The sequence below is a fragment of the Rutidosis leptorrhynchoides genome, chromosome 4 (genome assembly GCF_046630445.1).
Source record: "Rutidosis leptorrhynchoides isolate AG116_Rl617_1_P2 chromosome 4, CSIRO_AGI_Rlap_v1, whole genome shotgun sequence".
Taxonomy (NCBI): Eukaryota; Viridiplantae; Streptophyta; class Magnoliopsida; order Asterales; family Asteraceae; genus Rutidosis; species Rutidosis leptorrhynchoides.
The window spans coordinates 524433310-524505398 of NC_092336.1; the positions used below are offsets into that span (position 1 = coordinate 524433310).

Genomic DNA, 72089 nt, shown 5'->3' on the forward strand with positions numbered 1-72089 from the left:
AGGGTTTGTGTAGGTAATGAACACTAAGACCCATTTGTTAGTGAATTTGGGTGTTTTGGGTGAAATTGGGTTATGTTGACTCAAAGATGACTAACTAGGGTTTTTCAAGCATTAATTGTTGTTAATAAACCTTAATTAGTTAGTAAATTGCTAGAACACCAATATTTATGTAAATGGATGTTAAGTGGGTTAGTGGATGACCCGAAATGGGTGTGTTGACCCTAAACGGGCCAAACGGGTCAAAATGGACCTAAGTTGGTTAATGTTTGCGTTTAGTGCATAAACCTTGTTCTAAAATGTGTTTTGAACCTATCTTGGCAAATGATTAGGGTTTTGGTGCGAGATGACCCAATATTAGAGTTAGGTGTCCAAATGGATCAAAATGACTTAGAAATGGTGAGTGTTGCGAGTTTGACCAACTTGAACAAATGATTGATTATATATACTTTGTAATAGGTGCGTTACCTTGAAGTTTCAAGCTTGGTTTATTGATTCACCGAAGGCGAAAGGTGAGTGGAATAATTATATGCGTAGATATATAATGTGTTTATTTGTGTAGCGTGATATGTGAAGTGTCGATGTGCTAAGACACCACGTTCACGTAACGAGTGAAGTGTCGATGTGTTAAGACGCCACTCGGGAGTGAAGCATCGATGTGTTAAGATGCCACTTCGTGAGATGTAACGAGTGAAGTGTCGATATGTTAAGACACCACTCGGGGTGAAGTGTCGATGTGTTAAGACACCACCCGGGGTGAAGTATCGAAGTGCTAAGATGCCACCCGAGGGGTTAGTGTGCGACGTGTTAAGTGCACTAATGGTTGTTGTGAACACCGACGGTCTTTAAACACCGTTCCTTGTACGATTGGTTAACCATGGTTATTGTGTTGTAGTGTAAGCATATTACTTTTGTTCATGTTATATATGCTTTTGGTTATGCTAGCTTGATTATGGGAAGTTATAGCTTGTATTTAGGACGATAAGCTAATTGTGACTACTAGCATGTATACGGTATGCGCGTAAGTGTTTGCAAGTAGATATATTATATATGTATGTGTATAATTATTGCATTCACTAAGCTTTGCTTACCCTCTCGTTGTTTACCTTTTTATAGGTTCGATTGTGGACAAGGGTAAGGGCATTATCTTGGATTAGAGATCCCGCTTTGTTGATTAGGGGACGCTTTTTGAAAGTGTTAGTTCTTGGAGTTTGACCGAGACTTGGGTAGTTTAATCCCAAACGCCATGCTCGTAGTGTAGTTTGGTACTTAAACTTTTGGCGGTCGAAACTCATATTTTGTATTTAAACTTGTAAATTGGGCCGTGTGGGCCCCGCTACATAAAACTAATTTTATTACTGGAACGTGCTAGTTTTACATATATGAACTTGTGGGTGAAAGTGTTTCGTCTAATTATGTCGGGAAACGGCCAAACATTTTTGTGTATTTGGTTACCGGGGACAGCAGTCTGCCCAGGTGGGTTCGCGCGCCGCGCCACCACCTGGCGCGCCGCGCCATCTGCTGGCCAGTCAAAATTTTTTTTTATTTGTGATATTTTGCACGGGTTTGGTTCGAGTTGTTACATTTTTCTTTTCAAATTGAACAACAAAACCCCCACACTTTATCCAAAAAATCAAACTCACCCCCCAAACAGAGGGATAAAGTGTCAAATACTCATTCTCATAAAAAAAATCTAAAACAAACTCCACCAAAATATTCAACGGGCCATATCTTCGCGCTCGCAACGAGTTAAATTTTTCCGTCACCGTCGTTAAACTCGAAATAATTTCAGGAACACAATGTCACTAGCTATACGCAAAACGGACGCTTTTTAAAAAACGCTAAATATTTGGGGTACTTTTCATACACGTTAATTCTCCGTTAAATTTTTAAAAGTCGGCAATTCCATAGCGAAACGCTGAGATGCACATATATTGTTAATTTAAAATAACATTTAAATCTTTCACGGGTTATACCTTTTAGTTCGACTCGAGTTGCGCTTCAACGACATCATCGTTAACCACAAAATGATTTTACAAACTAAACGCAATAAAATAAATTGAAAACTGAACCCCCGCCGCGAAGCGAGGACTCGAACACTAGTTATAACTAATAACTAATAAGGTTTTAGCGAGTAAAATTATCATATAACTAAATTAAATAATCGTTACTTTAAAGCTAATAATACTCCGTAGATCTTATCGTTTATATACATTGGTTTAATAGTTAACGGTCAGTCGGTCATATTCTTATTACTATTAATATTTTTTTAACTAAATTAATATTTTCTAAATTAATACGGAGTATTATTTATTATGAACGTTATCATAAAGGAAACAACTTCCAATTCTTGTCCGTTGCCGTTTCTCCGAATCTTCAAAAGTCGAAAACAGTAGTTACTTATTACTTATCATCATCATAATGATATAATACTCCCGTATATTAAGTGAAATTTCATTTGTCTTCCTTATAAGAAGTTGGCAGGAAACATTACCAAAATCCACGATTCCCATCATTATTACTACTATTTTATTTTATTTTTTATTTGTCTTAAAAAAATCACAATGCCCTTAAATAAATGACAAATTCCATTAAAAAGTAGTAACATTTTTACCCCAATTACGTGTTTAGGTATTTTATATTTATTTTGACGTTTAGAAGATTGTTTAATCAAATGTTATTCAAAAGGATAAGTATCATTACTTTTAAGTTAGAACTCCGTCAAAAAGTTAACGATACACCATTTTTTTTTTAAGTAAATCGTTTGCAAGCATGATCATTGACACTTACCTGATGATATGGAAGACCTCGTGAATGATGATTCTTACAAACTGGATATTTACCTAATTTTCGTTATGTTCGTAATATGATCGTAGAAGATTAACGACACACGTTGTGCCAATTATTAGACTTGCATATGTACGTTATCCTCGAGTAAGTGCCAATGATCAGACTTGCATATGATTTACTTAAAATAATGGAGTGTCGTTAATTTTTTGACGGAGTTGTTACTCAAAAATAACGATACTCCACATTTGATTAACATTTGATAAAACAATCACTTAAACGTCAAAATAAACATAGATTACCTAAAATAGAAAATTGAGGTAAAAATGTTACTCCCTCCGTCCCATAATTATTGTTCTGTTTGACTTTCTCTAGTCTTTGTTCTTTAACTTTGACTTTAAATATTTTAAATTGTGTTATATAATATTTAATTAAATTTATGGGAATGGTTTGAGTTTTTAAACGCGTTTTCATTGATATAACTTTCATCTAGTGTTATATAACACAACGAAAGAAAATTATAGTCAAAGTTGTTAACAAAAGGGGACAATAATTATAGGACGGAGGGAGTACCTTTTAGTAGAATTTGCCCTAAATGAAAAGCTTTTTGAAGTAGCTCTGGGAGAAAAGTTTCAATTCAAACTCAAGCCACACTCCATCCTAACTCGATAATTAGGCTTTTTGTTACGGTAAGCTACCCACGACGTGGTGCTTATGTAGACACAAACCCATGCCCAATTTGTGGGGAAATTCGCCTAAACACGCTTTTTTTTGAAGTTTTCAAACAATATACACTTTTTTCAAAAAAATTGGCAAAATACACCATTCGTTAGACCAACAATTTGGTCGATCACAGCTTTAAGGTGGTCGACTACAGCTTTTTGCCTAAAGTCGACCAAGCATCAAGTGTAAGTTGGTCGACCACTTCAATATGATGGTCGACTACATAGTAGACCAAGCATCAAGTGAAGTTTGGTCGACCACTTCAATCAAATGGTCGACCCATTTAAGTTGGTTTCATCTTCAGATGCTACACCAGGAAGCATTTTAGGAGGTGATAAATTGATTAATTTATCATTCATAATTTAATATTAATAACGTATATTTTAAAACATATTATATGTAGGGACCTTATATGTATAATATAAATATTGTGGAGATTTCAAGGAAAGACTTCGTATCAGTTACATGAATAAATTAATAAAAACCTTATCGTCACTATGAATCTGGTGTTTCACATGCATGCCTATAACCCTTACAAGTGTAACCATTTCTTCCCTTTTTATATTATTTTGCCTAATACACATAAACTGCTCAAACTCTTCCGTTTCTTTCAATTCTAATTTTCTGCAGATCTTGGGTAGTCGACCATGTATTGGGTCGCCCGTGTTGTTTTTTATTGGGATAGTCGACCATGAAAAAATGAGAGGTAGTCGACCATGTTTACATTGTAGTCGACCGAGGACTCAATGAAGCTTGGTCGACCACCTTGAAAAATGTGGTGGTCGACCAAGATATATAGTGGTCGACCAACACTTTGGTCTACTCAATGGTGTATATTGACAATTTTTTTTACAAAAGTGTATTTTGGATGAAAACTTAAAAAAAAGTGTATTTGAGCTAATTTCCCCAATCTACTCGATTGTTTTTCCTTATTTTCTTTTTTATTATATTTCATTTATCAATTTTTTTTATCCATTTTACTAATCATATTTTACCACATCATCACAACACTCTCAATCAACACTTAAACTCACACCACCATAACTTCACATTTTCAACTCACATGTATACTTCATCAAAAAAAATGTCACGTTAATTCACACCTCCAACTCACACCACCTTCCATAAATGAATAGTTTTATGATTGTAATTCATGAAAGTACCACGCCAAAAAGGCAAAAAATATTAACTAACATGCCAAAAATATTTTCCACGGATTTTTTATGCCATTCTAGTGTTACATAAAAAGTTTGTTGGGTTGGATCGATTAGTGGGCGTCATTTTAGAGACTTCATATCATCTTTAGTTACAACATGAGTCGTTAAAGATATAATGTCACAATAATTATACCCCCTTCAAGTATATTAATGATTACTCTTACATTCTTACTATATAAGTCTTATAGTCGATCTGTTATTGAATTCAGTCATCAATAACACCAATGGCATTGTCGAGCCATTGTTGTGTTATCCACATTTTTTTTAAAGGTAATAACTTTATATTAAAAAACAACACTATCAATAAGCTAGTAGTTACAACAATTCTACAAGATACAAACAAACACGACTTCACGACCAACACCTAAATTTTTAAAAGATCTTATTAAATGAAACCATGTGGAATTCGCTAAATGCTTGGTGCCATAGGCACCGGCTCGTTACCTACCTTCGTTTACCTATCTTCACCACCAATTTGGCAAATATGTTAAAGCTTGTGGGGACCAGTAATAAGAAATCAAGCCGTTTTCAAGCGGCTATATGCACGTTTCAGACAAAATTTCAGACGGATGGAGAAAGTAAACGAGAAACACTCGATTTTTTTAAACAATACAAACCAAACACATTTATACTATATAAATACATACTCTCACCTCATTTTATATATTCTCTATACTCATTTTATACTACAAACCAAACTCATTCACCTCATTTTATATAACATATTCTCTTCTTTACAAAAAAATGTCTAAACAACCTACACAACTTAGTTCGTCACCGTATCAAGATTTTATAAACGCTTTATTGCTTTAATCAATAACCCGATTCAAATGTAACCCGCTAATTCTGGTGCTGATGTAGCAGTAAAGAAAAGTGAATAGTTTAGTGATGATAGAGAGTGGTCTTTGATAAGAATAAAATGTTGAAACACTAAGTAGTCTCATAATATCCAATATTAAACGTGATATATATTGTGTTGTCCAACACATCAAGGTATTTTTGTTAGCGTAGAGTCTTGTAATAAGTTTTTGTATTAATCAATTATCGTGTTGTACAATGTTCATATTCATATTCATATTTTTCTTTATAAAAAAACAATTACCATTATTTTAAGTTATCAATATGTATTTAAAAACTAATAATTCCAAATCAACGAAAATGGACGAACATTCTTGTCCGGAGTCGTTTCTCCGAATCTTCAAAAGTCGAAAACAAAATTTAGTTATAGTTATCATAGAGTTGTAATCTCTTGCATCCATTAATTTTCTTGAAATTCAAGGGATCAATGAGAGCGTGACATGTGGCGCGAAAATCACATGTGATTGAAAACAAAAAATTCTTTTTTTCAAAAAATTTCAAAAAAAAATTTTTGAATTTTTTTTTAATCACATGTGATTTTCGCGCCACATGTCGCGCTCTCATTGATCCCTTGAATTTCAACTTAATATATATATATATTCAAATGAATATCCCTCTAGTCATAATAATAATAATAATAATAATAATAATAATAATAATAATCTATACATTATTATAAAGCACGTGCCATAAATCTTATGTGTCATCTTCTCAATTAATCAAAATTAAATTGTCCTGCATGTCACTCTATTAATTAATGAATTACATAATCCTACGTGTCATTCTATTATTAAACCGAATTAAATATTAAATTAATTAAATATAATGATCTTAAAAAAATAAAGATATGATCGAATCTAACTTCATTATATTATAATAATAAAATGATAATCATTCTATCTATAAAATCTATAAAGATATGGCCGATACAACTTCACTATAAGCATAAGCATAATAATATTATAAGCATAAGCATAATAATAAAATAATTATTTCCGAATTAGTTATTAGTTATTCAACAATATAAGAAAAAAATATTCCGTACAAAAGCACAATCGGAGCATTAGGCCATTCCTTTACATTTCGATTTTGCACGGTGGACGGAAATTGTAACGACCCGACTTTTTCGACTTGCTTTTGTGCTTTGTGTTTTCACGAAACTGCGTATTTGTTCGTACTGAGCTATATTATACTCTGGGACCTTACTGCATGTTGATTACTTTCATTTATATATTAAAACGTGCCTTTAAGTACGTAGGTTACTTAACTTGAACCCCGGAAGCCTTTATGACCGTTAGTGTCACTCGACGTTTAAAACAAACTGCGTACTGCGTATACGTTTAACTTTGTCGTAATCGGAATATTATGACTACGAAATGCTAATTGTTATTTTATAATAACAATTACTTGGGTTTTTGGATGCTTAATTACGCTTAGTAATTTACTAGAGCACACTAGTTAGTCTTGTTGGACTTTCTATCTTGTTGGACTTTAGTCCACCCTACACTAACTAGTGGACTATTTAATTAGCCCAATTATAATAAGTTAGTGACACATAATAATAAAAGACAAATGCCCATTTATTAGAGGGAACATACTAGTATTTTTGTTAAGCATTATCCTTAATCTTACATGGGATCCTAACATAAGCACCAACTTTAGACAACCATTAACCAAAAAGCAAAAGTTTGCCCCCCTTGTCCCCCTCCAAAATCACGGCCACCACCACCCCACCCTCACCTCACCACCTATAAATACAAGCCTTATTTCACCCATTTTACGCTTGATCTCAATTGCAATTTACACACACTTACTCTCTAATTCTCTCTCTAGTCTTTCTCTCTCTAGAAAGTGTAAGTTTTTGATTTTTCTTCTTCTTCTCCCTTCATCACCCACGACATCATCATCATCATAAAAGGGATCGAGCTTTTTAGCTTTTGATCTTGATTACATCTTGTAGATTCAAACATGGATTTGAATCCTTCAAGAACATGGAAGATTCAAGCTTTCTAGCTTTGAATCTTCACCTATTTTGTAGATCTAAATCTTTTAGCTTTAATCTTGTTATTTTGTTATAAAGATTCAAATTTGTGTTTGTAATCTTCACGTAACTTAAAGATCCAAGCTTTATGCTTCAAGATCTTCAAGAACAACCAAGATTCAAGATTTCTAGCTTTAAGTCTTCGTTTCTTTTGTTGGATCTAAGTTTTCTAACTTATGATCTCATTATTTTGTTATAAAGATCAAAACTTGTATTTGTGGTCTTCATGTAACTTGAAGATCTAAGCTTTATGCTTCAAGGTCTTCAAGAACACCAAAGATTCAAGCTTTCTAGCTTTGTAATCTCATAACTTGTGTGAAGAGGATCCAAGATCTCTAGCTTAGGGTTCCATTACTTTATTTGATTAAGATTGTGTTCATACTTGTTTGATTGAAGTAAAGTTTGTAGCTTTAGTTGTAAATAGAACTTGAATTTGTGTTAAGACTTAGAATATGATGTAACTTTAGTTCATCATCCATCTAAGACTCTTAAATGAGTTGTGTTCTTACTTTGTAACATCCTTGAATCGGGCCTAGTTGAAATGGTCTATTTTGCCGTTGTGTGGTTTTATATGTTTTTATTTTAATTAACATTTATTGTTATTTGATGACGTGGTTATGACCAGTTTGTGACAAGGGTCACAGAACAGGTTTGTTTATTTAATTTGGACTTCATTTGGGTTGCCAAATGATGTACGAAAGATATCAGATAACTGGTAAATACCCGTGAGTTACACAGTATGGGATTTAATCCCAAATAATAGACTGATGTCTATCCCCTTCTTGCATTTTCTAGACTTTTCCCAAAAACAACCCGTTCTTCATCTTCTCACCTACATCAAACCCTAATTTCTAATCCTTGTTCTTGAGCTCAAATCGTTTACATCTTTGTGTTCCTTGTGATTTACTGATTCTATCAAGGTAAGAATCACAAGTTTTCATGCTTTAATCTTTGAGAAAATTGAGTTTTTGTGTTAGTTTTTACAAAGTGAGCAATTTGGGTCAAAGTGGTTAAATTTGATGTTGTTTGAGTCTAAATCTTGTGGGTTTATGTTTCTACATGTTTAGTGTCTTTGATTTGGTCAGTTTTGAGGTCGTAATCGAGCTCTGGAGCAAGAATTGGTTGATTTTGGGTGAAACCCGTCACTTTGTGTTCAGCTTCTGCAGATGAACTACCCTCGGCCGATGGTCTTTGTCCATCGACCGATGGTGAGGGACGATCGGCCGGTGGACAAGACCATCGACCGATAGTGTATGACTTCTGACCAACGGATGTAATTTTGACGATCGACCAATGGTGAGGGGCGATCGGCCGGTGGACAAGACCATCGACCGATAGTGTATGACTTCTGACCAACGGATGTAATTTTGACGATCGACCGATTGGGGGAGACCATCGACCGATGGTGTGTTGACGATCGGCCGATGGATGGGACCATCGACCGAGTGTCTTGGGCAGTGGAAATTTTACCAAGTGTTGATTTCTAGCCGTTATGCTGCCCGTTTGTATTTTGAGATTTTGATGAAAATTTCAAAAGTGCATAAGTGTTAAACAGAAAAATTTTAGCGGACATATTTTCTGACAAAATTTCTATATTTGTGTTATTTGGTGTTTATGGACATAAACTAACTCGTGTATATGTATTTCTCAGGAGAAAAGGAGAAAGAGAAGGTTCAGTGATTAGATAGCTGAACACCTTCTCGTTTGCTGGTAATCGGTGAGTGGGACTGACTGTGGAATTTAGTATAGAGTAGCATGTTATATTATGACTGCCATGCTAGTTAGTTGTACTTATTGATACAGTTAGTTAGTTTATTGTGATGATTGCATGTTAGTTGATGCTTGTCTGCTGGAGCCCAGTGCGTCCCTATTGTGTGGTAGCCTCGGTAGGAGAGATCAACCTGCGGGTTGGGTTCCTCTGTGGTAGCCTAGACAGCCGTGGTGTATATATATGTGAATGACGCGTCCGTCGCGTGTGGATTATGTATATACATACGGTGGTGGAGGAACTTCTGGTAAGCCCCAGCCCGATCAACTGGTGGTGGTTTGGCCGAGCCGCCAGAGTCTCTGTAGACGGCACTTGGGTGATGTTTGTGTGTTAGCTCTTTGTGACATGATTAGTATAACTGTTCTGTATACTATTGCCTGTGGTTAGTCGTACTCACTTAGCTTCGTGCTAATTCCCCTCCATCTCCTCCCTGCAGGTTATTAGCTTTTGTAGAGATGATGCTTTTGGGGAGAAGACGGGGCATGCTGGTGTTATGTTTGACAGGAGCCAACTCTGATGTGTCTTTTCCTATAAAACTAAACTTTTATCGAAACGTCACGTGACACCATATGTATTAGTTAAATGCTAGCTGTCAACTGTTTTGGTTATGTAATTATGATATGTTTATATTATTATAATGGTTTAATTAACGTTAATGCTTCCGCCACGTATTTATAAAAAAAAAAAAAATCAGCGGTGTCACAAGTTGGTATCAGAGCTTAGTTTGGCAGCATGTGCATTGTGATCTACATGTCATGTTCCCAAACTTAGAAGAGTCATGTCAAACATAACATGCTGGGGATGGGTTAAGTGAGTATTAGGATAGGTTATGTGTTAGTTGTTAGTACTAACCGAGTTTATACTAAGCTTTGGTGTAAGATGATGTGCAGTACAGGTATGATTGATAGTGACGGTAACGCTGTGACCCCAACGCCCCTAGAACAGTTAGAGCTGCAGAGTACAGATTTATATCAGGTGAAGAACCTCGGAGACATATGTCAAGGTTGTAAGGACAGTTATTGAAGATTCAGGGCAGGTAATATACGTTAGAGCAGTAAGTACAAGTGGACTTAGATATTATACTTCAGATCAGACGGTCTAGTCAGTGTCAGGTGGATGTTCAGTTTCTGCTTAGATGTAACCGCGATGGATAGTATTTTAGTCACCGATGATACGACCTCGACAACAGTTCGACAACCATACTATTATCTGATACAGAAGCATTCGTAGTCAGTAGTAAAAGTAATAAAATAATGATAATAATAAAGAAAAAGATTCTGTTGGACGGAGTTGGTGTACTCGACCTATTAGGTATTCCAGGTTAAATTGATCAGTGAATTAGGAAGTTTATTGGATTTAATCAAGTAGAAGGATAAAGATGAAACGATATGGGTTCTTTGTAAAAGATGAGGAGTGACAGGTACAGGTTGTTCTACTTCGGGGTATGATTCCTTCTTGCGATGTTAAATGTGGGATGTGGTATGATAAAACAAGAGGCGAAGTTGGATTCTTGCAGAGATAATATATATATATAGAGGATTTATCAACTTATGGGATACAAAGCGTTACAGTGTTCGGCAAATCAGAGATTGAGTTCTGGGGTGGGGTCCGGGGCACAGAATTTATCAGCCGGGTGATCTTCTGCTCTTGTTGTTGGACAGGAGAGGAGAAACCCCACAGATGATATAGTTGGAGCATGTTAGATGTTGACGGAGGCTTGTGATACATAAGATGACTTAAATGCCGGTACGTGTTTTATTACATTTTTGTAATTTGTTAGTGCATATTGTAAGTCGTCATTTGTGGATATGTATGCTTCATAAATGTTGTTTGATGTGGTAGTGGAAACGGTTAAATGGCCTTAGAAAATTTTCCTTTTTAGCTAGTACATAGTGGCTTAGTTACTGTAGCGTGTTTACATGCTAGTTTGGATTTGCTACTTTTATTGTATGCAACATGTTAGATTTGTTAAGTACCATGCTTTAGGTATTAGTTAGTATGACTGATTTTGATTGGCCTGTTAGTCCGGAGTTGATCTGATATTGTTATGCGTACTTTGGTTGTATTAAATTAAGACTTGTAAGAAGTCTTTCTCTTTACCATAGACCGTTGACTGGTTGGACACACGTAGTGACCAGTGGGGACTGTTTAGGTAGTAGTTCCCTTATTTCTTGAGCCGAGACTTGTACCTTAGTTTGTGGTCGTATGATATGTAGTCTGTAGGTTTACAGACGGTGACTGAAACAGTAGGTGACTGGACTAGTAGTGATATTATATGCTTGGACTTGTTGTGTGGAACCTGTAGGGTTGTCAAGTAGAACTATCTTCCTACTTTGGTTTAACATCACCTTGTGTATGGTCCTTAGAAATTTATTGGGGGAGGCTTTCCTTATTTGGTCTCTTGAGGAGATAGAGACAGACTTTGACTTGACCTTAGATTAGATAATAATTGTACTACTGACTTCAAGATCAGTGGAAGTGTCGGACGATGTTTTGGGAATATCGTGGCTAGTATTTTCTTAGAGTAAATTGGTATGGTTTGACCATGATTATTTCCAACGGTAGTGAGATCTCGTTAGTTGACAGTTGTGACTATATACGGCGGGAATGTGGGCGGTGAACCGTGTGAACTCTTTAGAGAATATGTGACTTTTGACTTAGAATTGTGATTGGAACATCGTTGGAATTGCATGGTATGATTTAATATATTCCTATACTTTGAGAGTTGGGTGACATTTGTACTTGACGATTGTAATCTCCAGGGATATGAATGGTAATGATGGGGTTAGTTATTGGTTGATGATATCATGTTCTGAGGGAACTATAACTTCTTCATTTAACAGTTGTAACTGTAGAGGATTTGGGTAGAAATGTCAGGATTTACCAGTGTGTTTGCAAAAGTGGATCAGTTGGGTAAATTCGAACAGTGTGATTGTGACAGGTGCGTTAGTATACCGAGATAGTTGCAATCAGGTGATCCAGTTAGAAACTTTACGTTAGAATAAATTTGTATTAGTGGATTGTAACTATCAGTGACCAGAGGAACATACTGTGATAGATTGACAGACTTGATTAGGGACTTGCTCCGAAATACTCGAAATGAAAATATGATTTAGGATGATGTATTACGTCTGGCCAACAAAAATACATCATGGTAAATCATGCAGTAGTTTCAGGAGTCGGAGGAGACGTAGTAAGTGATGAATAAGATGATAATTGATGTTTGGTATATATATGGTTTCGATGGATTGTAAACTATAGTTTGATTATGTATATATGAAATCTTCTTAAAGAAAGAAACTTGATGGATAATGATTGATATTTATTAGTGAAATTTCCTTTAATGTCGGTTTATTGCGATTTTTCAGAGGATTTTGATCAGAAGTTGACTTTCAGATTTGGTATTGATCGTTGGACTGGAATTAGATATTGGTTTATTATTGGTTAAACATTGTTAAATTGCGAATCTTAATGGAGTTTTAACCAAGTGATAACCTTACTGAGGTAGTGTGTGGTGTCCGATTTGCATGCTGAGATTATTTGATGGATATAACTTGTTAATAACCGTGTCATAACAGTATACGTGGATATCCGTTAGTATAAATCATTGATGGTATGATTGAAAGTGGTTTGAGAATCGTGTTTGTAATAATTCTTATTGTTGAAGAGATGATCAGAGATATATTCTAGTCGACGGATTATTGAGTATATATAATAATATTCTTGCGAGAATTGTGGTTAAATTCTTAAATATCGGGTTAGTAATGGGTATGTAACTACAAATTTGGGTAAGTTTAGTGAACCAGTGTTGACATTGTGGTTCAGAAATTGCGGGAATTGATTGAACAAGTGTTTTCAAGTAATGTGATGACGACGAATTTATGGTTTAGATGAATTGAATTGGAAAATTCGATGGAGTTATCTAATGGGTAATCTCGTAACCTGACGATATGGTTTACATATGATGAATTAAAAGTGGATTTCCATTCGTCTTTATGATGTGTGATGTGCAATTGTCGTTCTAATGTAGAACATTCTATGGAGAATTGACAGAAACCAAAATGTTAGTGATAATTGATGGGTTAATTGGTGAACAATTACCTATGACTGGGGAAAAAGTGTGAAAATTTATTAGAATCGATGACGGATCGATGTATTGTCTATGTGTTGTTTCCTGTTTAAAAGGAGTTTAACGGTAGATGGTATTGAACTGATGAGTTGTTATCCTTTTATCTTAGAACTCGGATAGAAAATGACTTGGGCAGTTTTTGAAATATGATTGACCGATGGTACTTAATTATGTGTGCAAGAGAAGAGTGTGATACTATGGTCAATTGTGTAGTAAATTTTCTGACTATTGTGCTGTATGATTGGAATTTAGTGAATTAGAGGAATATCTGTTGCATGTACTTAGAAATTTTTAAGAAAGATAACTGCATAAAAGAGATAGATGCTATGACAAAATGAGTAATTTGTTGATAACAGATGACATAGTGATTTGATATGGACCTTGATCTATGAAAGGACCGTGGAAATTGAGAATGCTGATTGCTAGAACTACGAACTTTGTGGTAACCATAATTATTATTGACGGTGTTTGTCATGAAAGTTAGTTATCCTTTACATCTTGCTAGAAACGGTGGTTGGTTTTAAATGATAAGAGTTTTGATTTGGTTATTGATTTTGGTAAGTAAATTTGTTGATTTTGTTGATGAGAAAGACCCTGGTGGTGATTTAACCGACTATGTGTGTTGGAGTACTTGTGTATCGTACGTTTGACTAGCACTTAGATTAGAGAACAGTGGATGTGATTAGAACCTGTGACTTTATTTGTTTTGGTAGACCAGATTCCGAGGACAGAATCTCTTTAAGGGGGGTAGATTTGTAACATCCTTGAATCGGGCCTAGTTGAAATGGTCTATTTTGCCGTTGTGTGGTTTTATATGTTTTTATTTTAATTAACATTTATTGTTATTTGATGACGTGGTTATGACCAGTTTGTGACAAGGGTCACAGAACAGGTTTGTTTATTTAATTTGGACTTCGTTTGGGTTGCCAAATGATGTACGAAAGATATCAGATAACTGGTAAATACCCGTGAGTTACACAGTATGGGATTTAATCCCAAATAATAGACTGATGTCTATCCCCTTCTTGCATTTTCTAGACTTTTCCCAAAAACAACCCGTTCTTCATCTTCTCACCTACATCAAACCCTAATTTCTAATCCTTGTTCTTGAGCTCAAATCGTTTACATCTTTGTGTTCCTTGTGATTTACTGATTCTATCAAGGTAAGAATCACAAGTTTTCATGCTTTAATCTTTGAGAAAATTGAGTTTTTGTGTTAGTTTTTACAAAGTGAGCAATTTGGGTCAAAGTGGTTAAATTTGATGTTGTTTGAGTCTAAATCTTGTGGGTTTATGTTTCTACATGTTTAGTGTCTTTGATTTGGTCAGTTTTGAGGTCGTAATCGAGCTCTGGAGCAAGAATTGGTTGATTTTGGGTGAAACCCGTCACTTTGTGTTCAGCTTCTGCAGATGAACTACCCTCGGCCGATGGTCTTTGACCATCGACCGATGGTGAGGGACGATCGGCCGGTGGACAAGACCATCGACCGATAGTGTATGACTTCTGACCAACGGATGTAATTTTGACGATCGACCGATGGTGAGGGACGATCGGCCGGTGGACAAGACCATCGACCGATAGTGTATGACTTCTGACCAACGGATGTAATTTTGACGATCGACCGATTGGGGGAGACCATCGACCGATGGTGTGTTGACGATCGGCCGATGGATGGGACCATCGACCGAGTGTCTTGGGCAGTGGAAATTTTACCAAGTGTTGATTTCTAGCCGTTATGCTGCCCGTTTGTATTTTGAGATTTTGATGAAAATTTCAAAAGTGCATAAGTGTTAAACAGAAAAATTTTAGCGGACATATTTTCTGACAAAATTTCTATATTTGTGTTATTTGGTGTTTATGGACATAAACTAACTCGTGTATATGTATTTCTCAGGAGAAAAGGAGAAAGAGAAGGTTCAGTGATTAGATAGCTGAACACCTTCTCGTTTGCTAGTAATCGGTGAGTGGGACTGACTGTGGAATTTAGTATAGAGTAGCATGTTATATTATGACTGCCATGCTAGTTAGTTGTACTTATTGATACAGTTAGTTAGTTTATTGTGATGACTGCATGTTAGTTGATGCTTGTCTGCTGGAGCCCAGTGCGTCCCTATTGTGTGGTAGCCTCGGTAGGAGAGATCAACCTGCGGGTTGGGTTCCTCTGTGGTAGCCTAGACAGCCGTGGTGTATATATATGTGAATAACGCGTCCGTCGCGTGTGGATTATGTATATACATACGGTGGTGGAGGAACTTCTGGTAAGCCCCAGCCCGATCAACTGGTGGTGGTTTGGCCGAGCCGCCAGAGTCTCTGTAGACGGCACTTGGGTGATGTTTGTGTGTTAGCTCTTTGTGACATGATTAGTATAACTGTTCTGTATACTATTGCCTGTGGTTAGTCGTACTCACTTAGCTTCGTGCTAATTCCCCTCCATCTCCTCCCTGCAGGTTATTAGCTTTTGTAGAGATGATGCTTTTGGGGAGAAGACGGGGCATGCTGGTGTTATGTTTGACAGGAGCCAACTCTGATGTGTCTTTTCCTATAAAACTAAACTTTTATCGAAACGTCACGTGACACCATATGTATTAGTTAAATGCTAGCTGTCAACTGTTTTGGTTATGTAATTATGATATGTTTATATTATTATAATGGTTTAATTAACGTTAATGCTTCCGCCACGTATTTATAAAAAAAAAAAAAAAAAATCAGCGGTGTCACATACTTGGTCTTAACATATTGTGTGTTGATAGTTGAATCTTGGTCAAGGTGATGCTAACCCATCAATGAGTTGTACACTTGAAGCTTACGAGCATCAAGAATGAGAACCCTGATGAGCGTCAAGAACCAAGAAACCCACCGGAGTACTTGTTTAATGTTTTTTGGGATCTGATCAGATTCCTGGACTTCTGGAAAATTTATTTTCAGTTATTTCATTTCGATTAGATGACTTTTCGTTTAAGACTCGTCTTAATCCGATTTACGGTTTAGGATTTATAGCCTTCCGAAAGTCACTACGCCTTTGTAATGTTGTGCTGAAATTTCTGACCTACTCGCACTTAAACCGTCGCCACGGTCAAACGAAGACGAGTTAGGTTCTGAAATGTGGTCAGCCGTTATAGGAATCACATACGGAGCCATAGCCCCTGACTACGCGTCTTTTCGATTTGTATAGAGGTCGTAACAGCGGTCCAAATTCAGCCTTTTGTTTCGATCACTATTCTTGTTAAACATACTTAGCTTTTATGATGATGAATGATGATGATGATGACACTTAAACTTAATTTATGCACTTTTAAACCTTTTGGGACAACATACTGACCTAGTAACCTTTGACTTAGGTTGACGACCTTTCGGACCGACTTACTTGCTTAATCACCTCGTATCGACTTTTACTGCTTATTCACTGTGAGTTATAGCTTCCCTTTTTACTTATACTATTTTGGGACTGAGAATACATGCGCTTTTTATGTTTTACTTACTTGACACTAGTACTTAAACTTTACATATGTGTGAGTTATATAACGGCATAAACTTTCCCCTTAGCACGGTAACGTTTAATCATTGGTTTTTGAAACGGTGAACGCGAATATTAGATATGGATCCATAGGGTTTGACATCCCCACTCGGGCTAGTCGCGCTAGCATTTAACGGGTGTTTGATACTTCGAGGACATACGCACTCGCCAAGTGTACTTTTAGGGGGTATTATTATTACGTTAAGTTAGTTACCGGGTGCCCACGGATAAGCATATACTTTTCATACTGTTTTGAATACGAAATCTCGTGATCTACATTACATTACTGTTAACAAACTATAGCTCACAAACATTCGTGTTGACTTTTTAAGCGTGCATTTCTCAGGTGCTTAGACGTTGTTGCTTCCGCTGTTAGACTTGCTGTCTTGGTGTTATAGACTTGCTGTCTTGGTGTTATAGACTTGCTGTTATGGACCTGCTGTGTTAGATTTCCGCTGCATTACTTATAGATGTCTCAATCATGAAACTTTTATCTTGCATTCACAACTTATGTTATTTGAATAATGGCTTTGTAATAACCTATGTGTCACGTTATCTTTTGTAAACGCTATCTTTTTATGAATGCAAAACTGGTTTTCAAACATCATGTAGTGTTTGACCGTGTAAAGATCCTGTTGTTGACGAATCGTACACGATGGTTTTGTACGGTGCGTCACAGAAATACATATGTATAAATATTATTATTATTATTATTATTATTATTATATTATTACTAGGGATGATAATGAGCGAGAAAAAACCCGTGACCCGCAGGTACTCGATCCGTGATGGGCGGGTAAAATCATAAAATTTTACCCGTGATCACGGGTACGGGTATAAAATTACACCCGTCAACGGGTCGCGGGCGGGTCACGAGTACATACTACTCGTCGCGGGTAAAACCCGGTCCGCTAATTCATGAGACTTTTTATAACTTATCCGCGAGTTTACACATACAATTATGAATTTAAAAGGAATTTTACTTGTAATGTAATAATGATTAAAAATATAATATTACATATAAGTAAAAAAGATTGACTTTCACGTCATTTTACACACATTATATATTATTAACAAAATTTCAGTAAAAAAAATAACTAAGTTGTATAATATTATTACCCGCGGGTCACGTATATCTGCGGGTCATGGGCATGAGCGAAATATTTTTACCCGCCCGCGGGTAACGGGTCTCTACGAGAAAAAAACCAACCCAACGGACAGGTCGCGAGTATATAGAATCCGTGCCCGTTGCCCGCGGGCGCTATCCCTAATTATTACTATTATTACTATTATTACAACAACAACAACATACCCAATCCCATATGCGTGGGGTATGAGGGAGGTGAGATATAGACAATTCTACCTCTATCTTTGGATAAAGAGAGGCCATTTCTCCACCCCGAGTGAAACACTCCAAGAATCGAGAAAGTCCTCCCTCTCTCTATCCGACGGATAAAGAGATTGCTTCCAAGGGGACCTCCGGCCAAAAGAAGAAAAAATAATACAAGAAAAAAAAACTATAAAAGTGAGTAAAAGAAAAATAAGCAATTAAATCAAAAGAGTCTCCATGAAAATTGTAGTATCAAATTTTCATGGGTTTGAAAGCATGCATGGAGTTCAATTTAGGCTATAAACGACAGTCAAGTCGCTAATAAATCGACGTTTACTGTTGACTCGCTTAATAGAGCCGTAATATATACATACATTATATATATATATATATATATATATATATATATATATATATATATATATATATATATATATATATATATATATATATATATATATATATATATATATATATATATTATAATTATAATTATTATTATTTTATTATATTATAATTATTATTATTATTATTATTATAAAACATAACATAAAGTCACCATCATGTTCAATCTTCACATTCACTTCTTCCTACATTACATAAATTAAAATATTATATTAGTCATCAAATTTTACTGGCTCATGTGTGTCAACTAATCTTAAAATAGGTGACACAATAAAATTAGTTTGTACTAAAAGTATATACAATTAAAGATGTACATAAAATATTATTATTAGATCAATTTCAAAACAACTTTTTACGAGTTAATGTTTAGTGTTTATCAGTTGATTCTCAATTGACGTTAAAATGGTTTCAATTGACGGACTCATAATATATGCGTTAATATTCAATACTAATGCTTTTGATAAAAATGTTATCAGTAAGAAACTGTTTTTTTCATTATTTATATTATAAATTTGATAAATATTTATACTAAATAAAGAGGTTCAAATGCGTTTGTGAACTCCCATAATATACTGTGTTTATCTTCACTATTCATTCTCATTTCATTTGTAATGCAAATAATATAATGACATTTTTTGTTTTATGAGAATGAATTTTTTATTTTTTTATTCAACAGTTTTGGAGTGCACGGATTCTGTAAGAAAGTTTTACAACACTGTTTTAATATATAATCAAGTATGGTTTTTTACTCACACGTGCAATGTACGGGCTCTAAAATCTAGTAATAATAATAATATAGTAAGTGGAATTTTATGTGTCACGTCCTTTAAGAAGTCGGTAGGAAAGATTAACAAACTTATCATCAGTGATACAAAATTTGAAGTATGGAACCCGAATTTTTTGTTATTGGAAGTTTTTTATCCCGTTAACCCATTACTTCTTTTCTTCTTAATTACTGTACATCACTACAATCGTATCATATCGAAAGTAATTAGATAAAATCCGATTAAATTGTAAAATCAAGAGTACTAAAACCAAAATATCTTAATTAACATGCTAAAAACATTTTCAACGAATTGTTTGGCCATTTCAGTGGTGTTATATCACACCTGGTTGACTTTTGTGTACGTTATATTATCCGTTAATCACAATTTTGAATTTGAATTTGATAAGAAAGCTAGAATATACATTTCATCTGGTTGTAAGAACCAAAGATCACGAAGCTCCGATTACATGAATTACATCGTTGATCTATTTACATTAAAAGAAAGAAAAAAAAAAACTAATCATTGATTTTCGTATTGTCTACAAAAGGGATGTGAAAGCAATTGCGATGCAGTCCATCTCTTACTCGAATCCTTTTGTAAACAACACTCGATAAAACTTCGAAATTCATCCGAAACCCCCTCGGGCAAGCTCGGGGGTTCCCCAAAACATATCGCGCACATAAGCGTAGCCCAATCGGGTTTCTGGCCAGCGGGCAATAGCGGAAAATGACCCATGTAAAGTTCCAACATAGTTAGCCCTAAACTCCAAATATCGCCCGAATAACCATTGTAATTTGATCCATGACTATCTGGATCAAATCGTTCCGGACTCATGTACGCACACGTGCCTACGTACGAGTTGCACGCATCCAGAGTCCGGCACATAATTTTACTCACCCCAAAATCCGCAATTTTCACCTCCATATTTTTATTAACTAATAAATTCGCCGGTTTAATATCCCTGTGAATTATCTTATGAGCGTGTAGGTAGTTAAGTCCGTTAAGCACTTGACGCGCCACGTCAGCAAGTACTTTTTCCGTGAAATTCGTATTCGCATTTTTCATAAGCGAATCTAACGTTCCGTAATCCATATATTCCATTAGAATCGCAATATCTCCAAAAGGTTTTTCGAATATTTCGTAACATTTTACGACGAACGGCGAATCTGTTCGCCGTAAAATCTCCATTTCCCTGAATATCTGCCGTCGCATAATCGGATCACTGTCGGCGTGTACTACTTTTAGCGCGAAAACATTCGATGTTTTTTTATGTACAACTTTGTAAACGGTTCCGCCGTTTCCGTGACCTAGAACTTGAATGGTTTCGTATTCCGATACGGCGGTGGCGGCGGCTACGGTGGTGGTGGTGACGGCAGTGGTGGTTGGAGGAAGGGGGAGAGGGAAACGAGGTCGGCGATCGGTGATTTCTGGTAACCGGAGGCCGAGTTTTGATTGGCGGCGTTCACGAACAAGTGCCATTTGATAAAATGCGCCGGCGGGATGTATGTTAAGACGTTAGTTAGTTCGTAATGTGAATGAATTGTGAGGGGGGTTATATATGAGTGAACGTGAGAAGCACGTGGTATTTTAGGATTTGGATTTTTGTGTAAGATAACGACGGAGGAAGGATTGCGGATGCGCATGTGGGACCCAAAATGTTACAGATTCATCTGCATGTGGAATGTATAATATTCAATTATTACGTGGATTATTGTTTTTAGGTTAATTTATTTATTTTTGGGTACTAAATAAAAAGATAAATAAATAAAGGATTAGGACATGTGTTCGTAAATGGGCACTTGGCTACTTGCACAAGTGGGTTTTTTTTTAGTGGTGGCTACTTAACTTACAAGTATAGTCTCTAAACTATTTGTTATTGCTGTTTTGCCCCTTTTAGTTTTTCTATTGTTATATTACCTATTCATTATCCATCTATCTATCTATCTATCTATTTTATTATAATTATATTATATTATATTATATTTATTATAATTATATTATATTATATTATAATTATAATTATATACATATACGTATATCTAAAAAAACATAGGTGAAATGAATAGTGACCACGGGTAATTCCGACTTTACATCTTCTTTTCTCTTTTTTTTGAATTATTATTATTATTTAACCCTAGACTTTTTCCAAAAATTCAAATCGCCCCCTAAACAGGGAGGTAAAGTGTCAAATCACTATTTTCATAAAAAATCTTAAACAAACTTCCCTCAAATCTTCAACGGGTCATATCTTCTCGCTCGCAACGAGTTAAATTTTTTCAACACCATCGTTAAACTCGAAAAAAATTTAGGAACACAATGTCACTAACTATACGCAAAACAGACGCTTTTTTTAAAAAAACGCTGAATATTTGGGGTACTTTTCATACACGTTGAGTTTGCGTTAAATTTTTAAAAGTCGACAACTCCATAGCGAAACGCGGAGATGCACATATATTGTTAATTTAACAAAACATTTAAATCTTTCACGAGCTATACCTTTTAGTTCGACTCGAGTTGCGCTTCAACGACATCATCGTTAGCCACAGAATAATTTTACAAACTAAACGCAATAAAATACATTGAATACCGAACCCCCGCCGCGAAGCGGGGGTTCGAAAACTAGTATATATCTAATTGAGATAGTCTAAATGAATAGTATTATTATTTGGACTATCACAACCTCACACTTTATGTAACGTACGAATCTTCTTCCCCAATTTTACTAAAAAACCCCACACCCTCGAGAAAATACAAAACACCCCCAACCCTACCCCCTTATCCCGACCCGACCCGACTCGCCTCCCCGTTATTATAACTATAATAATATTATATAATATATACGTAGTACGTAGTAATATTTTTCGTCCTTTCACTTTTTTTTTATTTTTTTATTTTTTTTTGTTTTCACCTTTTTTTCCTTTTTACAAAAAACCCCAAACTTTGTTCAAAATTAAAACCGGCCCCCCAAACAGGGGGGTAAAGTGTCAAATAACCATTTTCATAAAAAAAATCTTAACTAAACTCCACCCAAATATTCAACGGGTCATATCTTCTCGCTCGCAACGAGTTAAATTTTTCCGACACCATCGTTAAACTCGAAATAATTTTAGGAACACAATGTCACTAACTATACGTAAAGTGGACTCTTTTTAAAAAATGCTAAATATTTGAGATACTTTTCATACACGTTGATTTTGCGTTAAATTTTTAAAAGTCGACAATTCCATAGCGAAACGCGGAGATGCACATATATTGTTAATTTAAAATAACATTTAAATCTTTCACGGATTATACCTTTTAGTTTGACTCGAGTACGCACAAAAATACATTGAAAACCGAACCCCCGACGCGAAGCGAGAGTTCGTAAACTAGTTATATTCTATTATACTACGGAGTATTATATACTTATATACATAATTACATTACGATAGCAACTAAATTGTTAACGTGTGTGCTTACGTTTCTATTATATTTTAATTATCATTGTTATTGCTATTGCTATTGCTATTGAAATGATTTATAATATAAATTGCTTATGCTTATTTTAAAAATAATGTTGGGAAGGGACAAATGGTGTCATCCTATTGAGATTTTATCATACATGTCGATAATTCAGATTACAATATTTCAACGGGTTTCATTGTTTACTATGATCACAGTTCTAAGCTTCCTAACATCGTCTTACTCTATTTGTATTTCTTATCGACAAAACTACACTTTTTAACTACCGTCTAATAAATTAAAATAATCACCCTAACTTCGCAACCTTTTTTCATTCCATCATTCATGCTCTTAAACAAGATAACAAAAAAAAATAAAAATAAAAATAAAAAAAAATATATATATATATATATATATATAGGTTAGTTCTATCTAGGGGTGTTCATTCGGTTGATTTATGGTTTATGTGGTTTATTCGGTTTAGTTTATTCGGTTTTCAAGAATATTTTTGAGAACCAATAACCAAACCTTATTTGACTAAACCAAACCAATCCAACTAAATAAGAAATCGGTTTACATGGTTCGGTTTCGGTTAAACCAAATTAAACTCACTGATAAAAAAAGTGTGTAGTTTTTTTTTTTTTTTTTTTTTTTTTTAAGAAAAGCAAACATATTTTATTGATTAACTATAAGTATACAATTTATACAATATTTAATGTCAAGCACGCACTATAACCTATATTTACAATCTAAATTATATCAACGAACCGTACAAAAATTTAGTAGCATAGAAATAAAAACGAAAGCATTTAGCAACTAAGTTTCCAGGTACAATAAATTCACAGTATGGAGTAATGGATAAACATTAGGTACATGGTTTCAATTTTACACCACATCAATATTATTAGTTCACAATAACTTGATTATGAACACTAAACTCTCAATAAACAATAGATACAAATTATATGAACAAAATTGAGAGAACACGAATGATATATAATATGAAAGACAAAGTAATCGTGCTTGAGAGATACAAAATACAATGAACATCGTACCCCTATTTATACAAGGTTAAACCAAATCTCCAAGATTTGGTTTCCAAAACTACTTGACTAAAAGATAGGAAAAGATAAACTAAAACTTATTAATATTCTAAACAAATCAGTGTTTATCTTCTAGAGATAATATCAAATCAAAACGTGATCTTCTAAATATTTATCCAGATCTCCAGAATTCCCATAGCTTCTTTACCAAGTAATTAAACCGTTCACACAAACAGATTCTACAACTTGCATCTCCAGACTCTAACTTCCAGACTCTAACTTCCTGCAAAACATTTTGACTCATCAGATCTTATTCCAACAATCTCCCCCTATCTGATGATGTCAAAAACTACCCTTTCTACTCCTTCAGTTTTGTAAGCTCCTTCTCAATCAACTTACACTTGCTCTTCATATATCTCATTTTCTTCAACATGGGCAACTTACCCTGCAAGTGTTTCAACAACTTAACTCTAAAAGGATGAGTCTGTTCAGTTGTGCACCTGGTCAACAATCCAAGCAACAAATTAATATCTGCACCTTCAAACTGATCCACTCTAATCAGCATTCTTAGATTTCCAGTCGTTTTGATCATTAAGGCATCCAAATACTCAACATAGCTTTCATCAATAAACTGCAAATGTTCTGGAACAGAGTATCTCCCAACATGACCTCTAAACCTTCTTTCTTTCATCTCCAAATTAAACATACTACAGAAAACTTCATAGTCCTTTGAGCTAATAAAACCTTCTTCAAACACAAGATGAACTAAATTACAAACTTTCTTAAACACTTCATCAACAATTTCCTTATCTCCCTCACATCTTTGAATACAAACAGCCAACCCTCTCCATTCACAAAAACCAAGTCTCAAAATATGACTCACTTTCACCTTTATTCTTTTATCAGACATATGAGTCATAGTCAACAACAAATTCACCTCAGTTTCTGACTTCACAATCTCAACATTAACTACATCTCCTTCATACCTCTTAAACCTGAATCTTTTGTTCATTAAAAACCTCAATTTGTCTTGAGCAGCTGCAACCATAACAACATTTTCTTGATCATTGCCATCACCACCCTCTTGAACATTCACCTGTATATCATCACTTGTACCAACATCTGTACCTGTTTGATTCACACATGCAACAACTGCTTGATCATGAATTTGAGAAACTTGAACACCAACATCTCTAGCAATAACTCCAGCATCAACCATTGAAACATCAACGACAGGTTCAACAACTCCAGTTTCAACTTGATTTTGATTAACAATCACCTCAGTTTCACCATCATTACTCTCCCCCTCAACCTGTAACTCCCCCTCAATATGAGCCCTTTTGGAAGACTCCCCCTCAACACCTTCAGCTGATGACCTCTTTCTCTTCTCCCCCTTTTTGACATCATCATGAGAGAGAGCAGATAAGAACCTCCAAATTTCAGCTTTATCATCCTTAAGAGACTTGATATCTGAGGCAAAACCAGCAAAACATTCTTTAACTTCTTCAACACCTTGCATCTTGTTCTCCAAAATACTCAACCTATCACCAATAACTGTTAAACTTGCTACATCATCAGAACCCTGCACATTCCCAATCAACCTCCTAACCTCCAACACCTCATCATGAGAAACCAAATTAGAATGGAGTTTATCAACTTGGGACTGCACACCCAGAAGCTTGTCATCAAACTTCTTAGCCATAGAAGTCAAAGCCTGAGATAGGCCAACCTCTGTGATTGGTGCCTCAGCCTGCAATGTAGAACCAGTTGTGATTGATAAAGGTTGTATGTCCTCAACACCTTCCTGTTGTGAAGTAGGGTGATCCTTGGACAAAGAAGCTTTTGAGGCCTGTACTTCATCCTGTGATCTGAATGAAGCATTGGCAGCCTGTGCAAGAATGTGTAATGATTGGACATTTTGAGAGAGAGGTGGCAGACTGATGTCTGAGGTAGGTTTAGCCATAGATTGGTCTTGAGTTTGGTTTGATAAGTCCAGGATTGGGACTTGAGTTAAGTTATCTGAGGGGGTTGGCTCAGTAACTGTAATGAGGTTATCCAAGCTCACTATCCTAGTAGGTTCAGGCTGGGTTAAAGTACTCCCCTCACCAACCTCTAGCAGAGGTGGTGGAGTTGTACTTGCAGCACCTTGCCTAATAGATGTTTGATGTGCATCTATGGGTGCTGGAACAACTAGGTTTGCAGACATGTGAATATTCTCAGTATGAGCTGGTGAGCTCACAAGGTTGTTTAATGAAGAATTTTGTTCTTGAGCAGTGGGAGAAGGTGGGTTTGAATTGAGTGGGATTTCCTCATCCATCCCTTCTGCCTGCTCTGTTTGTTGAACATTGTGTGGTGGAGTATACCGTTAATTCCAATGATACCAAAAAGGCTCTCGTTATTGGTTTTAGCCCCAATAAGGCTCTAGTGTGCGGTTCATCCGCGGGTTACAAGCTTGTGTATTCAAAGTTGTTCCCTGTTTCGAAACAACCACACGTCGAGTAAAATTACCGAGCCAACTAAACCCGGTGTCGGTGTAGGGCGGAAAAGATACTCGAGAATGGCAATTTGTACAATTCAATTCAATTCAATTCTTGGGTAACAACTTTGACTCTGATTGCTCAGAATCTGCAGGTTGGTCTGCACGGCCAAGATTGACCCAATGCATCATAACAGAAAGTTATCAAAAAGATTGACACAATCATTATCAAATTAATACTCCTGACAAAAAAATTTAAAAAGTTACCATTAACTCCCTTTATTAATACCAAATTTGACCCTTTTATTTTAGGAAATAGAATAAAGAAAAAAAAATTAGCCTAAAAACGAAATTTAAAAAAAAAACTTTATTTGACGAAAGAAGGAAACAAATTTATACACAAAAATACACTTGAGTAAACTTTCCCAGACTCTGAACAATATTACGTCACCCAGACTCTAAGAAAATAATTCAGACTCAATAAATTTCATTACTGGACAACATTTCAGCTGATGGATTTAACATTCCAAGTTGTTCAAGAAGATAAAAATGCCTTTCTTCAGGAAGTGCTTTAGTGAAAATATCTGCCAATTGATCTTTTGTGCCAATATGTTTTAACACCACTTTGCCTTTCTCAACACAATCTCTTATAAAATGATGCCTGATTTCAATATGCTTGGTTCTGGAGTGAAACACTGGATTCTCAGTAATAGCAATAGCACTCTCATTATCACACATTATTGGAGTTTTGGTTAAAGTTAATCCAAAATCCAATAGTTGATGTTGCATCCAAAGCAATTGAGCACAACAGCTCCCTGCAGCTACATATTCAGCTTCTGCTGTTGAAGTGGCCACTGAATTTTGCTTTTTACTTGACCAACTCACCAATTTACCACCTAACAATTGACAACCACCAGATGTGCTTTTTCTGTCTAACTTACAACCTGCATAGTCTGCATCTGTGTAACCAATTAGATCAAACCCTGAGTCTTTAGCATACCAAAGACCCAGGTTAGGAGTACCTTTCAGGTATCTAAAAATTCTTTTCACAGCCTTATAATGAGACTCTTTAGGATCTGACTGATAACGTGCACACATACATGTAGCAAACATTATATCAGGTCTACTAGCAGTTAAGTATAACAAAGATCCAATCATACCTCTATAGGTTGATTGACAAGTTGGTTTTCCAGATTCATCTTTATCAAGCTTTTCAGAAATACTCATTGGGGTTCTTAAAGTGGAACAATTTTTAAAACCAAACTTAGTAAGCATATCAGAAACATAATTACTTTGGTTAATAAAAATACCCTCTTGACTTTGCTTAATTTGAAGCCCAAGAAAATAGTTTAGAGTACACAAATTACTCATCCTATATTCTTTTGACATTATATCTGAAAACCATTTTCTCAAAGTTGGATTAGTAGACCCAAAAATAATGTCATCAACATAAATTTGAACCAGTAACACATCACCTTTCTCCTTTTTGATGAATAGAGTCTTGTCAATAGCTCCTCTAGAAAATTTCTTTTCTAGAAGAAATGTTGACAGAGTATCATACCAGGCTCTGGGAGCTTGTTTCAGGCCATACAAAGCTTTCTTCAACCTGTAAACATGCTTTGGAAACTTCTTATTTTTGAAACCAGGAGGTTGTTTCACATACACCTCTTCTTGCAAAATACCATTCAGAAAAGCACTCTTCACATCCATTTGAAACACCACAAAGTCTTTATCTGAGGCATAAGCTAGAAACAATCTGATTGCTTCAATTCTAGCAACAGGAGCAAATGTCTCATCATAATCTATACCTTCTTCTTGTCTATAACCTTGAGCCACCAACCTTGCTTTGTTTCTAACCACAATACCATCTTTATCAACCTTGTTTCTATAAACCCACTTAGTGCCAATTGCAGTTTTACCTTCAGGTTTTGGAACCAATTCCCACACATCATTTCTTTCAAACTCTGTCAATTCTTCAGTCATAGCTTCAACCCAATCATTATCTGACAATGCTTCATCTACTTCTTTGGGTTCAATGAGTGAAAGAAAATTTGAGAAGAAACAATAATTAGCAATTGCAAAATCAGACACAGGTGTCTGAGATGAAGAACCAGTTTTAGGTAAACCAGTAGGATCTACAACATAATCTTCAAGATGCTTTGGAATAACAATATTTCTAGAAGATTTTCTAATAGGAACAACAGGATTCACAGTAGTATTGGAAGGTTGATCATCTTCATGAATAACAATTGGCTCATCTTCTTGTTGAACTTCTTCAGTGAGAGCATTATCTGCAGAATGTTTCAGTCCAGACAAATTAAATTCATCTGTCTCAGACTCTGAATCTAGAGTCTGAGTACTGTTACCAGAAATTAAATTTGACAATTCACCAAGTGCAGAATGCTCAGAACTAGAGGATTGATCCATTTCAATGGGACTTTCATCAAAGGAAACATTAATGGATTCTTCAATCTTCATCCTCCTCTTATTATACACTCTATATGCTTTAGACACAGAAGAATAACCAATAAACACACCTTCATCAGATTTTGGCCTCATCTTTTCAAGCTGATCCCTTTGATTCAAAATATAGCACTTACATCCAAATACATGAAAGTAATGAATAGTAGGCACCTTTTTATGATACAATTCATAGGGAGTATTGCCATGTCTCTTCACAATTAATGACCTGTTTTGAGTATAACAAGCTGTATTGACAGCTTCTGCCCAGAATCTGAGTGCAACATTTGATTGACATAACATGGTTCTGGCTGCCTCAATAAGTGTTCTATTTCTTCTCTCAGCAACTCCATTCTGTTGTGGAGTTCTAACAGCTGAGAAATTTTGACCAATTCCAGATTCTTCACAAAATTCAATTAAAGTAACATTCTTGAACTCAGTGCCATGGTCACTTCTCAATTGTTTAACAAGAACACCTTTTTGAACCTGCTCTTTCTTGATTAAATTAATGATTTCTTCAGGAGCATCACTCTTTGCAGCTAAAAAGATAACCCAGGTAAATCTTGAATACTCATCAACAACAACCAAAGTGTATCTTTTCCCACCTAGACTACTAGTGTTCATTGGACCAAAAAGATCCATATGAAGCATATGAAGTGGATCACTAATAGTAGCTAGGGATTTTGAGGGAAACTTTGTTTTGGTTTGTTTACCCATAATGCAAGCAGAACAAGGTTTATCTTTCTTGAAAGGTTGCTGAGGCAAACCTCTAACAAGCTTCTTTTTGGAAAGCTCATTAATATTTTTAAAATTCAGATGAGATAGCCTTTTATGCCAAAGCCAATTAAGTTCTGGAACAGACTGAGAATACAAGCATGTTTCAATTTCAGAATCAACAGAATCCAAATCCAGCATATACACATTTTGAAATCTCCAGGCAACAAGAGTTGGTCTTCCTTTAGGATCATAAATAATTCCAGCTTTCTTTCTTATTCTGATCTCACAATCTTCATCAGCAATTTGACTCACACTTAGCAGATTATGCTTTAATCCTTCAACTAAAGCAACTTTCTTGAATGACACACTTCCAGCAATAACAGTACCATAACCAATAGTTTTTGCAACAGAATTATCACCATATCTCACAGAAGGACCCTTTTCTTCTACAAACCCTACAAGATGCTCTTTGCATCCAGTCATGTGTCTTGAGCAACCACTGTCTAAATACCACTTATTACCCTGCTACACAAGACACAAGCAAAAGAAAAATGATTAAATCTTAGGGGGAACCCACTTTGCAGTGGGTTCAGATGGAGTGTATTTAACTCTCCATACAAAAGCTTTGTTACCAATCCAGATCAACTTATCCATCACTGTTTTCAAAACACCTTTATTTTCACAAACTTTAGGTTTCCATACCTTTTTGAAATTTTCAGGAAAACAAGATGATTTTGAGAATTTTTCTTGACCCTTTAATCTTTCACTAAGCTTTGAAATTCTCCTTTTCAGTTTTTTAATAGTCTTAGCCTGTTTTGACTTTGACTTTCTTTTAGTTGACCATTTAGGATCTGGACAAGTGACACTATCAGAAGATGATTCAGTATCACTTATGCTACTTGATTCTTGGGTGTCAGATTCTAGGTCAGAACATACACTTTCACTTTTAGAGACTAAACTGTTAGAGTCTGAAGGTTTCAATAGTTCAGACTCTGATGGATTTCTACAGTCTAAAATTATAGTCTCTGAAGGTTTAACAGGTTCTAATGATTTTACAAACTCAGTTGATCTTACAAAAGCATTAGTTAAAATTTTTCTCTCACCATCAAATTTTATAAAAGTATTTGGTAAAATGTCAGGCTTAAATATAATAGGATCAACTTCCACATTATTATCTAATGTGTAGTTTTCACCAAGTATAGCTTTGACATCATTTGGTACTTGCTTAGCAATAGCATCAGAATTCTTTTTGGAAGAAACACACCAAGATTTGCAAATATTTTCATAATGGTTTGCCTTTTTAATTGATCTTCCTAATTCAGTATTTAACCGTTTAGTTTCTTCTGAATATGCCATTTTGTATGTGTCAAGTTCTACCTCACATTCTTTTAATACTTTAATTTCAGCATCTTTATCTTTGATGGTGTTCTTAAGCTCAATGATCTGTGTTCTTAACCTGTCACTATCTTCTAAGCACCAATTGAAATCAAGCAACAAATACTGAAACATTCTCACTTTTTCATTATTAAGATAGTTTACAAAGTTTTGTACCTTATAGGCAGAACCTTTGTTACAAGTAGAGTCTTTATCCATCTTCTCAATAGCTTTCAAATCTTCCTCAAACTTGCTAGACTCACTATCCTTTTCAATTATAGCCATCAGACACTTATCCTCTTCATCATCAGATGATGAATCTTCATCTTCCCATGCTTCTGTGTACAATGCTTTCTCCTGTTCTTTATTCTTCAACTTTTCTGCTTCACCTTTCATCTTCTTGTACTTGAGTTTATACTTTCTTGCTTTGTCAACAGGTTTGTTGAAACTTGAACCTCCTTCACTCTTGGACCAGCAATCAGCAGCTATATGACCTACCTTGCCACACTTGAAACATTTAGCTTTCTTTGGATCAAATGTACTCTTGCCTTTACCCTTCTTAAAACCAAACTTCTTCTGCTCAATTCTTTGTGTCAAAAGAGCCACTTGACTTTCCAGATCTTGAATCTCCTCATCTTCATCAGAATCACTATCATCAGAGGTCTCATCACTTTCAGAATCAACCTTACTAGAATAACTTGAGAATAATTGCTTATTCTTCTTAGTAGTAGCTATTAATGCAGCTTCTGGATCTTTAACCACCTTCTTAGCATTGATCTTGTTCTTCAACTGTGATTCTTCAAAGTTTGACAGTATGCCAAACAATTCACTCAATTCATAACTGTCTATCTTCTCACTGATTACCATGGATGTAATCACAGATTCAAAGTTTGAAGGTAGCAATTCAATGAATTTTTGACACAACACTTGTTGTGTTTTCTCTACACCAACACTTTCAAGATCATTAATCAGAACCTGAAATCTTGAATGAAGATCACTCAAGGATTCTTTAGGCTGAGCAGCAAAATTTTCATAACACCTTATCAGATTCTTCTTCTTCTGAGTCTTAACAACTGTGACTCCTTCATAATCATTGAGCAAGAGATCCCACATAGCTTTTGCAGTTTTAGCATGACTGATCTTCCTGAGAATTGGAACAGTAACACCATTACCTATAATACTCCTTATCTTGCTATCAAGCTTGAACTTTATGGCTTCTGCTTCTGTCCACTTATCTCTTGGTTTTTCACGAAGATAAGCAGGTTGAGCAGCAGCAGTACTTGTAGCAGGAACAGCTTCAACCATTGTACCAGGTATAATAGGTCCTACTGTAAGAACTTGTTCAGCATCTTCATGAATCGAACCAAGAAACCATAGAACTTTTAGCTTCCAAGTTGCAAAGTCTGTGTCATCGAAAATTGGCACTCCTTTACCAGCCATAACTGGAGTTGGGATGGTACTGGAGGACATCTTTGAACAATATATGGATCGTTTTAAGATTACCGAATTGGATTTACACCAAACCCGCTCTGATACCAGTTATTAGTTCACAATAACTTGATTATGAACACTAAACTCTCAATAAACAATAGATACAAATTATATGAACAAAATTGAGAGAACACGAATGATATATAATATGAAAGACAAAGTAATCGTGCTTGAGAGATACAAAATACAATGAACATCGTACCCCTATTTATACAAGGTTAAACCAAATCTCCAAGATTTGGTTTCCAAAACTACTTGACTAAAAGATAGGAAAAGATAAACTAAAACTTATTAATATTCTAAACAAATCAGTGTTTATCTTCTAGAGATAATATCAAATCAAAACGTGATCTTCTAAATATTTATCCAGATCTCCAGAATTCCCATAGCTTCTTTACCAAGTAATTAAACCGTTCACACAAACAGATTCTACAACTTGCATCTCCAGACTCTAACTTCCAGACTCTAACTTCCTGCAAAACATTTTGACTCATCAGATCTTATTCCAACAAATATAGATAAAAAAATTTAAATATCTAATATATTTAATATTCAATATATATACCATAAATAGTAGTAGTATATTTCGGTTTTTCGGTTTGAAACCAAATGATTATTTTACAAACCAAATCCAAATCGAAAACCATTAATATTTTCGGGTGAAACCAGAAAACCAAACCAAAACCAAATAAGCCAACTCACTTTAACCAAATCAATTTGGTTCGGTTGGTTTCGTGGTCGAAACCGTTTAATGCACACCCCTAGTTCTATCACATATCTTCAAGGCTTGTTGTCGTTGTGATCACACTCGAAACTCCTCGAAACTCGTGTTGTTACCAACTTCAATTTGTGTCTCTTTTTCCTTTTGAAACAATACAGTAAAATATTGGATGATAAACATGCCCGAATCAATTGATCACCAATTAGTGTTTCACGGGCCAAAAATGATGTGAGCTCACAAGCACATATCATTCAACAAGTTTTGTTCATATTCATTTAAATTCATTTCATTTATCTATATCCATCTACCTTCTACTTTCTATTTTAACTATTAAAAGAAATTAGTATTAAGCTAATATCTTTGTTAATAGTATGTTGCTCATCATTAGATCAGTCCAATTCAACCTATTCTTCAATAATAATAACAGGTTAAAGTTAATTCAATTAAAAAATAATAGATTTATTTTTATTATTTAGTAAAAACAAAATTACGAGTGATGATATATGAGCATAAAAATATATGTTTCGAAAGGACTTAATTTAATGAAATTTAAAACATGACATATTATACTTGTATTTGTATTTATTATTAACAAATGTACTGTCAAAGGCACTTTGTTACAAGTACAAGCTGTCGCGTATATAAATTTGTTAATTATTGAACTTATAGGGGCAGGATCAACCGGGAAGTAATCAATCGATGGGAAGCGGGAGAAGCTATATATATATATATATATATATATATATATATATATATATATATATATATATCCATGATGAAGTTAGGTAGAGAGAGAACCATGGAGAACATATTTACGCGCATAGATATCTATCTATATCTATCTATACTTACTTATAAAAGGCAAATAACATGATGTCATTAAAATGCCTTTTTCAAGCTTTAAAAAAATCAAAATAAAAAAGAAAAAAAATTAGCACACTTGAATGATGTCATTATTAAATTTAATTTACAATTATTTTTAAAATTGTACATTTAAAAAACCTTTCAAAAAAAAAAAAAAAACATATGGCTGAAAGGTCTGTTATTTTTTTGGGGACCCACAAAAAACAACCATACGTGCTTTAATCTTCACGCCACTGCCCAAAATTGAAATGTTCAATATACGACTTCTCCTTTTTCATCTAGGGTTCTCACTTCATCTTCAATCTCTTCTTTTTCCTATTTTTTTCTTAAGTTCGTGCCTCTAATCGGATTGCCAAAAGTTCTAGGAAAGTATCTATAAAACTTTATATTTGATTTCTTGATTATTAATTGTATCTATATCTATTTATTGATTGTTGATTATTGATTTCTTTATATTTGCATCACTTAGTGCCTTTAATCTTTGGTTCAATCCTTCGATGTAGCTGACGTATTCCTTGCTCAATACATGATTGTTTGATGACGATTTCATTTGCTTGCATATTGAAAATCAATGTAAGTATAAAAAAATCTTATTAATAAATTAGGGTTTTTGATTGGATTATTTTTTTATTAAAACAATCTTATTAATATTGATTGTTCAGGTGAATCCATGTTTGTATTGAACTCACGTTTAAGATTTGGAAGGTTTTTTCAGCTTCTTCATCAGCATATTCTGCCAATCCTAAGTCCAAGCTATCGAGTCCACCATTCCTTTATGGATATTCTATTTCATTGGTTTCAGTTGTCCAGGCACTATTATAATTATGACTTAAGAGGACCGTATGATTTTGAATTTTATTAAACAGTGATCCCACTTCACATGTATATAATGCAAGTTCATCTTCTAATATTATATTTCTTGATACTGCAGGCTAGAAATAATGCAAGAGTTGTTTTCTCTGGCTCTTTAGATCTGTTCAGCAACAAGTATGTTATAATCTTCATTTTTATGCATTTTTTATTACCGTAATATATTTTTGTTGTTGAGATGGGAACTGAATCCTGTGCTACGCAGATTCTTCAAGTCACCAGTGCAAAATGCAGGGGCCTCTTTTTTTCTACAGATTGTTCATTCAGTTTATGGAATTTTGTTTTATTTTTTTCCAACTCTTTCTTTTCGCCAACTCTTTATTTTTGTTGTAGTATTGATAGTGAAGGTTTGTTGTTTGATTGTAATGGTAATTCAATTTTAACTTATTTAAAGTCAATTTTGAATAGGGATCAGTGCTTATGGAGAAGGAAACAGGAAACAAGAGAGATTATTGACAGGCAAACATGAAACTGCGAGCATCAACTAATTTTCATGAGTGTGTAAAACAAAATGATACATAATCAAAAAGGAGGTGAAGAGCGTAATTACTTGTATTTTGATTAGATGTGGCAAAATGGGCGGTTTTGGGAGATGGCTGCAACAGGTTGGGATAAGTACAGGTGACTTTCAATTACCAGTCAAAATAGATCGGGTTGAGTTGGGTTGACTCGCAAATATTTTACTACTTTCCTTCTCTTGAACTAAAAAAATTATTTACATATCCCAACCATGAAGTTGCACGGCCCGGGGTCAGGAAAAGAAATAAAGTTACTATATCAAAAGCAAATGGTGCATTGTGTATTAAGGAAACTCTGGATACACAATTGTTTGTATTAAGGAAGTTAGATAGATGTTATAACTTATATGTTATTATTTGTATAGTAAAATAATATTGTCAACTTCTAAATGCGAAAACGAGATTAAATATATAGAATTGAAGCCATATTTCACCTGCACTAAATGATAATTTGATATACTTAAGATGGATACTTGATTTTAAAAATTTTGGAATAATATCACATCTATTGTATTGTATTGTATAATAGAGATTTATTAGAAGTGTGTACTAGCTAAATATGACAATTCATATAAGAATTGTACGGAGTATGATTTAATCGTGTTAGATTACAATGCATGTTGATTATCAGATATGGATTAAAATTTTCTCAGGTTATTTATAGTGTGATAAGTCATGTTGTGTAGTTTGTGAAAAAGAAAATACATTAATATCTTTTAATTTTGTTATTATATAAAACCCGTGAAATCACGGGTCATTAACTAGTTTTTAACATTTTACAATTAACTTCGAGTCTCAAATTTTTTTTTAAATGAAAAACACACGGTTCTATGAGTTCTCTCTGGATCCTTTCACTATAAACAACAACAACAAAACTCAATCTCACATAAGTGGAGTATGAGAGTGGTAAGATGTAAACAATCATTTTCCTATAGTAGAATAAAGAGAAGTCATTTCTTCATTCAGAGTGAAACACCCAAGAGTAGAGAAAGTCCTCCCTCTCAGTGTTCTATGGTAGAAAGATTGATTCCGAATGTACCTTCGGCCAATAAGTAGGTTACAAAGACAATAAGGAAAAAAAAATGTGAGACGCCATGAAAATGGTAGAATCAAATTTCCACGGGTTTTAAACCTGCGTGAAGTTCAATCTGTGCTCTAAGCGACAATCAAGTCGCCAATAAATCGACGCTTGTTGTTGACTCGATTAATAGAGCCATATATATATATATATATATATATATATATATATATATATATATATATATATATATATATATATATATATATATATATATATGTGTGTGTGTGTGTGTGTGTGTGTGTGTGTGTGTGTGTGCGCGCACACACACAAACACAAATGACTCACCTTTTACTTATTGAACATGACCCATAAAATTAACATAACGGCTTGATGATAGACTATGTTATTTTCCTAAGCCACATATTAAGGTTTTTATGTTTAATATATATATATATATATATATATATATATATATATATATATATATATATATATATATATATATATATTCAAAAGTTCAAACGAGAATAACAAAAGGGCGAGAACTGCTAAAACTTTTAATTTACAAAGATTTACACATATGAGTAGATTGAATCACTCATAAATGTTGATGGAGCAAACGAATGAACATGAAGTAGTTTGAAAAAAACTTATATTTTACCAATATAATCAAATATATAGTTTCTCATTCACATGTGCATGTTTGTTTGTGAACATGTGAATATTTTGTATAATTACAATTTAACAGCTAATTTGTGGTAATGAACATATGTTTGTTAATAATACGAGCATTAATTAATATTTGCATGTAATTTTTTTCATTTAAATGCATAAAAACTATGAAATTAAAAACTTCTCGCAGTTCTCGCACTTTTTGTGAATCTCGTTTGAACATGTCCCTATGTGTGTGTGTGTGTGTCTATATATATATATATATATATATATATATATATATATATATATATATATATATATATATATATATATATATATATATATATATATATATATATATATATATATATATATATATATATATATTAAGAATATCATTGAAAAAACGTGAGCCATTATTAAAACATTATAAAAGATGATTTTCACCAAGAATTTGATCGTTGGATTGTGCTAATTCCATACGAATCAGTATAGAGAAGCATGTGCCCATCACTCCAACAATAAAAGATGAAATATAGAGTCCATATATCCTTGTGGTAAGTTGAGAACAGCCATCGGACCGAATATTCATAAAATTTAGACCTTTCGAAATGCATGTATAGCATATAACTAGAGTTCGATAATAGTTCAATCACAGAAGATTTTGATCTTAGGCGAACGAGGTTACCGACTCTTTGGCTCTATTTCGGTGCACTATTGGATATCTCTTTGGGCTTCTACTTGCTTTTGATAGGGTTAAGTTTTCCATATATGCTAGTAGTGACATCAATTAAGAATGTGAAAAGATAAAATTCGATGAAGGATTAAAAAAGAAATATTAGGATTTCTTAGTTTTCACAAACTATTAGTTTTATTAATTAAACAAGCGGTTAGTTTGAAATATTCTCGACCGAAGTTTAAATTTCTAATAAAAGATACTCCGTATTGAGATAACACAAGTCAAACACTTTTCTATGTCTAGAGAGTAAACAGATTCAGAAAGAAAAAAAAACAAGTAATTTCACGCTCTATTAAAAGAGGTTTATGGAAGTTTAAAGTTGAAATTTGAGATTTCGATTTCGATTCAATTTATATGAATACCATTATTTTTAAAGTTATACAATACATTATTTTTAACGTAGTTAACCTAGAAAAGTGAATACCAACTCAATAGCCAACACGACGTATATCATCAAAGTCTGCACATATGATAGTTTTAACTAGTTTTCGAACCCTCGCTTCGCGCCGGGGGTTCGATTTTTAATGTATTTTATTGTGTTTAATTACGTAGCCTGCGAGTGAAAAATCAACATATATGAATAGTACCTTAAATATTTAGCGTTTTTTTAAAAGTGTCCGTTTTGCGTATAGTTAGTGACATTGTGTTCATAAAATTATTTCGAGTTTAAGGATGGTGCCGGAAAAATTTAACTCGTTGCGAGCGAGAAGATATGACCTGTTAATATTTGAGTGGAGTTAATTTAAGATATTTTATGAAAATTTTGATTTGACGCTTTAACCCCCTGTGTTGGGGGTCGATTTTAATTTTTGAACAAAGTGTGGGGGGCTTGTGTGGTGTTACTTGAAAGAAAGAAGGGAAAAGGAAAAAAAAAAGGTGAAAAGACAATGATACCCTGACACTATTCATAAGTTTTGTCTAATATTTGAGTGGAGTTTATTTAAGATATTTTATGAAAATTTTGATTTGATGCTTTAACCCCCTGTGTTGGGGGGTCGATTTTAATTTTTGAACAAAGTGTGAGGGGCTTGTGTGGTGTTACTTGAAAGAAAGAAGGGAAAAGGGAAAAAAAAAAGGGGGGGAAAAAGACGATAATACCCCTGACACTATTCATAAATTTTGTCTAATATATGGTAATTTTCCGATTTGACATACGTATAGGTCTAGTATTATCATTACTCCGCATTATATTTCTTCAATACAAATCTATCTACACTGATATATAATAACTAGAAAGAGGTCCGAAAACGCGCTTCGCTGCGTTCTAACGTTTTTATGCATTTGATAATCTTACGCGTACAGTTAGCAGTACACCAGTGTAGAGTTGATCTAACCGTCCAGTAGATCTAATCGTCCAGTAGGCTTAACTTATAGTTAGCATACTATTCACCATCAAGTTATAACATACAGATATACAAAATATATACATGTACTGCTTGACCACAATTCTTATATTTCACACACATCATATCATTATATAACTTAAAATATTAAATAATGAAGAGTATCAAGAGTACCAACAAAGTGGGTAATACTAAACAACTCATTGTAACTATCGAATTCATGTGATATAGCCTGCACAAGATATGATGCAAAAAGTACATGACTACAAAAATAGATGAATAGGTAGCTTCAAGAAGTTGAATTAAAATTAAAATTTGTATTGTAATAACTAATATTATAAAGGTTGAGTGAGACAAACTGTAACTGGTCTCCGCACAGAAACAGCAGCAGAAGCATTCAATAGCATTAGGAGCAACAACAGAATCATCAGCAGTAGCAAGTCAACCTGCCGTGATCTCCCACCCACATGATGATGGTTGTCTGCTAAAAACATCATATATGATAATGTCAAACCAATGTTGGCTAGTCCATTAAGCTAAAGAATGTCAATCTGACAGTACAAAAAAATAACTGATATCGAAGTTTCATCACATCCAACTGTGTTCACACATTGGTACTCTTCTTTTTACTTTAAAAGTAACATAACTTTTGAGTCTTTTATAGTTGATAAACTACTATGCTTAGCATAAGATTAGGAACCTAAAAATGTCCAAAATTTTTAACGTTCTTAGAATGCTCTGTGAAGTGAAATTCGAGCTCTACATATTGACTATTCAATAATAATCAGTCTTGCTAACAAAAAGGAAATGAGTCTACATCAGTTATAATCAACTTGGTTTGTTGAACAACACCATCACTAAACAATCAAGATATCTAAAGAATAACATGTTGGCTAACAAACTCATATGAGTATTCATTTCTTTTCGGCAAAAAAAAAAAAAAAAAACATGTTGTCTAACAAACTCATACAAATGTACCAAATCATATCATATGCATCTGATATTATGTAATTATATATCTTTTGTATGTATGTGGCAAGCATAAAAGTTGAAGCTTTTTTCAATAGCACACACAATAAAGTCCTGAAGGTACCTACTCGCTAACGACCGTAAGATAACCGATGAAATCGAACCGATATTGACCCTACCAGATGGTTCAACACATGCATCATCACTATTACCAACTCTTCTATTTCAATTCCTAGAAGGCATTTTATTACTTAACACCCAATAGTCAAGGTAGTCTCAATGCCGTTTAGCCAGATCTAGTTTTCCTCTCACCCGGAACTCCGGAAGGTATCGGAAACATACCTTCAACAAACCAACACACATCCAACAGATACGCACTCTTAGAAGAAACTGAATAAAAACCTATAAAGAAGAAAGAAAATGAAAATTACAACATAAAATATGTACCAAATGAAAACAACAGTCAACAAAAAAATAGCAACTATTATCGTCAACAACAAAAAACACATATACGGAATTCGAAATCTGCACGAAAAATCTTAAATCAGATGCGACTTCAACAGAAAACCCGGGAAAAAAACAGAAAAGTTTACCACAACGAACGAAGATGTAAACGACTGTGAACGCAAAGCTGATAACAATTCTGCAATCACCAAAAAACACTTAATAAGAAAAGGAAAAAAACAATCAATTTAAATCAACAAAAAACAAAGCAAAAAAATACACACAAACAAAGAATGAAACTTAACCTAGAATCAAACCCTAGGTAAATCAATTAGATCGTTTGAAACTTAACCTGGGTCCGTAGTCGATCTGGAATGCAATTAAACCCACATCCACGAATCGATGATATAGAACCCATATCCATAGTAGACACTACCGAAAATCTAAATCGACGGTGGCGGTGGTGATGGCCGAAACGGTGAAGGTGACGATGATGGAAACAAAGGCGTCGGTGCAGTGATGATGTTGGAGACGCTGAAGGCGATGGTGATAATAACGATTTGGTGAAAAAGAGCGGTGGTAGAATATCTCGGGATTATGATGAGAGAGAAAACAAAACGTCGAAGATTTATCTGTCCAATACCACCAATATAGAAGACACGTGAAGCAGGTGAAATTACGTAAATACTCACGGTTACTGTTCCTAGAGCTCCGCTGATATAGTTTATTAAGAATAAGAATAAGAATAAGAATAAGAATAAACTTCTTATTCTTATTATGAAAAAATTTAACTGACTTCGATCGTACGTTATTAATCCGACTGATTTTAATATATATATATATATATATATATATATATATATATATATATATATATATATATATATATATGCGTGTTAATATAATTTGGTCCGATATACAAATGAAAAAGATGGTCATGGGCCAATAAGTATCGACACCTGTTTAAAATGGATTGATGGCCCAGGCCATATGGTATGTGGTCTAAGATGGTGAAATTGAAAGAAAAAAAATGAGATACCATGTTAAGATAAAAGAGTTTTTTATTTACGAGCCTCATCGGGTATTTTTTGTATCTTTTGTTGAAGACATTTTATGATACGGTTATTCGAGTCAACCGCGAACTCCAATGATAGTGGCCGATTCGAGATGGCTATTCTCCCAAGAACAATAGACTAAGAAGAGACTTTCGAATTGATCCACTTTTTCATAAATATCCCCTAAAACAAAGTTACATATATAGGGTATGTTTTACAAAACTAGCTGGAGCTGATAGCTGAAAGCTGGATGCTGTTAGCTGGATGCTGTAAGCTGAAAGCCGATAGCTGGTAGCTGGAGTTTTTTAGATGTATTTAAGTGTTTGGCGTAGTAGCTGAAGCTGTTAAAAAATGATAAAATGACAAAAATAAACACGAGTAAAAATCCCAAATTTACAACAAATCACTCTCCGATGTGTTTGTTCCTAGAATACCGGATAATTAGCTAGGTTTACCAAAAGATAGGGATTTCCATCTGTATTTATGTAACTCGTTAGTGAATGAAATACACACAGAAAATTACCCACTTTCATGGTATCGGGCCTCTTATACTTGTAACCAAATTACCTCGATCCTCAATCTTCTTTTTCTTGTGTTTTCAATGGCCTCCAACAAAATACATCATGCAATCATTGTCAGCAACATAAAAAACTACATCCCAATCACTCTGGAACTCGCCACCAGTCAATATACTTTCTGGGCATAACTATTTACCATCCATTGTCGAGCCTTTGACGTTCTTGACCATATCATCCCTCAAACTGATACCACCACCACCACTTCATCCACAAAACAACTATTACAACTCAAATCACTGCCGAAGACTGGGCCAAGCTCGATGCCATCGTCCTTCAATGTATCTATGGCACGATCAACACCGAGCTACTTCTTAACATTATGTCTCCAGGATCAACTGCTCAACAGACCTAGGATCGCCTCAAAGGGATTTTCACGATAATCAAAACTCAAGGGCTATTCATCTTGTAAATAAATTTGCCAATACCAAACTTGAAAATTTCTCGAGCATGCCGGCCTATTGTCAGGAGATGAAACATATTGTCGATCAGTTAGGCAGTGTTGGTCCCAAGGTTGAAGAAGACCGTTTAGTGCTTCAATTGATTTCTGGTCTCAGTGATAGCTACGATACAGTTGCATCTCTTCTTTCTCATCGCTCAAAGCTCCCAACTGTGACGCCCCGTACAAAACCATCATGTACTAATCGTTAACAACAGGTCCATTACACGGTATAATACTACATGCTGTTTTAAAACAAGTTTTGCATTCATGAAAGGATAACGTTTTACAAAAGATAACGTGAAACAAAGGTCGTTACAAAGCCATTATTTAATGCAAAATAAAAGTTCCATGATTGAGACATCTCTGAGTAATGCAGCGGAAGTCTAACACAGCGAGTCTGTAATAGCAAGTCTAACACCAAGACTATAACAGCAAGTATAACAGCAGAGGCAACGACGTCTAAGCACCTGAGAAATACATGCTTAAAAAGTCAACACGAATATTGGTGAGCTATAGTTTGTTTGTAATCAGTAATGTAATGTAGACCACGAGATTTCAGTGCTTCAACCAGCAATTCAATTCAGTATGATAAAGTATATGCTTAACCGTGGACACCCGGTAACTAACTTAACGTAATAATAGTACCCCCTAAAAGTACACTTGGCGAATGCGTATGTTCTCGAAGTATCAAACACCCGTTAAATGCTAGCGCGACTAACCTGAGTGGGGATGTCAAACCTATGGATCCATATCTAATATTCGCGTTCACCGGTTCAGAAACCAATGATTAAACGTTACCGTGCTAAGGGAATCTTTGTGCCGTTATATCACCCACGCATATATAAAGTTTAAGTATTCGTGTCTAGTATGTAAAACATAAAAAGCGCATGTATTCTCAGTCCCAAAAATAGTAAAGTAAAAAGGAAAGCTATAACTCACAGTGAATGTGCGGTAAAATCAATATGACAATGTAAGCAAGTAGTAAGTCGGTCCAAACAAGTAAGTTGGTCGATCCAAAAGGTCCTCAACCTAAGTCAAAGGTTACTAGGTCAGTAAATTTTCCCTAACAGTTTTAAAAGTGAATAAATTAAGTTTAAGTATCATCATCATCATTCGTAAAAGCTAAAGTAAGTTTTCAACAAAAATAGAGATCGAAACAATAGGTTGACTTCGGACAGCTGTTACGACCTCTATACAAATCAAAAAGACGTGTGGTCAGTGTCCAAGGATCCGTATGTAAGTCCTCTAACCGCTAACCAATTTTTAGATCCTAACTCGATGTCGTTTGACCGTGGCGACGGTTCAAGCGAGAGTAGGTCAGAATTTTTCAGCACGTCGTTATAAAGGCGTAGTGATTTTCAGAAGGCTATAAATCCTAAACCGTATATCGGATTTAGGCGAGTCCTAAACCAAAAGTCATATAATCGAAACGAAATATCTGAAAATCAATTTTCCAGAAGTCCCAGGAGCCTGATCAGATCCCGAAAAACAGTAAACAAGTGCTCCGGTGGGTTTCTTGGTGCTTGATGCTCATCACGGTTCTCATCCTTGATGCGTGTAAGCTTCAAGTGTACAACTCTTTGATGTTTTAGCATCACTTTGACCAAGTTTCAACCATCAACACACAACTAAGAGTACAAGTTTTGAACATCAAGGTTGCCTCTTTATTGCATAAACACAATAAAGCTTCAACCTTTGCCCTTTTGACACAAGTTTATGCATCTTCATCATATGAGATGATGAAGACTTGATCTTTATCATCACAAAAATCACAAAAACGTTCCAAGTAAGTGAGATTTACAAAAATAACTTAGATCTCAAGTATTAAGAAAACCCTAAGCTAGAAAGCTTGGATCTTTACAAGATTAATGAGACCATAAGCTAGAAAGCTAAGATCTAGTAAAAGTAATGAGACCATAAGCTAAAAAGCTAAGATCTAAACAAAATAATGAAACCCTAAGCTAGATGTAGTGACCCGAACTTTTTCATGTTTATATATATTAATTGAGATTGATATTTACATGATTAAATGTTTCCAACATGTTAAGCAATCAAACTTGTTAAGACTTGATTAATTGAAATATGTTTCATATAGACAATTGACCACCCAAGTTGACCGGTGATTCACGAACGTTAAAACTTGTAAAAACTATATGATGACATATATATGGATATATATATAGTTAACATGATACTATGATAAGTAAACATATCATTAAGTATATTAACAATGAACTACATATGTAAAAACAAGACTACTAACTTAATGATTTTTAAACGAGACATATATGTAACGATTATCGTTGTAAAGACATTTAATGTATATATATCATATTAAGAGATATTCATACATGATAATATCATGATAATATAATAATTTAAAATCTCATTTGATATTATAAACATTGGGTTAACAACATTTAACAAGATCGTTAACCTAAAGGTTTCAAAACAACACTTACATGTAACGACTAACGATGACTTAACGACTAAGTTAAAATGTATATACATGTAGTGTTTTAATATGTATTTATACACTTTTGAAAGACTTCAATACACTTATCAAAATACTTCTACTTAACAAAAATGCTTACAATTACATCCTCGTCCAGTTTCATCAACAATTCAACTCGTATGCACCCGTATTCGTACTCGTACAATACACAGCTTTTAGATGTATGTACTATTGGTATATACACTCCAATGATCAGCTCTTAGCAGCCCATGTGAGTCACCTAACACATGTGGGAACCATCATTTAGCAACTAGCATGAAATATCTCATAAAATTACAAAAATATGAGTAATCATTCATGATTTATTTACATGAAAACAAAATTACATATCCTTTATATCTAATCCATACACCAACGACCAAAAACACCTACAAACACTTTCATTCTTCAATTTTATTCATCTAATTGATCTCTCTCAAGTTCTATCTTCAAGGTCTAAGTGTTCTTCATAAATTCTACAAGTTCTAGTTACATAAAATCAAGAATACTTTCAAGTTTGCTAGCTCAGTTCCAATCTTGTAAGGTGATCATCCAACCTCAAGAAATCTTTGTTTCTTACAGTAGGTTATCATTCTAATACAAGGTAATAATCATATTCAAACTTTGGTTCAATTTCTATAACTATAACAATCTTATTTCAAGTGATGATCTTACTTGAACTTGTTTTCGTGTCATGATTCTGCTTCAAGAACTTCGAGCCATCCAAGGATCCGTTGAAGCTAGATCCATTTTCTATTTTCCAGTAGGTCTATCCAAGGAACTTAAGGTAGTAATGATGTTCATAAAATCATTCGATTCATACATATAAAGCTATCTTATTCGAAGGTTTAAACTTGTAATCACTAGAACATAGTTTAGTTAATTCTAAACTTGTTCGCAAACAAAAGTTAATCCTTCTAACTTGACTTTTAAAATCAACTAAACACATGTTCTATATCTATATGATATGCTAACTTAATGATTTAAAACCTGGAAACACAAAAAACACCGTTAAACCGGATTTACGCCGTCGTAGTAACACCGCGGGCTGTTTTGGGTTAGTTAATTAAAAACTATGATAAACTTTGATTTAAAAGTTGTTATTCTGAGAAAATTATTTTTATTATGAACATGAAACTATATCCAAAAATTATGGTTAAACTCAAAGTGGAAGTATGTTTTCTAAAATGGTCATCTAGACGTCGTTCTTTCGACTGAAATGACTACCTTTACAAAAACGACTTGTAACTTATTTTTCCGACTATAAACCTATACTTTTTCTGTTTAGATTCATAAAATAGATTTCAATATAAAACCATAGAAATTTGATTCATTCAAAACGGATTTAAAATGAAGAAGCTATGGGTAAAACAAGATTGGATAATTTTTCTCATTTTAGCTACGTGAAAATTGGTAACAAATCTATTCCAACCATAACTTAATCAACTTGTATTGTATATTATGTAATCTTGAGATACCATAGAAATGTATACAATGTTTCAACCTATCATGTTGACACATCTATATATATTTCGGAACAACTATAGACACTCTATATGTGAATGTTGGAGTTAGCTATACAGGGTTGAGGTTGATTCCAAAATATATATAGTTTGAGTTGTGATCAATACTGAGATACGTATACACTGGGTCGTGGATTGATTCAAGATAATATTTATCGATTTATTTCTGTACATCTAACTGTGGACAACTAGTTGTAGGTTACTAACGAGGACAGCTGACTTAATAAACTTAAAACATCAAAATATATTAAAAGTGTTGTAAATATATTTTGAACATACTTTGATATATATGTATATATTGTTATAGGTTCGTGAATCAACCAGTGGCCAAGTCTTACTTCCCGACGAAGTAAAAATCTGTGAAAGTGAGTTATAGTCCCACTTTTAAAATCTAATATTTTTGGGATGAGAATACATGCAGGTTTTATAAATGATTTACAAAATAGACACAAGTACGTGAAACTACATTCTATGGTTGAATTATCGAAATCGAATATGCCCCTTTTTATTAAGTCTGGTAATCTAAGAATTAGGGAACAGACACCCTAATTGACGCGAATCCTAAAGATAGATCTATTGGGCCTAACAAACCCCATCCAAAGTACCGGATGCTTTAGTACTTCGAAATTTATATCATATCCGAAGGGTGTCCCGGAATGATGGGGATATTCTTATATATGCATCTTGTTAATGTCGGTTACCAGGTGTTCACCATATGAATGATTTTATCTCTATGTATGGGATGTGTATTGAAATATGAAATCTTGTGGTCTATTATTATGATTTGATATATATAGGTTAAACCTATAACTCACCAACATTTTTGTTGACGTTTTAAGCATGTTTATTCTTAGGTGATTAATAAGAGCTTCCGCTGTCGCATACTTAAATAAGGACGAGATTTGGATTCCATGCTTGTATGATATTGTGTAAAAACTGCATTCAAGAAAATTATTTTGTTGTAACATATTTGTATTGTAAACCATTATGTAATGGTCGTGTGTAAACAGGATATTTTAGATTATCATTATTTGATAATCTACGTAAAGCTTTTTAAACCTTTATTGATGAAATAAAGGTTATGGTTTGTTTTAAAATGAATGTAGTCTTTGAAAAACGTCTCATATAGAGGTCAAAACCTCGCAACGAAATCAATTAATATGGAACGTTTTTAATCAATAAGAACGGGACATTTCACTAGAAAGCTTGGATCTTTGATGTTTTTGAAGATCCTTAAAGCAAAAAGCTAGATCTACAAGTTGCATAAAGATCATAAACACAAGTTTTGATCTTTTTAACAAAATAAAGAGATCATAAGCTAGAAACTTAGATCCAACAAAGTAAATGAAGATTCTAAGCTAGAAAGCTTGAATCTTTCATGTTCTTGAAGGATTCAAATCAAAGTTTGAATCTTCAAGATATAACAAGATCAAGAAGCTAAAAAGCTTGATCCTTTAATGATGATGATGATGTCGTGTAGAAGAAGAGAAGAAGAAGAAGAAAATTCAAAACTTACCATTTTTAGAGTGAGAAATACTAGAGAGAAAATAAGAGAGTAAGTGTGTGTAAAATGAGAATGAGATTAAGTGTGAAATGAGAGAAATAAGGCTTGTATTTATAGTGGTGGAGGTGGTGGGTTGTGTCTCAAAACCGTGGGTATTGGGGGGGATAAGGGGACACCTTTTTGCTTTTTGATTAGTGGTGGTCTAAAGGTGGTGCTTATTGTTAGGATCCCATGCAACATATGTGATAATGGTTTACAAAAATGCTAGTATGTTGTCTCTTATAAATGGTTTTTGTCCTACATCTTAATGGGTCATTAATCCACAAAAAATGGGCTAATTAAATGGTTCATTAGCTAGAGTAGGGTGGGCTAAAGTCCAACAAGGTAGAAAGTCCAACAAGACTAACTAGTGTGCATTGGTAAATTACTAAGCGTAAGTAAGCATCCAATAACCCAAGTAATTGTTATTAGAAAATAACAATTAGTATTACGTAGTCATAATATTCCGATTACGACAAAAGTTAAACGTGTACCAAAGTACATAGCTCGCTTTAAACGTCAAGTGACACTAACGGTCGTAAAAGCATTCGAGGACCAAGTTAAGTGATTAAACACTTAATAGCACGTTGTAAGGTATTAACGGAAGTAATTAATCATGAAATAAGATCCCAGAGCATAAACTAGCTCAGTACGCACAAATACGCAGTTTCGTGAAAGTATAGAGCACAAAACTATAAGTCGAAAAAGTCGGGTCGTTACACCAACCTTCTGTGAGGCTCGATCGGCCTTGATTCTTGAAGAAACCCACAAAGCAAAGCAATCACCTGTTACGGAAACCACTGCACTCGTTACCGCTACACTCTCTCCACCTCCACGAGCTCAGGCACCAACCCAATTTTTCAATCGTATAACCTCCAATCATGGTCATCAAAATTACAGGGTTAACAGCCGTGGTCGCGGCTCTTCTGTGACACCGCTAAATTTTTTTATATATATACGTGGCGGAAGCATAATATTAATTAAATACGATATCAACATTTGTACAAACCGACGTCACATGTCATTAAAACAAATTACATATTAACAGGAAAAGACGTAAATACACTCTGTTTTCAAAAGTACACGGTTCATATTCTAAAAGACCACATCAAAGTTAACCCTGTCAAACATAACATCGTCGTGCCCGTCTTCTCTCCAAAATGCGACATTTACAAAAGCTAATAACCTGCAGGGAGGATATGGAGGGGAATTAGCACGAAGCTAAGTGTGTACAACTAACTACAGGCCATAGCATACACAAGTGTTATACTAATCATGTCACATAGCCTAACACACAAACATCACCCAAGTGCCGTCTACAGAGACTCTGGCGGCTCGGCCAAACCATTAACCACCAGCTAATCGGACTGGGGCTTACCAGAAGTTCCTCCACCACCGTATGTATATACATAATCCACACGCGACGGACGCGTCATTCACATATATATACACCACGGCTGTCTAGGCTACCACAGAGGAACCCAACCCGCAGGTTGATCTCTCCTACCAAGGCTACCACACAATAGGGACGCACTGGGCTCCAGCAGACAAGCATCAACTAACATGCAGTCATCACAAGTACTAACTAACCACAACAATAAATGTATCTAACAAGCATGGCAATCATAATATAACATGCTTCTATATATTATATTCTCCAGTTAGTCCCACTCACCGATTACCAGCAAACGAGAAGGTATTCAGCTATCTAATCACTGAACCTTCTCTTTCTCCTTTTCTCATGAGAAAGACATATACCCAAGTTAGTTTCTGTCCGTTAACACAAAACAACACAATACATAAATTTTTGTCAGAAAAAGTGTCCGCTAAAATTTTTTGACCTAAATTACACAATTTGTAAAAACTAACACAAAAACTCAATTTTCTCAAAGATTAAAGCATGAAAACTTGTGATTCTTACCTTGATAGAATCAGTAAATCACAAGGAACAAGATAATGTAATAGATTTGAGCTCAAGAACAAGGATTCAAGATTAGGGTTTGATGAGTGTGAAAGTGTAGGCACGGTGTATTTGAGAAGAAAGGTCTAGAAAAGGGAAGAAGGACACAGCACTAGTCTTTTAAGTGAGGTTAATTCTCACACTGTGCAACACACGGGTATTTATCAGTTATCTGATATCTTTTGTACATCATTTGGCAACCCAAACGAAGTCCAAATTAAATAAATAAACCTGTTCTGTGACCCTTGTCACAAACTGGTCCTAACCACATCATCAAATAATAATAAATGTTAAATTAAAATAAAAACATATAATAACACAATACTAACTTAAGGGCAAAATAGTAATCTTACAACTAGGCTCGATTGAGGCTGTTACATCTTCTAATCATGGGCGTAGGCGTATGAATTCCCAATCCAGTTATCATCAGTACCCTAATAACTCACCTCCATGGGCTTATGGCCTAAATGCTTGGCAGACTCCTTCTTGGGTTGTCCCTCCATGACCATACCCTACCACGAATTGGACTAGGCCCAACTATACTGCTAATCAAGCTGGGCTACTTGGTCCACGTCTACAACATAATTGTGCTCAGTCTGTTGCTTCTACATTTACACCAACTGATATTGAAGAGGCATTACACACGATGACGCTCAATCCTCCTGATGAAAACTGGTATTTGGATACCGGAGCTATTTACACATGACATGTAATCAAGCTACTCTCACTTCTTATTATCCAACGAGGTTACCTTCACCTATTATAGTCGGTAATGGCCACGGTCTTCCTATTCAGGGCTACGACTCCTCTGTTTTTCCCCTCAACCCAACTCGACTACTTTATCTTTAAAATATTCTCCATTATCCTAGGTTAATTAAAAATCTTATATATGTACTTCGCTTAACTACTGATAATAATAATTCTATTGAATTTGACCCTTTTGGTTTTACTTTGAAGGACTTTCCGAAGGGGACCCCTCTAATGCGGTGCAACAGCACCAGTGATCTATATCCGCTCAAGCCTTCCTCCTTGCTGCCAACAAACACTCATTCCGCATTTTCTCCTTTTTTCTCAAGACTTATGGCACAAACACCTAGGACAACCGGGCGCATATATCATCAAGTCTCTTAGGAATAAAAATTGATTTATTGCAATTTTAGTAATAAACGTACATTTTGTCAATCTTGTATTTTTGGCAAACATATACGCCTACCATTTCATTCATCTTCTAGTAATACTATTGCACCATTTGATATTATTCATAGCGATTTATGGACCTCTCCAGTTACTAGTTGTGGTGGTCATAAGTACTATATTCTGTTTCTAGACAACTTTTACAAACTTCTTATGGACTATACCAATTAGCAATAAATCACAAGTTTACAACATATTTTTTAACTTTCACAAAATGATACAAACTCAATTTGGCAAGAATATCAAAATATTTCAATGCGATAATGGAACCGAATATAATAACCATAAATTTCATCCTTTTTTTGCTCAAAATGGCATGCTTTTTCGCTTCTCTTGCCCTTATACCTCACCACAAAATGGCAAAGCCGAACGCAAGATTCGTGCCATTAATAAAGACTCGCAGTCCCGCCAGCCCACCCTCTACTTCTGGCCTAACAAGCCCAACTGGGCCGCCCCACATACACTACCGACAGATAATAACAGCCCATCTCATTCTAATTATGTTTCGGGTCCATTAACTCACTCACCTTCTGTTTTTACTCCAACTAATTTGAATCCTACTCCAACACCTACACAAGTCAATCCTACTGTGTCTCATCCCATGACTACACGTGGTAAAGCAGGTATAGTTAAACCCAAAATACTTTTCAACCTTTCTACTTCCACGAACATTTCTCCTATTCCTGCTAATCCAAAATATGCTCTTTCTGACCCTAATTGGTACCGTGCCATGACCGATGAATACAAGGCCCTTTTGGATGATGAGACGTGGACCCTTGTCCCTCGTCAATCTCACATGCATGTCAAACGTTCTAGGTAGATATTTAAACATAAAACACGCTCCGATGGTACATTTGAGCGATGTAAGGCTAGGTTAGTAGGTGACTGTCGAGCTCAACAATTTAGGATTGATTGCCATGAAACTTTCAATCCGGTTTTCAAGCGAGCGACCATTCGTACCGTGTTAAGTATCGCAGTTTTGAATAATTGGTCCATACACCAACTTGACGTCAAGAACGCTTTTTACATGGTCACTTATCCAAAACAGTTTACATGCAAACATCACCCCAATCACGTTTGTCAACTAAAACGGTCTTTATATGGGTTACCACGCGCTTGGTATTAACCGTTTGCCGATTTTGTATTCATTATTGGTTTTGTACATAGTAAAAGTGACCACTCCTTATTTGTCTATCGTCATGGCCAAGACACAACATACCTACTTTTATATGTTGACGACATAATATTGGTTACATCCTCCGATAACCTTCGATGCTCACTTTTGGTTCTTCTAGGTAAAAAATTTACAATGAAAGACCTAGGACCTTTCCTAGAATGCTGCATAGTTAGCTAGGTTTACCAAAAGATAGAATTTATATTCGTATTTATCTAACTCGTTGGTGAATGAAATACACACAGAAAATTACCCACTTTCAATAAGTTACAACAAAACATAAAACTTAACAAACAATGTAAAAATGATGCACATGTAGTATAATTAGTAATAATATTACTCCGTAATAGATAAGATGAATAAATATGGTATACATTTATAAACACTACATACGGGATATATAGATGATGGTTCGAGATGAAATTAATATTTATAAATTATATATTTAATAATACTAGTATCAAAAAGTGGGTATCTCTATTGTATATTGGAAATATATATATATATATATATATATATATATATATATATATATATATATATATATATATATATATATATATATATATATATATATGTTAGGACCCCGAAGTTGTATAGTGTTAATGTGAAACATGCTTAAATGAAGGTTCCTTAGAAGAGGGCTATATAAGGAACCTAAGTAGTCCTAATTAGATAGCCATTGTATTGTAACTGAGTTCTAGAAGCTGTGGAATGTAAATTGTACCGATTCTCTCTCATACCGAATCTCCTTCTTACTTACCAAATCTCATTCTATCTTATCATTTCTCTCAATCTCAACATGATCTGACCTATCATTTGGTATCAGAGCTTCCAGGGAGTGATTCTACATCACTATATCGATCCAGAGATTGTAGATTACAGAATCTGAATACTCTCGGTAGAATTGAATCAGATTCGGTATTATCGAATTTGATAATCAGAAGTTCAGATTCTTGTGATAAATTCAGCGAAGGTGTATTAGGTCTATTAGAAAGAGTTTCGATCATCATTACAGCTTTTTAACTTCAATTATGGAGAATCAAGTTGATTTTTAGATTTTGTGGCTAAAACTCTCGGTATTGCTTAATTCAAGCTTGATTATGGATTTTTGTGAAGATTTAAAGATTCAGTTGTGTTCGTGAGGTGTTAAATCACATTTCTGACTGTTCAATTTCTTCATTTCTTCAAGTTTTGAAGATTTGATCAACACTCGGTATCGTAACCGTCATACCGAGTCTGCTTCATTACTGAAAATTCATCTTAATTGTTGCATATTGTTGTGTGTTTGTGATTCTATCACATTCGGTTTGATTATACGCAGCTAATTGGTGTGGTTTGAGAAAGGATTCTGTTATATTTCTAAGTTTTAAACTTAGACTCGGTATTGTCAACTGCTACAGTTGACATTCGGTATCCTGAATCTTCAGTATCATTGATATTCTATTTGTTACTAACTTGTTTTCTTGTGCAGCAAGGTTACCAAATCTAGTTCAAAGGAATTGGATTGTGTTTAAACATAATAGTTTACAGAATTTGACTACTGAGTCATTTACCGAACCAGAATCTTTGTTTCATTTAATTCTTTGGTTTTAAGTGTTCTGAGGCTTCAAGTTGTGTGGTTACCGAATCCATACCGAATCTGGGTGTATTACTTGTGATTCTTATCAGTTTCTGATACAGAATCTGGTTTACCGAATTATTACCGAATCTGCTACAGTACCGAACCACTTACCGAGTCTGCTACAGCACCGAATCTTTACTGAATCTGTCATTCTTGTTAGATTTTGTACTGAACCCTGATCCTAGATTGTGTTTAATACCGAATCTTCCTCAATTTAAGATGTCTACTCAAGATACTCTTATCATTGGATCAGATTCCCGACCTCCAGTGTTGTTTGATGGCAAGTACACTCAGTGGCTTCATCGTATCACTCAGTACATAGACTATAAGGGTGAGAAAGCTAAACACATATGGGCTTCTTTGAGAGATGGTCCAGTTGCAGAGTTTCATCTGGATACTGGTATGCCAATTCCAGTCTATGAACTTTCTGGTGATAAACGTGAAAGAGCTCAGGGTGACATAGAGGCTAAGAATATTGTCATGCAAGCTATCCCATATGAGCTATTTGAAAATGTTGATAGCAACACTGCTGCAAAAGATATATGGGATGAGATCAAACGACAACAAGAAGGTTATTACATGTCAGACGTTACTAAATTGAATAAGGCTCTGGGATTGTATGAAGATTTCAAGCAGGAACTAGAAGAACAACTCAAGGATACCTACCGTCATTTCAATGGTGTTCTCAATGAGTTGAAAAGGTGTAAGATTGTAAAGGTGAATGCAGAAGTCAACATGAAATTCCTCAAAAATCTCAATGTTGATTGGCTTCCCTATGGAACCATTGTTCGATCAACTAAAGAGATTGACATGATGACAATTCATGAGCTTGTTGGAGTTCTTATGCATTATCAACCTGAAGTGTCTAAACTTCAAGAGGGAAGGAAAGAGGTGTCTCCAAGTGATCCTCTTGCTTTAATTGCCAAAAGGAAGAGCAAATCATCTACTTCTTCTAAAAGTTTATCCAAGAAGTTCTTGTTGAAGAATCTTCTGATTCTGATGACTTGAATCTTTCTGATATTGATGATTCTCATCTTGACTTAGTCAAAATGGCCGCCATGTTCACGAAAGCCTTGAACAAACACAAGTTCAAAGGAAAATCAAGCAATCAACGCAAAAACTCATCTTCTTCCTCCTACTATAAGAAACCTGATCAATCCAAACAACAACGTGCTGATGATTCCAAGAAGGAAGATTCAATCTGTTTCAATTGTGGTAAAGCTGGGCATTACTCTCGGGAATGCAAGATGCCTAAGAAAAAGGATGCTGCTTACTACAAGAAGAAAATGTTGATGGCAAAGATTGTGGAAACTGGAGGAGAGCTGAAACCGGTTGATGATACTTGGTTTAACTGGACTGATGAATCAGATTCAGAGGTGGATCATGCAAATGTTTGCAAAGTGACTAAGCTCATAAAGGCTAAAGAAGTGTTGGAGAATTCTGACTCAACATCTGACGATGATGAAGTACAATCAGCTGAAATCTCACCTGATTTTATAAAAATGCAAAATGACTTGATGAAGAATCTGGTCTCAATGTCAAAAGAAGCCAAAGGCTTAAAATCTGAAAACAAGGTTTTAAAAGATAAAATCAAACTTTCTGAGACTAAACCATCTTCATCCAAATTACAATCGGAATTGCAAAGGTTGACCGTCCAACTCAGCTCCACGAAAACTGAGTTGGAAGATCTTAAAAAATCAATTCATCCGATTAAAGTCGAAAGGACAGATTATCGTCTAAAATCAGAACGACTTGCAGAAAAAGTTCAATTTTTAGAAAAAGATCTTTCAGATTTGAAAAACCAACATGAACCTACACTTTCAAAGCTAAACAAGAAAATCATTCAATTGGAAAACACCATAATTGAAAAGAACACTGAAATTTCTTCGTTGTCAAAAGAGTCTTTTCAAATGAAAGCAAAACTTGCTCGATATGAGGAGAAACTCTATCGAACAAAGCAATCCAAAGCTATCATGGATATGGAACTTTCAAAACAAACGATTTTTATGAATAGACCAAAAACGATTCATGGTGAAAAGTGGGGGTTGGGTTATGAAGATCCTAAAGTTTTAGACGATGCTTCCAAAAAGATTCCAGGATTATATCATTCTGATTACTTTCAAGCTAGTTTACCATCACATTTTGTGCATGCTTCTGATGTTGATTTTGATGATATTATTGTTAATCGCAAATCTAGAAAATACCATCAAATTAGCTTAATGTATGAGAAAATTAATGCTAAAATGGGTAAATAAAATCCTGATTTCTTGAAGGAACTTGTTGAAACTGAAAAGAATGTGCAATGTGCTAATTATGTGTCTACACGTAGATTGGTTTACATTCCTACACTCATGCTAGAAAAATACATTTTAATGCTTGAGAATGAAGTGTTTAACAAACCTAGTTCTAGCATTGTTAACATAGATGAGGTGTTTGATGAACCCACTTTTGATGTGAAACCAATTCTACCTAATTACCTGCATGTTCTGATAATATTTTCCGTGAAGACGTAGCACATGAACTAACTGTCTTCTTTGAGACAGAATCTCTAGGTCAAAATTCTTTAGATGAAAACGTAGAACCTCATAATGAACCAATCATTGAACCTTTGATAGATTTTGAAAGTCAACTTGTGTGAAGACCTGTCCTAATCCATCCGGACAACGTCCATATCGATTATAAATGATTCACAACAGTTGATTACATCGCGAGGTACTTGACCTCTATATGATACATTTTACAAACATTGCATTCGTTTTTGAAAAGACAATCTTTCATTGCATCGAAAGTTGACGACAGGTATACCATTTCATAATATAACTAACTATAATTGACTTAATAATAATCTTGATGAACGCAACGACTCGAATGCAACGTCTTTTAAAATATGTCATGAATGACTCCAAGTAATATCTCTAAGATGAGCAAATGCACAGCGGAAGATTTCTTTCATACCTGAGAATAAACATGCTTTCAAGTGTCAACCAAAAGGTTGGTGAGTTCATTAGTTTAACATAAATAATCATTTCCATCATTTTAATAGACCACAAGATTTCATACTTCAATATACATCCCATACATAGAGATAAAATTCATTCATATGGATTGAACACCTGGTAACCGACATTCACAATATGCATATAAGAATATCCCCATCATTCCGGGATCCTCCTTCGGACATGATATAAATTTTGAAGTACTAAAGCATCCGGTACTTTGGATGGGGCTTGTTAGGCCCAATAGATCTATCTTTAGGATTCGCGTCAATTAGGGTGTCTGTTCACTAATTCTTAGATTACCAGACTTAATAAAAAGGGGCATATTCGATTTCGATCATTCAACCATATAATGTAGTTTTGATTACTTGTGTCTATTTCGTAAAAACATTTATAAAAATTGCGCATGTATTCTCAGCCCAAAAATATAAAGGGTAAAAAGGTAAATGAAACTCACAGTACTGTATTTTGTAGTAAAAATACATATGACGACATTGAACAACTGAACAATGCAGGGTTGGCCTCGAATTCACGAACCTATATCATTCATATATATATTAATACATATACCTGTTTTCGAACGATTATATATATATTATTTATTATTCATATAATGTTTTATATTATTAATTTATATATTTCATTGTTACTATATAAAAATATAACTTTAGTTATGTTATAAGTATCAAATATTTTATATGTATATAATACATCTGATTGTTAAAATAGTAATTATAATAATACTAAAATAACATTAGTAGCGATTAAATTAGTGATGATGATAATACTAATATTAATAATAATGATAATAATATTAATGATTTTATTAATAATAATATTAATGATAGTTTTAATAATAAATCTTATGATAATAACAGTAGTTTTTAGTAAAATGAAAAGTTTAATAATAATCATAGTGAAAATAATAGTTTTGATAATGATACATTGGTTTAAATAATAATAATAATAACAATAATAACAATACTAATAGTTACAAAATTGATACTAATACTAATATTAATGAAAGTAATAATAATCCTTATTACTTTCATAACAATCTTAATAATAATCATATTTGTTTCTAACATTATTTTAGTACTAGATTATATCTTTTATAAATACACTTTTATTAGTAATAATAATAATAATGATGATGATATTTATAATACTAATAATAATTATAATACTAGTAAAAAAATAACACTAATTAATAACAATAATAACCATAGTAATAACAATCTTGATAACAACAATAATTATAATTATAATCATAATAATACTAAAACTAATAATAATTATAATGATAATAATAATAATAATAATAATAATAATAATAATAATAATAATAATAATAATAATAATAATAATAATAATAATAATAAAAATAAAAAGAAGTGTATACCCTTTGGAAAGTCATTCTAAAAAGAATTGCCCGAGACCGGACTCAAACCCATGACCTCTCGCTCACCCATAAACACATCATACCACTCCACCAATTCATATAATCTGGAATAAAAGGAAACCGAAATATATATATCTTAAGTCTTCTGTTTTCTCTATTCTTATTCTTCATTTCAATATAATCGGCCAACAATTTAAATCATTATTACAATGATTTAAATTCATCCATATAATCATAAATAATCAGTGTTTAACTAATTGTATTAATAGAAGAAAAAAAATTAAACGGAAAAGGGCTGCCGTCGTTCGTGACTCAGGAAAAAAAAATAAACATTGATTTTGATTTAGAGATTGTTTTACATAATATTTACAAAATGAAACATGTGGTAAATCATCGTTAGAAACTTTGTGGATCGTTAATTTCAACAGAAACATCAAAACGAACACGAATTTTTGTGATGAACAATTAGTTTGACTTTTTGATTTTAAACTTTGACTCAACAATTTGGATTCGTTATGAGGAATTGGTTCTTGAAATTTTACAAAAAGTTTAAGTACATCATTCCTAACAACACTGTATTATTAGATTTTGATAAATTATTTGAAATCAAGCTGTTGAATAAATGATAGTAAAAACAGAGAACGTACCTGATGTATCTCTTATTTCAGTTTAATTCGCCATATTAAAGTAATTATAATTGATAACTGATATAGATAGGATAATGTCGTGTTGTTTAACATAACTCTGAGTAATTTAATCGTTATATAAAAAGTTGTGGGTCTCGATTTGGATTTTAGAGCAGAAAATAAAGAAATAAATAAATAGATGAAGAAACTGATTGAAAACAGATTTTGGGTTTGTTCCTAAAATCCAACACTGATTGGTACTACTCAATTGACAAAAAAACAAAATCAAAATAAAGCAGGATGGACATGTAACAGATTTGAAAAGAATACACAGATTTTTGTTCTATCATTAATATTAATAATTAATATTAATAATTAATATTTATTAATAAAAATAACAATATTATTTTTAATATTTTTAAGGATAATATAAATAAGTAAGATAATAATAATTAATAACAATTATATGAATGATAATAATCATAGTATTATTTATAAATTAATAATAATGATACATCTAAAATAATGGTATTAATATGATGATATTGATAATAAAATGATAATTTCAATAAGTTTAAAAAAAATTGATAATAATATTATTAATAATACCAATAATGATACTAATCCTAATAATATTAATATTATGTAATATTTCATAGTGTATATATATAATATCATATTTTGAATATTTAATATTTATACAATTTATTATATTATAATATACATACAATTAACAACTATATATAGAAATTATATATATATATATATATATATATATATATATATATATATATATATATATATATATATATATATATATATATATATATATATATATATATATATATATATATATATATATATATATATATATCAAATTACAATATCTACAATAATATTTTATCAAATTTTATTACATAGATAAGTATATTAAATATATATATTAAAACAATAAATTTAAAGTATACAATTATATTTGTATATATATAAATATTTATTTACAAATAATTGTTCGTGAATCGTCGAGAACAGTCGAAGGGTAATTGATTACATGAACACAATTCAAAGTTTTTGAAAACATCAACATTACAGACTATGCTTATCGTATCAAAAACATATAAAGATCAAGTTTAAATTTGGTCAAAAATTCCCGAGTCATCACAGTACCTACCCGTTAAAGAAATTTCGTCCCGAAATTTGAGTGAGGTCGTTATGGCTAACAATAAATATGTTTTCCTGACGAATATGAGCTGATAAATAAAGTTTTATCAATATTGAATAATACAGATAAAGTAATTCGATTATTCGAAGAGCACGAATGAAGCTATCACAAAAGATTGAAATGAGGAAAATAAGATTCTCCTTAACTTTTGACGTAGTCAGGGTTGAATTTAGAAAATAAGGTGCGTTTTAGCTTTTGACGTTGACTTGGTTGAATTTCGGAATTCAAGGGATTTTAAGAAAATCTTCAAAATCTTAGAGATTTGATTCTTCGGCGAATAAGGAGATTAAGATTTCTATAATTAAATACGGTGATCTGCCTCGATTACTCTATCTGATATTTCCATTATAGATTAAACTCCTCCGTTCCATTATTCTCACCATTCCTGTACTTTCTTTCTTAGTTCATACATCCAAAAGATTGTGAAAATGCTTAATCCAGTTCGAATCATTGATATTTTTCCTAATTATCCTTTCTGTCATCCTTCTTTTTAATCTTCCACCAGAAGAATCTGTTTACTTCTACTATTACCTTGGGATGATACTATTCTTAATTCTACCATGTCTTTATATTGCTATTTGTATTAATATCCACGGTTTGTAATCTCCGTGTTGTTATTGGGCTTTATATTTTCTCTTATATTTCGGTGTCCCTGCTTCTGTCTCCTATAATTATTGTCATCCACAGTTAATGCTCTCTCTTATTTGCTGCGATTTATACCCCCTTTCTATTTCGAAGCTTCATGCTTTTGTTTTCTTTTCGCAAGTATTGGTCCAGAATTTGTAGGTATGGAGTTCCGAATGAACTTAATGTTTTAAGCAAGAAAGAACGTAATAGCACGATTTGATTTGTCAAATTACCAAATTCACTGAGAATAGGATTATCAAGAATATACTTTCTTGATATGTTCAGAAGTTAAGCAGAATGACAGAGTTATGTAACATGGCACATGATGACGTTATGATCTGTGAATTATCATGTCCCATTAGAAACTCAGCATGACTTACTGTAATATAATCACGTTGATCAAGTGTCATTATATTATACTAACTCATGCATTAATTTCCAACACTACTCCAGAAGTCATTCATAATTTAAACTCGATTTTAAAGAAATTTAGAAACTAAAATGGTTTCCTTTATGATGTAATACAAATAGCACGAAGAGATACTAATTTCGGACAAGAAGAGTTATGAAAATATCCTCAGAAATATCGAAGATATTTATGATGATATTTTGGGATTTCTAAGTTCGATGATTGATGAAGAAAGATTTTACGCAAGATTTTAACATGAGTACGGAGCAAGATATTCGTTGAAAGTTTCATCGGATCCAGAATTACCTAGATTCTTTGAATATATGGTATGGTCCTGGTATTTGGCCTTGGTCTCCTTCATGGTTTGCTCAATCTGTTTTTCAGTACCAAATTTTCTATCGAGCGTTCCCAACATTCCATTCTTTATTATCAAACTGCTGGCCGTTTAGACCATCTATGATTTTGCTGTTTCCTCTGCATTTAATGCTACCATATCTGAATCATTGGTTATCAATTCGAAGTGGTTTCAAGAGAATTATGTTTTTAGATGATTAAACGCTGATGGTAACATGGTGGAATATGAAAAGTTCCCCGGTAACGATGACGAAAGGTAAACTTATATATCAAAGTTATAATAAGGTTTATTCAAATGAAAAGTTAAAATTGGTTTGCTGAAGCTGTGACATAATTGGCTACTTTGAAAAAGAATTGTATGGTTATTTTTGGTAATAGCAATGCCGAAGGAGCTAGCACAGATGCGTGTTAAACGTTTACTCAGGGTTCCGAGTATTTTTCAGGTGCATAACTATATGCATAAATCTTTTCTTCCGTAGGTGAAGTGCGGTTGGTTCATCCTCTCGATTGAGGTGTTTTCAAGAATTACGAAAGGTTTGAACGCAGATTGTAATCGTCAAGATACAAATGAGGTTTAAGATGAAATCAAGTGGCAAACTTGAAGAATTGTTTAGTTTCATATATTATAATCAATATTTTAATATTTTAATTCATTTTATTTGTCCAATCTTATTAGTCCACAGTCGATAGTCCACGGTTGACAGTCCAATAATTCATATAAAGTTTAATATATAATATTCGAATTAATTAATACGTATCGTGACCCGTGTACATGTCTCAGACTCGATCACAACTCAAAGTATATATATTATTGTAGAATCAACCTCAACCCTGTATAGAGAACTCAATCATTACTGCATATGGAGTGTCTATGGTGATTCCAAATAATATATATATGCGTCGATATGATATGTCAAAACCTTGTATACGTGTCCCGATATTTAAAGTGCGTAAAATAAATACAGAAATTAAATGACGATAAATAAAATTGCGAGAATGTAAATTGCGATAATTAAATTGCGATAAATAAAATGTAATCAGTTAGCTAGGAACAATTAGCTAGGAACAGCTAGCGTGGATTCTTAACAAAATTCATCATAGTTAATTTGTTTGTTTCTAACAAATTTTATTTTGTCAAATGTTTTCTTCATTATGCCACTTGTTGAATTCTGATAAATCAAATCCAAATATGAAATTGGATGAATATGGTTATTCTGTGGTGAATGGATTTGTATATCGGTTGATGTAAGTAGGATAGTAAACGACTGTTGAATCAGCTTCGAAGAATGTACATTGTAACTTATTAATGTGAAATCTGAATATTCCTCGGGTATTACCTACCCGTTAAAATATTTTCACAATTAACACTTTGTACAAAAAAAAATTTAATTACAATCTTTATGAAAATACATATACATATATATTTTCTTTAGATGTAATCATGGATTTAATGAGTTATTATGATATTAATCTCATTTGATTTATGGTTAGAACTTAGAGTATATAATCTCTAAAACATTAGAGATTACAAAATCGCCATGTCGAACGGAGATAAATGATGTAGAACGATATATAGAACGAAGATATTCGATGTAGAATGAATATGTAGAACGAAGATAACTGGTGTAGAACGTCACGTAGAATAAGATTATGCTTGAGGTACAGATTGTGAGATTGAAGCTTTTGATGCAGATGTTGTCGCTTGTGTTGCTGGTGCTGATGCTGGTGGTGTTGTTGATGTCGGTGATGTTGCTGAAGCTGGTAATTTTTGCACCATAATTTCCAAGGCTACAACTCGGGCTCGAAGCTCGTTGACTTATTACTCCGGAATGATTGTCGGTAGGAACGAGCGAATGAATAAAGTTTTAGAATTTTTGATATCATATTATCATTGCGTGGTATCCTGGAAATGAGTGTGAAAATGGTGTTTCGGACAGGTTCACCAGTAAGTGCTTCAGGTTCTTCACCAAGAGGTGAATTTGGTTGATGGAAAGGATCGCATTCTTCGCGTCTCCATGGATTAAGTCGACTACGAACCCATTAGATGAATTGAGGATAACTGATTGGTTGATTCATTCTGGTTATACTGCTTTCGGAGTTCGAGTGAAAATCCATATCGGAATAGCTATCGGAATCTGAGGGACTCAAACTGGTTGAGGGATTCATCTCGTACGATCAGCTGAAGGATTTTCAATAAGAAATAGATTATAGGATGTAGATTAGTACCCTGAAATACATAAGTTACATAAGCATATATAATACTAAAATTTCATAAGTTACGGAGGAATCTACGGAATCTGTCAGGCAAAGGTAACAATAACAGATACGCTAAGATATGAATTTTGTCTATACACTATTTATGCAATCAATGCAGTAAGATGTGTCTAGACTAAGAACGATAAGCAAGTGATTCCCTAAGATTGATAAGTAGATGATTTCCGAATAGAAATGATAAGCAAAACTTTTGACATGCAGACACGGTCGAAGTCCAGACTCACTAATGCATCCTAACGACTATCAGTTAGACTCACTAATGCAAGACCTGGTTCGCTAAGACCACCGCTCTGATACCAACTGTGAAGACCCGTCCTAATCCATCCGGACAACGTCCATATCGATTATAAACGATTCACAACAGTTGATTACATCGCGAGGTACTTGACCTCTATATGATACATTTTACAAACATTGCATTCGTTTTTAAAAAGACAATCTTTCATAGCATCGAAAGTTGACGACAGGCATACCATTTCATAATATAACTAACTATAATTGACTTAATAATAATCTTGATGAACGCAATGACTCGAATGCAACGTCTTTTAAAATATGTCATGAATGACTCCAAGTAATATCTCTAAGATGAGCAAATGCACAGCGGAAGATTTCTTTCATACCTGAGAATAAACATGCTTTCAAGTGTCAACCAAAAGGTGGGTGAGTTCATTAGTTTAACATAAATAATCATTTCCATCATTTTAATAGACCACAAGATTTCATACTTCAATATACATCCCATACATAGAGATAAAATTCATTCATATAGATTGAACACCTGGTAACCGACATTCACAATATGCATATAAGAATATCCCCATCATTCCGGGATCCTCCTTCGGACATGATATAAATTTCTAAGTACTAAAGCATCCGGTACTTTGGATGGGGCTTATTGGGCCCAATAGATCTATCTTTAGGATTCGCGTCAATTAGGGTGTATGTTCCCTAATTCTTAGATTACCAGACTTAATAAAAAGGGGCATATTCGATTTCGATCATTCAACCATATAATATAGTTTTGATTACTTGTGTCTATTTCGTAAAAACATTTATAAAAATTGCGCATGTATTCTCAGCCCAAAAATATAAAGGGTAAAAAGGTAAATGAAACTCATAGTACTGTATTTTGTAGTAAAAATACATATGACGACATTGAACAACTGAACAATGAAGGGTTGGCCTCGGATTCACGAACCTATATCATTCATATATATATTAATACATATACCTGTTTTCGAACGATTATATATATTATTTATTATTGATATAATATTTTATATTATTAATTTATATATTTCATTGTTACTATATAAAAATATAACTTTAGTTATGTTATAAGTATCAAATATTTTATATGTATATAATACATCTGTTTGTTAAAATAGTAATTATAATAATACTAAAATAACATTAGTAGCGATTAAATTAGTGATGATGATAATACTAATATTAATAATAATGATAATAGTATTAATGATTTTATTAATAATAATATTAATGACAGTTTTAATAATAAATCTTATGATAATAACAGTAATTTTTAGTAAAATGAAAAGTTTAATAATAATCATAGTGAAAATAATAGTTTTGATAATGATACATTGGTTTAAATAATAATAATAATAATAATAATACTAATAGTTACAAAGTTGATACTAATACTAATATTAATGAAAGTAATAATAATCCTTATTACTTTCATAACAATCTTAATAATAATCATATTTGTTTCTAACATTATTTTAGTACTAGATGATATCTTTTATAAATACACATTTATTAGTAATAATAATAATAATGATGATGATATTTATAATACTAATAATAATTATAATACTAGTAAAAAAATAACACTAATTAATAACAATAATAACCATAGTAATAACAATCTTGATAACAACAATAATTATAATTATAATCATAATAATACTAAAACTAATAATAATTTTAATGATAATAATAATAATAATAATAATAATAATAATAATAATAATAATAATAATAATAATAATAATAAGTGTATACCCTTTGGAAAGTCATTCTAAAAAGAATTGCCCGAGACCGGACTCAAACCCATGACCTCTCGCTCACCCATAAACACATCATACCACTCCACCAATTCATATAATCTGGAATAAAAGGAAACCGAAATATATATATCTTAAGTCTTCTGTTTTCTCTATTCTTATTCTTCATTTCAATATAATCAGCCAACAATTTAAATCATTATAACAATGATTTAAGTTCATCCATATAATCATAAATAATCAGTGTTTAACTAATTGTATTAATAGAAGAAAAAAAATTAAACAGAAAAGGGCTGCCGTCGTTCGTGACTCAGGAAAAAAAAATAAACATTGATTTTGATTTAGAGATTGTTTTACATAATAATTACAAAATGAAACCTGTGGTAAATCATCGTTAGAAACTTTGTGGATCGTTAATTTCAACAGAAACATCAAAACGAACACGAATTTTTGTGATGAACAATTAGTTTGACTTTTTGATTTTAAACTTTGACTCAACAATTTGGATTCGTTATGAGGAATTGGTTCTTGAAATTTTACAAAAAGTTTAAGTACATCATTCCTAACAACACTGTATTATTAGATTTTGATAAATTATTTGAAATCGAGCTGTTGAATAAATGATAGTAAAAACAGAGAACGTACCTGATGTATCTCTTATTTCAGTTTAATTCGCCATATTAAAGTAATTATAATTGATAACTGATATAGATAGGATAATGTCGTGTTGTTTAACATAACTCTGAGTAATTTAATCATTATATAAAAAGTTGTGGGTCTCGATTTGGATTTTAGAGCAGAAAATAAAGAAATAAATAAATAGATGAAGAAACTGATTGAAAACAGATTTTGGGTTTGTTCCTAAAATCCAACAGTGATTGGTACTACTCAATTGACAAAAAAAAAAAAAATCAAAATAAAGCAGGATCGACATGTAACAGATTTGAAAAGAATACACAGATTTTTGTTCTATCATTAATATTAATAATTAATATTTATTAATAAAAATAACAATATTATTTTTAATATTTTTAAGGATAATATAAATAAGTAAGATAATAATAATTAATAACAATTATATGAATGATAATAATCATAGTATTATTTATAAATTAATAATAATGATACATCTAAAATAATGGTATTAATATGATGATATTGATAATAAAATGATAATTTCAATAAGTTTAAAAAAAATTGATAATAATATTATTAATAATACCAATAATGATACTAATCCTAATAATATTAATATTATGTAATATTTCATAGTGTATATATATAATATCATATTTTGAATATTTTATATTTATACAATTTATTATATTATAATATACATACAATTAACAACTATATATAGAAATTATATATATATATATATATATATATATATATATATATATATATATATATATATATATATATATATATATATATATATATATCAAATTACAATATCTACAATTATGTTTTATCAAATTTTATTACATAGATAAGTATATTAAATATATATATTAAAACAATAAATTTAAAGTATACAATTATATTTGTATATATATAAATATTTATTTACAAACAACTGTTCGTGAATCGTCGAGAATAGTCGAAGGGTAATTGATTACATGAACACAATTCAAAGTTTTTGAAAACATCAACATTACAGACTTTGCTTATCGTGTCAAAAACATATAAAGATCAAGTTTAAATTTGGTCGGAAATTCCCGGGTCATCACAACTTGATCCTTTGCACGATTATTATTTGCATTTACCTGCTGTACGTAATTTGAATTGTATAGTAGCTCAACTAGAACAGGAGAATATTGACTTGCAACTTAAGTGCCAATCATTAGAACAAATGCTTGCTTTGTGTGATAAATTGCCTTCACTGCCTAAGAAAGAATGTACTTATGCTTTTAAGGAGGGTGAAGTGATAGTTTCTGCTGAAGAATTATGTCTTGAGATTAAAAGCTTAAAACAAAAGATAATTCAACTGAAACAGGCTAACACACTTAAGCAATCGTCTAATGTTGCAACCAATGTGCTTGAATGTATTGGAGGGATTACTAAGAAGGGGAAGGGAACAACAACATCTAAGGATGTAGAACCAATTACTATTCTTAAAAATCCTCTACGTTCTCAATTTGGCAATCGTGGTTCAAAAGTTGTTTCTACAACTCAATATGTTGTCAAAAAGGTTCATTCTTCCGATGGTTCTATGTCAACTGAAAAGATTCCTTTGATTCCAATCTCAAAAACTTCAAAAGCGAGTCTTTTAACGATATCAGTTAAGTCCACACAACACACAAGTCCTAAACCTGATTTAAGTGAGTATGATACAAAAGAACGTAAAATCAAATTGAAAATTTTGCAAAATCAATCATCTCATGTGTCAACTGAAAAGTTTGGACGTCTAACTAACAGAGGTGTTTTTCGTGTCACAGGTTATAATCCAAACTTGAATTACAAATCTGTATGGGTTCCTAAGTCCATGACTAAGAATGTAGCAACCAAGCCAACACAATCTGCTAGTCGGCCTAGGAAATCATCACATGTTTTTTGATTTTCGTCTGTGAACAAAACATCTACTTGGAATAAATTGTGTGTTAAGACTTCTAATAATGATGTAAAACTTGATATTGCGTATGATGCTTCATGTAATGTGGTTTTAAATGATGCTTTGTTGTCTAAATTGCATGTTGCTTTACGTGATTATCTTGTTGATGATCCAAAGTTTATTGTTGGTACTAACCGAAGAGGACCCAAGAAACTTTGGGTACCTAAACTCTAGAAAATTCACATTTACAGGGTTTCGACGTCTGTGTTTGGTATATCGATTCCGGTTGCTCTCGACACATGACGGGCGATAAATCCTTGCTTGTCAACTTCATTGACAAATTCCTAGGAACGGTTACTTTTGGAAATGATGAGATTGTAGCGATAACGGGTTACAGAGATTATGTGCAAAATGGCATAACAATCAAACGGGTTTCATATGTTGAGGGTTTGGGGTGCAGTTTATTTAGTGTGAGTCAATTCTGTGATGGAGATCTCAAAGTTCTGTTTGAACGTCGACAATGCTCGGTGCAATCCACCAAAGGAACTGATCTTCTTGTTGGTAAACGTTGTGCTTCACTATATACTATTGACCTCAATGATGCACCATCACATGTAACCATGTGTTTGCTACTCGTTCTACAAAAGAAAATTCCTGGTTATGGCATCATCGGATGTCACATCTGAATTACAAGGGTATCAATCGACTAGTCTCTAAAGACTTAGTTGATGGTATTCCAACCTTTCAATATGATAAGCATCATGTGTGTCCATCATGTGCGATGGGTAAGCTGAAACGGACTAATCATCCGCTTAAGCAAAACCCTAGTACTTCATCGTCTTTGCAATTATTGCATATGGACTTATGTGGACCCATGCGTATTTCTAGCCTTGGTGGCAAGAAACATGTGCTTGTCATTGTCGATGACTATACCCGGTTTACATGGATTTTTCTTATGCGAACTAAATCAGAAACCCCCGCCATTATCATTGAGTTCATTAAAAAGACTCAACGCTCTTTCAACAAACATGTTAAGAGCATTCGAACTGATAATGGGACGGAATTTAAGAATGACCCGCTTGATAGTTATTTGAAAGACCAAGGCATTGAACATCAGTTCTCTGCTGCTCGAACCCCACAACAGGATGGAGTAGTCGAACGACGTAATCGTACGTTGTGCGAAGCAGCTCGAACGATGCTTGCTTACTCCAAACTACCTCCAAAAATGTGGGGTAGGCCATCTCAACTGCATGCTATACCCAAAATCGTTGTATTGTTAATAAACGTTTTGATAAAACTCCATATGAGTTACTATATGGTAGACGCCCGAATGTCAAATATTTCCGTATTTTTGGTTGTATATGCTATGTGCTTAACGATTTTGACAGCCTTGGAAAGTTTGATCCGCATGGCGATCAGGCCATATTTCTTGGTTATTCTTCGAACAAAGTTGCTTATCGTGTATATCACAAACGGAGAAAGACGATTAAAGAAAGCATAAATGTCAAGTTCGATGAATTTTCGGGAATGACTTTTGAACAACTCAGTTCAAAACCCGATCCTAACCTGACTACTACTTCTTCCGCGCAAAACTCAATTTTCTTGAAGAAGAGTGTTCCTACGGTTACAACAGAGGAACTGGATATCTTGTTTGATAGTCTTTATGCTCCTCAACGGAATTCAAATGTTTAAGCCGTATCGGTTACACCGTCACAGTCAACTTCTGTGGAGACTCAACAAAGTCTTTTTGATAAAGATACAACACCAACTGATTCACCTGTTGCTTCTTCATCCTCCCTCCCACTTCCTGTTACTGATAATCTTGAACCAATTCAAGATTCATCAGTTGATACAACTCCAGCTGTTTCTCCAGATACTTACTTGCATCCATTAGACAGTGTTACATCAGATCAAGCGGATCAAGGCTCAACGTCAACAACGGTTGATGTTCCAATGGATACCACTGATGTACAACCTCTTCCACATAACCGATGGACTAAAAGTCATCCAATAGATCTTATTATTGGTGATGCATCTGCTCCAGTCTCAACTCAAAGGGCTACTCAGAATATGTGTCTATACACTGCCTTTCTTAGTAAGATTGAACCAACCACGGTTGCTCAAGATTTACTAGATCCGAACTGGGTGGTTGCAATGCAAGAAGAGATAAATCAATTTGAACGATCGAAAGTATGGCGCTTAGTTCCAAGACCAACGGGTCAACTTCTAATAGAAGTTAAGTGGATTTTTAAGAACAAGAAGGATTCTGATGGAATTGTGGTTCGAAATGAGGCACGTCTTGTGGCCAAGGGATATCGAAAACAAGAGGGTATTGATTATGACGAGACATTTGCTCCGGTTGCTAGGATTGAGTCTATTCTTCTTTTTCTTGCATTTGCTTCTCATATAAAGTTTACGGTGTTTCAAATGGACATCAAAACTGCTTTTCTGAACGGTCATCTTCAAGAGGAAGTCTATGTCGATCAACCAGAAGGCTTTGTCAATCCCATTCATCCAAACCATGTATACTACTTGGAAAAAGCTTTGTATGGTCTAAAACAAGCACCGCGTGCATGGTACAAGACCTTAACAAAGTATTTGCTGGACAATGGCTTCTCTCGTGGAACGATTGATACAACGCTATTCATCCGTAAAAACTACGGTCACATTCTCTTGGTTCAAATTTACTTTGATGACATTATTTTTGGTTCCACGTCCCCGGCCTTATGCAAAGAATTTGGTGACCTTATGGCCAATAAATTCGAAATGAGCATGCTTGACCAGTTAAATTTCTTTTTGGGGTTACAAGTAAAGCAATTACCAAACGAGATTTTTATCAGTCAAACAAAGTATATCAATGATATGCTAAAACATTTTAAAATGACTGCTTTAAAACCAATGACAACCCCAATAAGGACTTTACTGGATGCTGATACTAATGGGGAACCCTTTGACATTACGCTTTATCGAAGCGTGGTTGGTTCTTTAATGTATCTGACTGCAAGTCGACCAGACATTACACTTGTTGTAACTGTCTGTGCCCGATTTCAGTCAAACCCTAAGAAATCTCATTCCAAAGTGGTTGTTAGAATTTTTCAGTACCTTAAAGGTACACCTAACCTTGGGATATGGTATCCTCATGGATTCGATTTCAATCTCACTGCTTATACTGATGCGGATCATGGTGGTTGCCATGTTGATAGAAAGAGCACATCTGGATCAATTTAGATGTTGGGGAATAGGCTAGTTGGTTGGTCATCCAAAAAGTAGAACTGTGTATCTTTATCAACAGCTGAGTCTGAGTACATTGCTGCAGCTCACTGTTGT

General features: G+C 33.6%; 1 protein-coding gene and 1 long non-coding RNA gene across 5 annotated transcripts; both read right to left on the reverse strand.

The window, feature by feature from the left end:
* Window positions 1-19912: 19912 nt before the first annotated feature.
* Window positions 19913-21049, reverse strand: LOC139844918 (mitogen-activated protein kinase kinase 9). The gene has a single exon (XM_071835143.1). The coding sequence runs from the start codon at window positions 21013-21015 to the stop codon at window positions 20056-20058; it is 960 nt and encodes a 319-aa protein (XP_071691244.1). The 5' UTR covers window positions 21016-21049; the 3' UTR covers window positions 19913-20055.
* Window positions 21050-39454: 18405 nt separating this feature from the next.
* On the reverse strand, window positions 39455-41384 carry LOC139844919 (uncharacterized). Of its 4 annotated transcripts, none has more exons than XR_011758122.1 (3): window positions 41034-41384; window positions 40366-40880; window positions 39455-39749 (listed from the first exon to the last, which is right to left on the reverse strand). It is a non-coding gene; the product is annotated as an uncharacterized lncRNA (long non-coding RNA). The 4 variants fall into 4 exon arrangements; XR_011758123.1 differs by having other exon boundaries at window positions 39455-39752; XR_011758121.1 differs by having other exon boundaries at window positions 40362-40880.
* Window positions 41385-72089: the final 30705 nt, after the last annotated feature.

Coding starts and splice junctions, on each gene's coding strand:
- LOC139844918 (XM_071835143.1), bottom strand. CDS start 21,015: ATGGCACTTGTTCGTGAACGCCGCCAATCAAAACTCGGCCTCCGGTTA.